We start from the raw sequence: 72089 nt of genomic DNA on the forward strand, positions 1-72089 counted from the left end.
TCTTGATGTCAACTTGTTGAATTTAATTGGATGACCTATACATGTTGGAATTGGCTGAAATTTTGCATGATGACTTGTTGACATGTTAGGATGCTTGATGAATTTTTGTAGAATTTTTCACTGCCTTTTCAATTTAATCTTGATTTTTCATTTCTGGTTGTTGAAATTGCAAGCTCATGTGATACATGTTGGTAGATTGATTGGGAAATCCTCATATTGTATTGTATGGCCATGAAATTTGATATGCATGAACTAGACACATGTTAGGACCTCCCTGTTTTGGTCTCATCCATTTCTTTTTAGTTTCCAATGAGATATGAATTTTTGAAGTGGCTGTATGCATTGATGGTGTGAATTGAAGCATGAAATTGTATCTGTTTTTGATGATTTTCATTGACATGGTTCCATTTGCCCAATTAAGCTCAAATTTGACATGGTAGACCTTGATTGACCCCTGTTTAGGTGTATTTAATTTGAGATTTTTTTGATGTATTTTGATAGGGCTTTGAATGCAATACTTCTGTTTGTATATTTGGTGCTTCATTTGAACCAATATGGATTGTTTTGTGCATGAATTGAACATGATGGATGATATAAACATGAGACCAATGATGTTTGCTCTTGTTTGATGATAATTTGATGTTGGATGGTGGATACCTTGCTGTTTTAACTTTTTCTTGCTTTGGGACCCTAGGCTTGGCCTAGTGGTCTAGTTGCTAATGTTTGCTTGGTTTTTCAGGATCAAAAGCATAATGTACATGGAGAATGATACAAGTTGATTTTAATTGATGTTGTGGATGTTTGTACACTAACATAACATTGTTTTGTAGGTGTTGGAGCTTGGGCTTAATCCTTGGGCTTGTTTTGTGTTGTATTGTTTAAGCTGTTTAACTGTTTGCTTTACAGTTTGTCTGTCTGAATACTAACTGTGTTTGACTGTTTCCAGGTACTTTTAGTTGCTCAGTTCCTTGTGAACTTTTGCTTTGCTTTGCTTAAGCAACTTGCATTGAGGTAGGTCCTCTTGACTTCATGTAGTCTGGAGACCCGGCTGTTACCGGGCCGGGCAAATAAATGTCTGAAGTCCTCCTTAAGAGGCAATGATTGTGTATGTTTACATTTTAAGCCCAAGCAGGAAAAGTCCTTCAAGTAAGGCAATTGGTGGAAGGTAGGGACAAGCAACCTGTCCCCCACTATTCAGTGAGTCTTCTCCTTGCTCCCATTACATGGTTGTAGCATTGAGATCAAAAGCCCAAGATCCTGTGCAGTGCACATTGTGTTTGAGTCATCGAGTATAGAAGGGTTCCCCTATTCTGGACCCATGCTCATTTGTCAGCTCTCCCTGGTTAGGGATAAGAGCTGTGAGGTCTGATCCTCGCTTCACCTTTTCATCTGCTTCACCTTAGCCTCGTAATGGCAAGGTTAAGAGCAAACACAGCCTGTACAGACGATTGCTTAGGCAGTCAAACCTGATTGATTGAGCCCCCTTGTTTGGCTATAGTGCGTGTTATGTGGATATCTGATTGACATGCTTGTTTGAGATACCTGTTCTCATTTGATGATATATGATTGTATGCTTGTGTGCTAGCTTCTTTCCTGGTTAGGTTAGTTTGCTTATGCAAGTAGGATAGAAAACCGAACTTAGGGTAAGCGATGCATGACAACATTAGGCTCGAGTCTCAGCTCCCTAGTGTCGTGTTTTCCCCTCGGTTTCTGGTTAGCAATTTAGTCCCTTTCAGGGGAACTACATCGCCCTGATCCTCGTGCCAGACGAGGTATGTAGGCAGGTGGTCGTGCGAGACCACTCCGGGCAACATTTTTCTTTTTTGCGTGCGTTTGCTTGTTATCTGACTGTGTGTTTTGGTTCGGATGCCGACGTAATTCCATCCAGTGGTTGTCGGGCTCCATGTTTGCCACCCTTGCTTGTTTGTGTTGTTTTGTGTTGTTTGGCGTGCGTAAGCCGAACTACAGTGGCTCTGATTCTTGTTCCAGACAAGATATGTAGGCATAAGGTGCGATACCTTATCGAGCCCGTTCCTCTTAATCCCACCTGTGTTCCCCGTGTGTGTGTGTGATGTTTAGCAACCTTTTCTTTATCCTAGGACGTGGATCCCTAGGAGTACCTAGGACGTGAGGGGTGCTAATACCTTCCCCTCGCGTAACCGACTCCCGAACCTTTTCTCTCTGGTCGCGAGACCATGTCTTTCCAGGTTTCTCTGAGCGTTTCCTTTCCCTATCTTGGGATAAATAACGCGCAGTGGCGGCTCTGTGTGTGTTTTTCTTCGAGTCTCGCCGGTTGATTTTTCGCAGGATGCGACAGCTGGCGACTCTGCTGGGGACTCCTAACATGTTGACCTATGCTGGTCCATGGTCCCTAAGCGAGTCTCTCCTAGCGCTTTAGGATGGGTTTGGTTGCTTGTGTTGTTTATTTATTGCATTTATTATACTAACCCTTGTTTATATTTGCATTAAATATGTGCATGCATCATTACTGTCATGTTGCCATTTTCCTCTGCAGGTGGTTCTGTTGTTTGGGGTGGGTGTTCTGAGTGGGGCTAAAACCCAGGCCCGAGTATACACCTAGGACTAGTGTGGTCTCACGTTGCCTCTTTCATGTTAAGTCAACATGTGCCTGGCGGCGTGATGTGCCACAAGCCGGACGAGGCTCACTTGATAGTGCTCATCTCTGTGGATATTCCGCTTTGTTTGAGTCACTCCATTTGAGTTGTTGACTCTGGTGACCGATCATTCCCGGATCTTTGGTTTAGACGATTTTAAGGGAGCTACAATGGCACACCCGAAAGGGCAAACCCATTGAGTATCTCCGCCCGATTGTCGAGACCATTATCCGCCTTAGGATGACTTGATTAGAACTTACCTGTGAGGGGAGGGTTGTTCTGTCAGATGTTTGTTCAGATAGCCTTCAGATGGTGACTTTTGATCTGTGATTCAGAGACATAATTATAAGTCGGATTTATGGTCATTTATTGCCGTGACGCCGGAGTGCTGTCCGTGACTTATCAGTGGGGATCCGTTTATTTCGGATTCCCCGGGCCGAGATATTTTATCAGTGGGGATCCGTTTATTTCAGGATTCCCCGGGCCGATTCAGATGATTATAGGTGTCTGCTCAGAGATTGTGGTTTGGTGATGATGATGATGTATCAGTTCCGTTTATTTCGGAACCCGTGGGTCAGAATTGTGGTTGTTTATTCCTCAGATGTTTATGATCAGTTCAGAATCCAGATTCAGTGCAAATGATCAGAGGACTTGGAGGATGGCCCAGTGCACTCATACATCTGCATCATCACATCTTGCATTCATCTGCATCAAACCCGAGTCTAGCCATATGGGGAATATTATGGATTGAGAATCTGGTTGAGAGACATTCGGATGTCAGAATGTTATTGATGAAATATTATTTGTCTCGATGAAACCAAAATCAAAAGACAGAAGCTTCCTCGTATGGATAGACGTTGCATTCATGCATATTAACCTGTTTGCTGTTTTGCAGGAATCATTGCTCGTGCTCGCAGAACTGTACCTTTGCACTCGACCCGACCTCACAGATATTACACCAGGCGCAATACTCCTAAACTCATGGATCTTCCCAACACAGATATGCTCGAACTGAAAGATAAAATGAACGAGCTGATCAACATCATGCAAGGCTTTGCAGTTGGTCAGAAGGCTCTGGCAGATAAAGTTGAAAAGCTCGAGCGGGCTTCAGCGGCGAACAGTGTTGTTAATCTGGATGGTGTCTCCAATCAGGGGCTGGGTGGATCCAAAGATGGTGGTAAAAGAGCGACTCTGGGTTTGGTGAATGACAATGCTGCTGGTTTTGGTGCTGGTGGTCAACCTGGGCCCGGTCTGGGGCAGAATTTGAAGGACAATTTTGTGCCTCCTTTCTATGGGTTTGATGATGATAGGGAGGAAGACAGAGAGGCTGATCAATTCTCCATGCACGATGAGCCATTTGGTCAATATGGTGTCCAGCCACAGAGCAAAGAAATTCAGTTGCTGGCAGAGAAGGTGAAGGCTCTGGAAAGCCATGCTACTCCGGGGTTTGTCAACATGTCCAACATGGGGCTGGTCGAGGGGATTGTGATCCCACAAAAATTCAAAGCGCCGGCCTTTGACAAATACAATGGGAGTTCCTGCCCGGAAACTCACCTCCAAGCTTTCGTACGTAAGATTTCTGCCTACACGACGGATCAGAAGCTGTGGATGTACTTCTTCCAGGACAGTCTGTCTGGAGGATCTCTGGAGTGGTACACCAAGCTGAAATCTGCTGACATCAAGGGTTGGCAAGATCTGGGAGATGCTTTCTTTAAACAGTATCAGTTCAATGCTGATATGGCCCCGAGTCGTACCCAGCTGCAGGGTATGTCTCAGAAGAATACTGAAGGGTTTAAAGAGTATGCTCAAAGATGGAGGGAGTTGGCTGCCAGAGTGCAACCTCCTTTGGTGGATCGGGAGATGTCTGATCTCTTTATGGGTACTTTGCAAGGGGTCTTTGCCGAGAGAATGGTGGGTTGTCCCGTCACCAACTTTGCTGATATTGTGGTGGCGGGTGAGCGAATTGAAAGTTGGCTGAAAATGGGGAAGATACAAGGTAATGCTTCGTCATCAGGGTCGAAGAAGCCCTTCGGAAATGGCCAAAGGAAGAATGACGGAGAATCCAGTGCTGTGTATGCCCAGGGAGGACACGGTAGGGATCGTTACTACCAGCACACCGCTGCTGTAACCATCCCTGCTGGTAATCAGTCAGCACGACAGCAACGTCAGCCACCTCAACAGAGAGCCGGGTACCAGATGAAAGGGAAAGGAGTTGATCGTCACTTCGACAAGCCGCCCGTGTCATATGCCGTGCTGTTCAAAAAGTTGAGGGATTTGGGGTTGGTCCAGCCGAGGGCGATGGTTCCGATGAGAACAGATCAGTGGCCTCCTGATTACGATGAGAATGCCAAGTGTGAATTTCATTCTGGTACGCAGGGGCATAACATTGAGGGCTGTAGAGCATTCAAGAATGTCGTCCAGGACCTGGTAGACTCCAAAGCTATCAATTTTGCGCCATCACCGAACGTTAATGCTAATCCCATGCCGGTACATGGTCAAGCGACGGTGAGTGCAATTGCTGAAGATGCAGATTACACCTGTGCAGTGGGTGGAGAGACCAACAGTGACTGCAAGCTGGATGGTTGGGTAAAACCGTGTGCACCAGGGCAGCAAATCCTGAACTGGAGGGTTTGAAAGATCAACATTGTTACTCATCTGGAAGAGTATTATTTCTTGTTTTCAGTTTATATGCATGAAAGCCATACGTGTTGCCCGACACGTAATGGTTCATTGTAAGGGCCACCTCATGTTTAAATTTGCATTTCTGCATCATTAATAAATGGATGTTTTTTCAGTCAAAAAACGGTGTTCCCTGTTTTTCAATTATTTTTGCAGTTTAAAAACAAAATAAAAATGGCAATGTTTATTTTCTGTTTTTTCCTTTTGTTTTGTCTCGTCCCGACTTCAAAAAAAATTCTTCTCCGGATCTCATTGATAACAATTTGGTTACGCCCTCATATGACTTCGACAATTCGATCTATCTTGCTGAAGAAGAAGACGAAGAAGATTGGGATCTGCTGGAATTAGCCAGGTTGTTGAAACAAGAGGAGAAGGTGATTCAGCCGCATGAAGAGCGGATGGAGATTGTTATTCCAAGCACCGCCGAGGTCAGGAAGTGAAAATCCGGGCCGTTTCAGAGGCAAGTTGAAAGCAGGATGGTAGGCTTGTTGGAAGAGCATGTGGATGTCTTCACCTGGTCATGTCAGGATACGCCAGGGTCAAACACCGATGTCGTTGCTCACAAGCTACCATAGAGAGAAGACTGTCCTCTAGAGAAGCGGAACGCCAGTGCCTGTATCAGAAAGCCACGGTGACTTTGTTTCATGATATGATTCATCATGAAATCGAATGCTATGACATGATAGCAAAGTCCCAAACAGGAGTGGGGCATCTGGTGGAGACAATTCAAACCGAGGTTGAATTCAGATAAGTGCACGTTCAGAGTGCAGTCCGGTAAGATGTTGGGGGTTCATCGTAAGGGAGGAATCGAGGTTCATCCTGAAAAAAAAAAAAAAAAAAAAAAAAAGGGAACGCCTGAACCGAGGAAAAACAGAAAAAGAGGTTCGTGGTTTCTTAGAAAGATTGAACTACCTGTCATGGTTCACATCTCATCTAACAGCCACGTGCGAACCTATATTCAGGATGTTGAAAAAAAAAAGGAGATCAAACGGTCAGGTGAAATAATGATTGCCAAGGGGCATTGAAAGAAATAAAGGAATAAGTTGCAGGAACCTCTGAGTCTGATATCTCCTGTGGGAGGGGCAATTGTCAGTTCTGTACTTGACGGCCTTCGAGGGATCCACAAGGTGTATTGGGTCAGCATGACAAGTCTTGTCGAAAAGAGCATGCAATTTACCTTAGCAAAAAGTTTACCGACTGTGAAACAATACATTCACTGTTCGAGAAAACTTGCTGTACTTTGGCATAGGCTGCTCGCCGACTGAGACAGTATATGCTGGTTCATACCACTTTGTGGATTTCCGAGATGGATCCGATCGAGTATGGGTTTGAGAATCCAGCATTGACCGGACGGGTTGAGAGAGTGCAAAAGAATGCTGACTGATTTGTGATGCTCTCAGAAAGCAATCAAGGGGTGTATTGTCTGATTACATCTCTCAGCAACCCGTTGAGGTTGTCAACCGATGAAGTTTGAGTTCCCTGATGAGGACATCTCGAGGTACTCTGATCGAAAGATTGAGAGTGACCGATCCCGGAGGAGGGGCTTGACCCTGAATCCGAACGGATTCCGATGTCTGATGGGGAGGTTAAGGTGAATGAGCTTTTGTTGCCCGGATAACGTTTGAATGCACCGACGGTGCGATTGTGCAGAAAATGGTGGTAACCTACAGAGACTGGCATGAGATGTTGCCGTTTGCATTACATGGGTATCGAACCTTGATGCGTGCATTTACTGGGGCAACGCTTTTCTCATTGGTATATGGAATGGAGGCTGTATTATCGGTTGAGGTTCAGATTCCCTCTTTGAGAAGTCCTGATGGACGTGAAATTGCAAGAGACGGAATGGGTAAGAACCCGGTATGAAGAGTTGAGCCTGATAGAAGAGAAGAGGCTAGCAGCCATCTGTCCTGGGCAATTGTATCAGCAAAGAATGAAGCGTGCTTTTGACAAGAAGGTGCGACCTCGGGTATATCACGTGGGTGATATGGTGCTGAAAAGGATCCTTCCTCCTCAGAACGATCGAAGGGGCAAATGAACACCGAATTATGAAGGTCCATTCGTGGTCAAGAAGGTTTTCTCTGGCGGAGCCTTGTTGCTAACGACCATGGATGGCGAGGATTTTCCATCCCCTGTGAATGCGGACGCAGTTAAAAAATACTTCGTATAATTGACCCGCTGGACGAAAAGAACAAAATAGTCCAGGCAAAAATGGGCATCCCGGCGAACCAAAAACAGGAAGAAAGGTTCGGGCAAAAATTAGGGATAAAATGAAAAGATGTACACCCGGCAAGTCGAAAACCTGAAAAGGCGACTTGGGCAAAAAGGGGTATCCCGGTGGACTGAAAACCCGAAAGGGCGGTCCAGGCAAAAGAGGGATTGAAACGAACAACTGCGTCTAGCATGATCGTGTGCGCTTTGGTTAAAGCATCATGGATAATACCCGGTAGGGATCAATCGGAATCGTCTTGTTCAGAAGGCAGAAAGCAAGGAGAGTCTGAGGACATATGGGGTGTAACCGAGTTGGAACTCGATGAGATCACGGGTTTCACACTGCCATTAGGATAGATTTTTCCTTTTGAGCGCAATTACCTCTTTTCAGGAATTGCTTCCTTTTGTATTGCTCATTTGAGCCACACTTTTCCAATCAATAAAATGCATATTCAGTCAAATAATTTTGTTTTTGTGTTTCATTACCGCTTTGATTGCAAAGACATCCAGATATTTTGATAAAGAATCTTGCATTTTTAAGACATACAGGTTTCCTTCCAATGCATGTTTATAAGATTGAAAGCTTGAAATCTTATTTGGAAGGCGGAGTGACCCAAGCGTTGAAATCTTGACACGCCTGGGGCACGGTTTTATCTGACGGTCTGTTTTGCAGGAACTGTTAGATATTCTTCACTCACTTGCAGGTGGTGATGTGGAAGCTTTGTAGAAATTCCCCGCAGAGTTTGACCAGAAACGAATGGATGGGTAGAGAAGCAGTGAGCGACGTTGAGACGTCCGACGACCCTTGAAATTAATCAAGAAGACTCTTCAAAGTCGGAAATTGAAATTTTGTATAGTTCCCAGGAGTACGTTTCTCGTCGAGCGCGGGGCGGTTTGGAATACAAGATGATGGAGCAGAAAAGGTCCAGACGAGTCTGGGAATTCTCAAAAGTGGAAAACTGATACGAGATTGGAAGGTGGATACCGTGGTTCGACGAGTCGACGGGTGTTCTGTACCAACTTTTCTCATTTCCCAGCTAAGTCCCCAAGCAGAGTCATAGGACTAGCTCCCCAGCAGATCCAAGGTCTGTAACTTCTCCAGCCGAGTCAAGATGGTTGTCCCCGGCAGGTTTAAAATGGTGTTTCCTCAGCATCCAGGCCCGAAGGTTGCAGTTCCCCGAGTGGAGCGGGTCTTTTCCAAAGAAATATATCTCCAGCAATCCCCGAGTGGAGCGGGTCTTTTTCAAAGAAATATATCTCCAGCAGTTCCCCGAGTGGAGCGGGTTCAATGAAATATATCTCCAGCAGTTCCCCGAGTGGAGCGGGTTCAATGACATATCTCTCCAACAGTGTTCATTCTACCAGTGGATTGAACGAGTTTCCGTAGCAGACGAATATCTGCATCCCCAGCCGAGGGTATCCTACATGTGGATTGATTGGGTCCTCCCCAGCGGAGTAGTTGTCGTTCCCCTAGCAGGGTCTGGATGGTATTCCCCCAGCAGGTTGAAGATTGCTCATTTCCCCAGCGGGAGTATCTGTGAGGGTTCCCAAAGCAGAGTTGGGATCTATATCCCCAGCAAGTCAAAGACTGTGGTATTCCCACAGAGTGCAGTGAAGGATCTGTATCCCCAGCATGTCCTCGAGAGGGTGGGGTGCAAAGGAGGTATTCCCCGGCATGTCCTCGAGAGGGTTGGGTGCAAAGGATCTGTATCCCCAGCAAGGGTTGTCTATTTCCTAGCAGCAGTGCTATCCCCGGCAGGGTGGAAATCGGAGCAGTGGCGAGTTCCTCAGCAGAGAGTCTCGTTTTCCCCAGAAAATTCCCTTGAGGGGGATATTTTTATGCATTCATCATGTAGAATAAGCATTGCATATTGCATAGAAAAATAAATAATCGCGTAGCATTTCCATAATTATGGAGCATTACGCAGAAGAAATCAAGCATGCATCATTGCAAACGTCAGCTAGTCTCAAGCCGTGGTTACTGTTTGAGAGGTATTTTGCCAGAAAATGAAAGTGTTGCTCCGAGTAGTATAGCCTCATGATTGGATCACAGGTATTGTCCCAGTGGTACGACACTGGAGAAGACTCCTTCCGTCGGACGGAGATGGAAAAGGGATGTATTCAACGCAACCCAAACTGTGGTTACCGCTTGAAGATTTGGGGTTCACCAAAGGTGAAGATGTTACTCTGAGGAGATTAGCATCACAACGTCAGATCAGCAATGTTCCCCAGTAGTGCGATATTGGAGGAAATGTTCCCGTCGGACAGAGATGGGGATACAGTCAGAAGACGTTACGCGATCAGCGCGATTCAAGCCGTGATTACCGCTTGAGGTTTGGTTTTGTCTGACAGCGAAGACGATGCTCCGAGGAGTTCAGCATTGTGAGTTTGGAACCACCGTTTCTTCCCAGACATCAGTAAGTGTTTGGTCGATCATTGTTTGATGTCTGTCCGCATCATTGTTTGATGTCTGTCCGCATCATTGTTTGATGTCTGTCCGCATCATTGTTTGATGTCTGTCCGCATCATTGTTTGATGTCTGTCCGCATCGTTGTTTGATGTCTGTCCGCATCATTGTTTGATGTCTGTCCGCATCATTGTTTGATGTCTGTCCGCATCATTATTTGATGTCTGTCCGCATCATTGTTTGATGTTTGTCCGCATCATTGTTTGATGTCTGTCCGCATCATTGTTTGATGTCTGTCCGCATCATTGTTTGATGTCATGTCAACATCATTGTTCGGTGCCTGTAAACATCGAGTTTCCTCCCGGTCATTGGTTAATGTCTGGTCGAGCCTTTTTTGGTGTCAGTAAACATCATCGTCCGATGTTCAGTAAACGTCGAATTTCTTCCCAGTCATCAGTCAGTGTCTGGTTGAAGGTGTACCCTCTGACGTGTTGCCCTCAGAGTGGTGATTGGTATTATTTCCGACATTGCCAGCAGAATTATCAGATATTTTCCGGGGTTCAAATGCAGAGATCTGAGGATCGTTTGCGCAGAGAAAATTTTCGGGGTTCAAGAAAAGCTTAAAGAGAAGAGAATAATAATCCCGAGTGGATGTGTGGTGTTCAGGCCATGGTTATCCCTGCGTTACCATTTATTTTGGTATCCAGGTCGACGTTTTTCGAGTTTGTTTCTTCGCCGATCTTGACAGGCGTTGTTAATTATTATCCCATCAGAGTGCAAATTGTTCGTCTGTTCTTGGTATTCAATCACTCTTCATCCTGATCATCCGAAAGCCGAGGCTATTTCGTATCGACAGGTTCACAGTGGATTGAATAGGGGCAGCTGTAACACCTCAAAATTTGCCCTCCTCTCTTGGGACTAGCATTAACATATTTGCATATCATCTTAGGACTTTAGGCATTTCATATTGCATATCATGTGGTTACCGTGTGCAAGCTATCTTCCCAAGTCTTGATCAGAAGATGAGGAAGTCAGGAAATGCAAGCCTAGGGTTTTATTGACTGATCATGGCCATCTGAGGATTGGACTGTGGATTAGGGTTTCATGATTCTCAAGGGATATTGGTCTTCATCTTGTTTGAATTGATACATCATCATCATCAGGGTTGGATGTCATCAAGTGGTTGAAGAAGATTCCTTGAGATTAGGGTTTTGACCACTGGTCAACCCTAATCAGTTGTATTGGGCCAATCAGGGCTGGATCAGGAGATGGTGTTTGAGATGGTTATGGGGTTCATTCTTTGGTTATATTGAGTTTATTGAGGCTAGGGTGTCACCCTTGAGCCATTTCAGTTGGAAATTGGGGTTTAAATTGATCTATGCATTGCCAGATTCATCTGTCAGATGAAAAGTCAACTGTGGTCAACTGTACATGATCTGATGGATTTGGAGGTGGAAATGAGTTAGATACACTTCATTCATGTTGGAACAAGTGTTGAATGACATCTCAATGCTTAAAAATGAAGAAAATCAAGTCAGGACAAAAACTGCCAAAAATAGCAGGTGACTTGTAACTGAAGTTTCCAAAAGTGGAAAGTTTTTGACCTCAAAAACAGAAGTCCAAGGAAGCTTCAAATGAAAAATTGTTCAACATGACAGATGTAGATCTTGTTCTCACCTTTCCAAAAAGTCCAAGAACTTGAAAATCTAATGTACGGTTTGCAAGATATGGCTCAGTGAATTTCAGAAAAGACCCGTAATCAGGAGGCCATAACTACCACATACTTTGTCCAAATTGCAAGTTCTTTATATGCACAAACTCCATTTGACATGTACTTTGAGGGTGCATCATTGGATTTTCCCAAAAATGGCCAAGGCAAAAAGTCACTTTTCAACTGGACAACTGAATTGGACCAGGGGCAAAATTGTCCAAATGTCAAAATAATTGGAATTTTTGAATGGGACTTTTTCCAACACCTCAGGAATGGCATTTTAAGTGTGTTTGAATATTCATTTTATGGTTAATGCACATGGTTTGAGTTTTGGGTTGAAAAATGAAATGCACAAAATGGATCAATTACCACACACATATGATTTTGAGAAATACTCAACCAATTGGAATGGGAATAGTTTCTACACATCACATATGGCATTTGGGGGTTGCTTGAGCTGTCAAAACAGGTGGCATGAGCTGTCATGTGGAATTTCCATTTTTGCCCCACTTTGAAAATTACACTTTCATTAACAATTCCATTTTTGCTAATTAACATGATTAGTGGATGATTAAGCTCATGTATATAAACCAAAACACTCTCTAATCATAACTGATTTTCACATTTCCCCAAATTGGATCTCAAAACCTCTCACATTCATCAATTTCATCAAGAACTCAAGAACCTTCAAATTCCTCAATCTTCCTCAATTTTGGATGAAACCTTGAAATTCCTTTTGCATTCATCTTGTATCATCACATGCTCGAGCTGTTTTTGCTTTTTATCATCAATCAAGCACTGGATCGTGACTGTTCATAACCACCTCAACAATGGAAAATCAAGAATTCGCACACTAGAAGCAACATTAACGGAACCTGAGCTTGGAATTCAACTTCCTGAAGCTTGCTGCGCTGCTGTTTTGGACTCATAGGCTTGGAAACATCACGAACAATACCGCCATTTCCAGGTTTGAGGTTTTTTCGAATCTCATAATTTGCTTCAAGTTCATGTGCGTTTGGTAGTGCATGCTGTGTAGGTTACGATGATATGTTTGGTTTGTGAAATGGTAGACCGTAGGCTGCGCAATCTTGATTTGAAATTTTGTGCCAAAACCCTAAGTGAGTCGATTCGCATGATAGAAGAATTGTTAGGTTAAAATAAGTTCATATTTGTGATCTACGCGTTAGTGCGGTTCCAACGGATATCTATTCGTTCATTTTGGTGAGGGTTTTGAAATTTCGTGTTCTTCGTGTGCTGGAGGTAGAAGAAGACGAGTTCTGCGCGAAACAGCATTTGATCCAAAGTCCCGTTCAAATTTTTGAAAACTCTGTTTCCCTCCACCGCGCCAAATATTACAGAAATGCCATTGTGTAATTTTAATTTAATTCAAATAATTATTAGAAAATCATTAGGACATTAAAAAATTCATAAAAAATAGCAAAAAAATCCTAAAAATATGGAGTTTTTTTCTATGACTTTGTTGACTTGTGTAGGATTTTTTTGACCTATTGGTCAAAGTTGTGCTTGGCAAATATTTTATTTGGCATAGGCTTTTCTAATGTATGTCACATTTTGATACATTTTGGCAATTTGATCATGAAATACTCATATCATAAAATAAATGGCTGAAAATTTTTGTGGTGGTTCTTGACTCATTGAGGATTATTTATATGTAAATTTCATGAATTTTTGATACCTGGTTAGAGAGCAGCAAATTCTGGAACTTAGGTGTGACAATTTGTGTCACACCTCTTGATGTCAACTTGTTGAATTTAATTGGATGACCTATACATGTTGGAATTGGCTGAAATTTTGCATGATGACTTGTTGACATGTTAGGATGCTTGATGAATTTTTGTAGAATTTTTCACTGCCTTTTCAATTTAATCTTGATTTTTCATTTCTGGTTGTTGAAATTGCAAGCTCATGTGATACATGTTGGTAGATTGATTGGGAAATCCTCATATTGTATTGTATGGCCATGAAATTTGATATGCATGAACTAGACACATGTTAGGACCTCCCTGTTTTGGTCTCATCCATTTCTTTTTAGTTTCCAATGAGATATGAATTTTTGAAGTGGCTGTATGCATTGATGGTGTGAATTGAAGCATGAAATTGTATCTGTTTTTGATGATTTTCATTGACATGGTTCCATTTGCCCAATTAAGCTCAAATTTGACATGGTAGACCTTGATTGACCCCTGTTTAGGTGTATTTAATTTGAGATTTTTTTGATGTATTTTGATAGGGCTTTGAATGCAATACTTCTGTTTGTATATTTGGTGCTTCATTTGAACCAATATGGATTGTTTTGTGCATGAATTGAACATGATGGATGATATAAACATGAGACCAATGATGTTTGCTCTTGTTTGATGATAATTTGATGTTGGATGGTGGATACCTTGCTGTTTTAACTTTTTCTTGCTTTGGGACCCTAGGCTTGGCCTAGTGGTCTAGTTGCTAATGTTTGCTTGGTTTTTCAGGATCAAAAGCATAATGTACATGGAGAATGATACAAGTTGATTTTAATTGATGTTGTGGATGTTTGTACACTAACATAACATTGTTTTGTAGGTGTTGGAGCTTGGGCTTAAGCCTTGGGCTTGTTTTGTGTTGTATTGTTTAAGCTGTTTAACTGTTTGCTTTACAGTTTGTCTGTCTGAATACTAACTGTGTTTGACTGTTTCCAGGTACTTTTAGTTGCTCAGTTCCTTGTGAACTTTTGCTTTGCTTTGCTTAAGCAACTTGCATTGAGGTAGGTCCTCTTGACTTCATGTAGTCTGGAGACCCGGCTGTTACCGGGCCGGGCAAATAAATGTCTGAAGTCCTCCTTAAGAGGCAATGATTGTGTATGTTTACATTTTAAGCCCAAGCAGGAAAAGTCCTTCAAGTAAGGCAATTGGTGGAAGGTAGGGACAAGCAACCTGTCCCCCACTATTCAGTGAGTCTTCTCCTTGCTCCCATTACATGGTTGTAGCATTGAGATCAAAAGCCCAAGATCCTGTGCAGTGCACATTGTGTTTGAGTCATCGAGTATAGAAGGGTTCCCCTATTCTGGACCCATGCTCATTTGTCAGCTCTCCCTGGTTAGGGATAAGAGCTGTGAGGTCTGATCCTCGCTTCACCTTTTCATCTGCTTCACCTTAGCCTCGTAATGGCAAGGTTAAGAGCAAACACAGCCTGTACAGACGATTGCTTAGGCAGTCAAACCTGATTGATTGAGCCCCCTTGTTTGGCTATAGTGCGTGTTATGTGGATATCTGATTGACATGCTTGTTTGAGATACCTGTTCTCATTTGATGATATATGATTGTATGCTTGTGTGCTAGCTTCTTTCCTGGTTAGGTTAGTTTGCTTATGCAAGTAGGATAGAAAACCGAACTTAGGGTAAGCGATGCATGACAACATTAGGCTCGAGTCTCAGCTCCCTAGTGTCGTGTTTTCCCCTCGGTTTCTGGTTAGCAATTTAGTCCCTTTCAGGGGAACTACATCGCCCTGATCCTCGTGCCAGACGAGGTATGTAGGCAGGTGGTCGTGCGAGACCACTCCGGGCAACATTTTTCTTTTTTGCGTGCGTTTGCTTGTTATCTGACTGTGTGTTTTGGTTCGGATGCCGACGTAATTCCATCCAGTGGTTGTCGGGCTCCATGTTTGCCACCCTTGCTTGTTTGTGTTGTTTTGTGTTGTTTGGCGTGCGTAAGCCGAACTACAGTGGCTCTGATTCTTGTTCCAGACAAGATATGTAGGCATAAGGTGCGATACCTTATCGAGCCCGTTCCTCTTAATCCCACCTGTGTTCCCCGTGTGTGTGTGTGTGATGTTTAGCAACCTTTTCTTTATCCTAGGACGTGGATCCCTAGGAGTACCTAGGACGTGAGGGGTGCTAATACCTTCCCCTCGCGTAACCGACTCCCGAACCTTTTCTCTCTGGTCGCGAGACCATGTCTTTCCAGGTTTCTCTGAGCGTTTCCTTTCCCTATCTTGGGATAAATAACGCGCAGTGGCGGCTCTGTGTGTGTTTTTCTTCGAGTCTCGCCGGTTGATTTTTCGCAGGATGCGACATGTATGAACAATAGGGGTTCACATGAGGGATAGCTTGGGAAGAAACATTCTAAAACTTGGGGTTTCCTAATATTCATAGGAAGAGGACCCATGAAAGCGCAATATCTACCTAAAATAGAATAGGGGATCAATACATTAGAATACTAGATTTCCCTCTTCTTCCATTCCATAGGATGTTATGGGATGTAGGTGTGATTTACTTCAAGGATAGGCCCGAGGATGTCAGCAGTAGAAGGAATTCTTAAAGCATGTCTGATAATACGACTAGAAGCCATTGTTGACCTTTAAGAGCTTGTAGAAAAAGAAGTTTTGAAAGTTGAAAGTAGGAGTTACAAGAAGATTTTTCTAGGGTTCAGGAAGGGAAAATGGTGGAAAAGAAAAGAGAATGTTGGAGGAACGTATAAATAGCCACGAAGAGGAAAAACTTTTCAGTTTCCCTCTATAATTTTTTTTTACAAGTGGCGATCGTAAGATAGACATGTGGGATTTATTTTATGAGAAAAAAGAAATTAAAGGGTTTCTTTTAATTGTCATTTAATTTCATGATCCATGACTCTCCTAGAAAATCGGAGTTAATGATGAAAATCTGCACACACGTCTTGACGTGATAATTTGGTGGAAAGTACTCATTATGACTAAAAAATGTCTAATTAGTGTGACGTGTACAAGTTATTCTAAACAATGTCAAACAGTTACAAAAATGACACATTTCTTTCATCTGATTGCATATGACCGAAAATGGCATTTTTAGGGGGCATCTGTTAGCCTGAAAATCCTAGCTGGTGAAAAATCAACAAAGAATGGTAATAGCTACGTTGAAAATGCTAAGTGTCAAAAGCTCCAACCAAAGCTTTGACTCATTAACTATGTCGACTAAGATGGTTCGACTAACCTATATGTTGAGTCGAGGCAAATGCTGGTTTGAAGGAGTCTCAGGAATATATCCATAAAGTTATGATCACTCTCTCTTCCAAACATGTTCAGAATCTTGAAAAGGGCTTCACGAATCATCCATTTGACTCGTCTCGAAATCAACACGATTACAAGGTGTTAGGAACTTTGGATAGTTTCTAGTCCAAAGACTATGTGTTATAAAGATGTCTTAGCATTATGGAGATTGGTCAAGGGGTCTCGATAGAGGCATTTAAGGTGTTCAAAAGCAATTATTAGTACTAAACTGGGGAACATCTAGATGCAGCGGGATCACCCCTTGATCTTGGAGATTATCCAGATAAGTATGCGTTACAAAAAAAGGTAGAAAAAGAGGTGGCAAGAAGGCTTTCAAAGTCGGTAGTGAACCAAAAACTAAAACACCTTTATTAAAGACCATGCACTTTGATGGAGTTATGGGGGTGCAATCTTTAAGAACCTTATCACCTCCTCTTCTAATCCAATAAGGGGTAACCTTAAGTTTATTCTAGTGAGTAGACACTCGTAGAAGGGGGATAAAGTAGTCCCCAAAGATGATATGTATCCTCTTATCTTGTTCCACGGGAAGAACTAACCAATTAGAAGAATTACCTTTTTATATGTTAACCTCTCTCACATTCTCAAATTTATCCAAAGAGGATGGAGTTACCAATATCTCAGAATCTACCCCGCTAAATTTGCTCGATTTAGGCAACTCCACAAGACCGATACATCTCCGGGCACATCGTCAGCCATACTAACAGTTGAGGACTCAAGCCAGTTGGTACTATCAGATTAAGTCCCAAGTCTAAGATGATCCTTAATCTCTGCATCGCTCGTGTCTTAACAAAGGAGGACCTATAAGTTCTGATGAAGGAACGAGCTTCATCCATGTTCAAGGCAATAACCTCCACCTCCGATGGGACCAAAATAGCAAAGGAATGGTTCAATACGGCCACAGAAAGAGCAAACATGGGATTGAGTACACAATCGCCTATGACACCCATGTCAGAGAGGAGCACATTAAAAGAAAACTTGTTAGGAGAAGTTTCTCTGTCAAGGGAATCGTTGGAAACCTGTTCCTATCCATAACTACCATAAATATTTATTATAGCAAGAGTAGTAAAACTCATAATCAGAAGGATGAGGTATGAAATAATAGGGGTTTTGGTCCTAATGAAGAGGGAGGGGAACCAATACTATCAGAATCACTAGTCATACTTACTTGATGACCATCTATATAACATCCCGAAATTTGATTAATCGATTTAATCAAAATGTTCGTGTTTTTATTTAATTATTTAGTATATGGCGCGCTTTTAATGTTGATGGTTGTATGACTTTGGTTCGATCTCACAATGTTAGTTGTTGTTTCACACTGATTTTTGGATATCTTGGAAAATTCATAAACATTGTGCATACTGAGTTATTTTTGTCTTAACTTCTTCTGTGGTTGTTATTGTTGTTGTATGCAATGAACTATTTACTACCGATGTCGTTGGTGTTCATGAGACTTGGTTTATGCATGGAATTAAATTTGTGGTATGTGTTTGAGAAATACATCGGTTGAGGATGATTCCAGGAACTTGGGTTTATTTGAAGTACAATTGCTTTGGGAAGAGCAATAATTCAAGAAGAATCTGAACTTGGTGAACTTGGAGGAAACATTCAGCTACTTACTCTTGATCCTTGGGGCCATAATAAGTGCAAGTGCAAATTCCCATTCCTTGGATAGGAATTTTGGGAAAAGTTTCCTGTTGGTTTTGGTACAGGTGTGAATATTGTTCTTGTTCCAATATATATATCCGAAGCTATTCCAACAAAATATAGGTGCATAGTCTTTATGTCATATTGGCACTTGTTTTGATTTTATTGCATCACTATCCTTTGGAATTCCTTATGAGAATGATCTACATTGGTAATACTTAAGGGTTTGTTGAATTGCTTCATTCTTAGACCAACTTGCCACCAATGAGATTATGAGATGCTCTCATTGTCACTCGGCAACAACAACAAGACACGGTAGCTGCAACATCACAATAATGTGTCGTAACCATTGTTTTAATTGTGTTTTACGTACTGTTATTGTTTACTGTGATGTATGTTGGATTATTTCGGTTAACGGTATGGTTATAGTAAATATGTAAAGAATTTAATTGATATACACTGACAGTGTAAAGATTTTTTACATTGTCAGTTAATCACAACCATTGATTTATTTAAAATATTTGACTTTTATTTTAACCACCTAAAAAGTAATACAAACGGATGATTGTGATGCATTGATAGTGTAAAACTTTTTACACTGACAGTGCATAACAATTAATCTCATATGTAAATATAATACTACCTGGTTAACCGTTTAATTATTTGTATGTCATCCGCCGAATTTTCGATACATTAACATAATATTTTCACCGCGTTATAATATTGCGTATGACATTAATCATGTTGTCATTTGGTACAAACCGGTTTTGAGCACATCTTTGTCAATTCATACCAATTAAATCGATATTGTGACTTATTTTTTATGATTTGATTTAATTAATTAATTAATTAATTTTTATTTTATTAGTTAATTTTATTAATTAATTTTAATTAATTTGATTATTTGATTCAATTAAATAATTTTGATAATTAATCTTAATTAACTTAATTAATCAATTTAATCGAACTTTAATCAATTAATTTTGATAATTAATCGATTTAACGAAATTCTAATAAATTAATTTTGATAATTTAATGTTGATCGATCTCTTCCACTATCATTTCATAATACAAACTTGATTTCATTCAATTTCATCATCAATTCAAAACTATGATAAACCTTTAAAAATCAAATAATCCTCGATTCAATGTCGAGTCCATTTTCGAACATCTTTGTAAGTCGATTGCTTTTAGCATCGTCGTCAACCTCACATAGCTTACTCTTGGGCTTTCTTACAATGAGACCTATTCGATTATTAATTAATCGATTAGATGATTGATTCACTAAATATAATCCAATTTATCGCAAACACACATTCAAACCTCGATCCAATATCGAGTATTGTTATTCAAATTAATTAAAAATACCTAATTACGATTAAATACCATTTCATTTAGAAATGAAAAGGGGGATGATTTTGAGCCTTCAACTCCTCTCCTCGATTGTTTGAATATAAGTTCCCTTACTCGGTTAGTCAAACGATTGTCATTTTTCTTAAAACATTCTAATCTAATTAAATCAAATCATTTTCATGATAAACTAAACGGAAAAAGAGATAGTTTAGAGCCTTCGATTCCTCTCCTCAAATGCTTGGATATGAGTTCCCTTACTCAGTCGTTCAAGTATTTGTCGTTTATCTAAGAATATCAACCATACACAAACCTATTTTCATAATCACTTAGATGAAAAAGAAAGTGGTTTAGAGCCTTCTATTCCCTTTCCCGAATACTTGGATACGAGTTTCCTTACTCGGCCATTCGAGTATTTGTCATCCATTTAAAATATCTTAACTATTATCAAACTGTTTTACAATTGAGGACTAAAAGGGAGATGGTCTAGAGCCTTCGATTCCTCTCCTCGACTATTTGGATACGAATTGTCTTACTCAACTATCCGAGTAATCGTCATCTAACAAAACATCTCAACACATCAAATCTATCTTTTTCTCACCTCCATGTGATCGAAACCAATCAAACAAAACATTCAACATATTAAATCCAACTTATCACCCTCGTATGATCAAAGCTCTTTTCAGAAAGAACATTGTTCAATCCCTTCTAACGTGCATAACAAACTAATGTTTAAGCCTCTACTGAGAGTAGACAAGTCAATGTTCAGCCTTTAGAATGTGATCTAAATAGTTGTTCACTAAAAGACATCAACAAACCGTAGTTCCCCGAACTACAAATGCTCTGATTTCCTTATTACACCATATGGATACGTAGGCACGAGATTGTGAGATCTTGGCGAGCACAGTAATGAAAAAACCTCCTTGTTCCCCCTCTTATGAGGTTTCCATTCATTTCTCTTTTCAATATTTTATTCACTCGAAGAAACAAATAACATTAGCTAACATTCAAATTGCAAATTAGACTAAAAGGTTCCCGTTGAGTACAACGTACGTGAGGGGTGCTAATACCTTCCCCTTGCGTAATCGACTTCCGAATCCGAATATGGTTGCGACGACCATTATTCTATTTTAAAGGTTTTATCGATATTTTCCTATTCCTTCGTTGAAATGAATAAAGTTCGGTGGTGACTCTATTCGAACTATTTTTCCGCGACCATCGTGAGGAATCATATTTTTCGAGATGCGACAGTAGTATTTGAAGTGCATTATCAATAACATTTCTTTGTCTAAGAAAGTCACTAACAAAAGCACTTTCAAAATATTTCAAATTAAAAATCCTTACCAATGGTACTATAAAACTGTCAGTACTGAAGGTTTCTATACGTGTTTTCTGTGAGACTATTAACAAATAGATTTTGTGAGACTACAAACATCAAAAAAGGCCCTGACACACACATTATTACCAGGCAAATTGTGTTTTCTACTATGTTGCAAAAATCAATGTGTTGCTTCAGGTAATTTCCGCAACAGGAAAATTCAACACATTTGATGAAAAAAAGCTAAAGTTTTAACAACTATCAAATAAGATTCAGATCAGATGTAATTAACATGACATGCATTATAGTGTTTTCTGTATTGGTAGCAACATTTGCTAATAGTGAAGGTTGTAGCAAGTTGTGTTACTCTAAATTGAATGCAAGATGTAATCAAGTAGGGATGATAGAAGGTATTAGGTATACAAGTTGTAGCAGGTTGTTCTTAAACATAATCTTACGTGTTTTCTGTGTTGGAAAAGATATGATTTATTTTTCATGTGAAGAGCATGTCCCACATCGCTTTTTCTCTAAACAATATTGGTGTTTATATAAGTCACAACTACCTCACATGTTGAATTATTATGGATTGGAAATAAGAAATTTCTTATGGCACCCTAGATGTTTCTACTGCACCATGTAAATTTCAACAAATTCTCCCTGTTTCTGGAGATATATCTCCGGATGCACCAAAATGTAAGACAACGTTAAAATGTTCTGAAGATGCATCTCCGAAACATTTTGGAGCATAAGAGTCGCGCCAAACTCTTCTCCTTTCTCGTTTCACATTTCTTCAACCACAACTTCAAACTCTCTCAATACACTACTATACACCAAATTAAATTTCATCAAACAAGGTTCAAGAGAACTCAAGGGAACATCAAACTTCATTTTTAACATCATTTAACTTCATTAAAACCATCAATTTCAAGTAAGTTTTTTGAGTTTTCGATAAATGTTTGAGTTTTAGTATAAATTAGTAGAAATCAATGATTATGGTTAGAAATGTGTAAAAATCACATGTAACATAGTTTAAACATAGTGTATAAATTGTTTGTTGGCTGAAAATGGTGATTATAACATATTTTTTTCAACTTGCATGTGGTACATTCGCCATTGACGCAACTTCTGAGTTGCAGAATATTTCGGAGATGCATCTCCAGAATTGTTCAACATTTCATATACTGCAGAAAATTCTGTAGATGCATCTCCGAAATATTTAAATGTATTAGCTCCCTGATGGTTCCGAAGATGCATCTCCAGAATGTTTCAACGTTTTAGTTATTCGGTGCTTCCGGTATTGCATATTCGAAATTTCCTATAGTATATATATTTTTTATTTTCTTGCTTGTATATGTTGTTTGTGTGCACTAATGGTATACCTTACTTTAACTTACAGATATAATAGCTGACAAACATGACAGACTGAGGCATGGCAGGGTTGCTCATCATACATCCGTTCGACAGGAGCAGAGCCAACAGGTTCCAGATGCTCCATGTACCTCTGGTCAGGCAGAGCCGTCTACTTCTGGGGCTCGTGCTTCTCCTCAGGCCACTCCACCTTCTTTTTCCCATAGGAGATAGGATTCACCATCTGACGTGTCACTTTCCCTATCCTCCCGCAGGCGTCAGGATTCATCAGTGCCACATCATACAGATGCTGCTGTTGTTCCAGTCCCACCTCCCACTGATGATGATGCTGATCCAGTGCCACCTTCGGAGGGTGAGGCTGTTACAGATGCCGAGCCAGAGGCTTTTGGAGGAGGTCCAGTTGATTTGTCCTTACTTCCTCTATATCTAGACCATACTGCCAAACATATATGAGAGAGAGATGTAACATTAGTTGGATTCTTTATTTTTTAACCTAAATTTTAATTGCTGACATTGATAACTTCTAACATTGATTATTCCCGACATTGACTATTTCTGACAAATTTCAGGAGTGTGATCCCCATAAGTTTGTTAACCACAGGAGGAAGATTGTGGCATTGCCTTAGCCGAATAAGGATTGGTTTCAGTCAGTTATGACCTTATCTGGCCTGAAGGACCTATGCATGACCGGTTACACTCTGGTTAACCACTAGATGCTTAATTCCATTCGTGGAGAGATATGACACTCTAAGACCTCGTTGTTTCATCTCCCGTATGGAGAGATGTCTACCACACTAGACGATGTCTCGTGTTTGTTACATCTTCTGATCAGGGGGAGATTCCTTGATCATTGGAGGATTACCAAAGACAAGGCAGTCGAGATGATGGTAGAGTATCTAAGGCTTGATCCAGAGAAGGCGGTGGAGGAGGTGAGTAGGACCAGGGGTGCTCATGCTAGATTTGAGTTCCTGAGGAACATCTATGCAACTAAGATCCAGAGAGCAGAGCAGGCTGATGGTGATGCTGAGCAGGTGGCGGTCCACATATCACATGCATTGAGAGCATACCTGCTGTTTTTGGTTGACATTTTGATTTTTATGGACAAGAATGCCACTTATAATGACATCGTCTACCTATAGTACTTCGTAGATCTCCACCTGATCCATGAGTACAACTAGGGGATTACTTGCTTAATTTACCTGCATTCAATGTTGAGAGAGGAATGTTCGTAGAAGATGAAGTAGGTCACATGCAGCGTGACACTACTGGTGGTAACAATTCTTGATCTTTGAATGTTTTTTTTGTCATTTTCATTTCATATTTGCAAAACCATTGTCGATGATTCGTGTGTTTCAAACTTTTTATTTCAGGCTTGGATCCTCCAGCATTTCCTGTGCATTGTTGGCTGGGTGAGTGTACATGAGTACACTTAGGTTATGTCGCGTGCTATTGCTTTTATCCCGCTCAGAGGGAACCAAGCGGTCGAGCCTTTCAGAGTCTATCTTGACCGCTTGGTTCCTGAGGACATGCACTTCAACAACTACGTTGATCACCGTCAGACACAACCATTTGACAAGATAATGCTATACTCTGGATGGTTGTCCTGCGGATCGCGTCTCACTGCTCCTCATCTGCCCGAGCGCGTCATGTGGCAGTTCGGCTACACTCAGACGATTCTTAGATACCTTATTGTCTCTACTCATCCTACCTTGACATATAAACAAATAAATGAGATGTTTGATGATTATGAAAGTCATCTGGTATCGGAGGAGGCACGGGCTACCATAGCTGAGAGCGACTAGAGCTATGTTGAATGGTACATAAGATGGTTCTTTAGGGTGTCACATTCATACATGATGCATGCTGCTTCAGGAGATCCGCCGAGACTAACTTATTAGGAGATACTAGAGAAAGAGCAGGCTCAGCTAGATCATAGTGATGATGCCTTGCCTAAGTGTCGTCGCATAATGGAGATTGCATAGGTAGACATTGACGAAGGTATCTTCCCTGATAGGTCTGGTGTCAATCGAGTCCTAGATGCCATCATCGCGGAGGCACATGAGGCATTATTGTTCCAAAGATATCGCCGAAGGATAGGGGGATTGATGACCAATGAGATAGAGCAGACAAAGGAGGTAAATGAGAGGTTATCAGACACACACAATAGTAGTCTCTTATTATTTTGTTGTAGTATTATAGCCTGTACTTTATTTTGACGGTCTTACTACAATTTGGATCTCGAATGTACGATATTTTAGACATGTATTGCTATTTTATTTTCGACACACATAATAATAGTCTCTTATTATTATGTATGTCAATTTATTTATTTTTGATCCTACATTATACTTCATCTGAACATAGATAAACAACCTATAACATTAAATACCTGTTTTGATACATTTCGGAGATGTATCTCCGGAATATCCACAAATATGCATCTCTAGTACAATTCAAATATAAATGGCTTCTAAGTTAGTTGTATTGAATGTTTAAAATTGTTCCGGAAATGCATCTATGGAATATTTCAACGTTTATTCAAAAATAGGTGCGTTCGTAGATGCATCTTCGAAAACTAAAGACATTTAAATAATTTCGTATAATGGCTAAGAAATATTTAGGGTGTATTAAGAAATTCTTTAAAAATATGCCTAAGTGACTTGGGCCCAAGGTCCATAAATTTTAGTTTAAAATTATTATTAATTAATTTATGGGTTTAATGGGTATGTACTGACAATGTAATTTTTTTTTTACACTGTCATCCAATAGGAATATATCATTTTGTCATGTCATACAAGTATTTTAAAATTTTCAGTCTGACATGACGGGATGCATGGTCGTCATTGGTTGACAGTGTAAAATAAATTTACACTGTCAGTGCATCATCCTTTTTCTCTTAATTTATTATGTAAAAATACTAACTAATTAAAATTATTTATATAAAAAAGTATTAAATAATAATAATTATTTTATGTCATTAAAATTAATTTTTAATTTTTTTATTCTAATCATCAAGATCAAATCAAAGAGAGTACAGAAATCTCAAAAGAAATAAAATTAAAAAATTAAAAGATTAATTTTTAAAATGGAAAAATTTTAAATTAAAAATTTTAAATTAAAGAATTAAAAGAGCATTAAGTCTATTTTTTTTTTTATTTTTTTTATGTTTTCCCTTTTTTTAGAAAATTTTCTTTGATAAAACTATAATGTTATTAAAACCAGATATATGAAGAAATATTTATCCCTGCAATTGCAGCTTATCCTAAAACCCATAAACCCTATCAACCGCAACGATGCACCGAAACCATAATAATTGAATTAACCACAACTCTTTCATTTCTATTTCCATGGCAATTCCCACCTTAAACTTAGTATGCAAATCCAATCTTCATCTTCGTCCTCTCCCATTCCAATGTCTCCGCAAGGTACCACTTTATATCTCAACATTTAAACTAATTGCTCAAATCCATTTTTTCTTTCTTTTGATTTTGTATGTAATTCTTTCTTTCCCGTTTCTAGGTTGTGCCAAGATCCGTACCTTCTGTTGAACCAGAGGAATCTAATAGAGACTCAAATCGAAAACAAGGTAAGTGAAATTAATTACTGATAAATTCAATTGAAGAACAATAGTGCTCAATTTGAGTTTTATTGGGGTTTTTTATTTTTTTTTATTTTGAATTTTGATGAAGTAAATAAGAAGGCACCAGCATGGAAGAAGTTTAATTCCAAAGAGCTTGGATTTCGAAATTCTATGATTACTAGTCCAATTAAAAAGGTTCTCAATGCGTTGAAGAAAAAGGGTATGTGCTGCTCTTACTCCTCATCATGTATCTGGGTTTTGTGATAAGATTAGAAATGACAATATTAGAGAGAGTGTTGGGTAGCACCTATAGTAGAAAAGATGGTGGAAAATAAACTTAGGTGATTTGGGCATGTAGAGAGAAGACTTGTAAATTCGGTGGTAAAGAGAGTAGATCAGATAGAGAGAAGTCAAACAACTAGGGATAGAGGAAGACTTAGAAAAATTATAAGAGAAGTTATTAAGAAAGATTTCGAGATTAACGATTTGAATAAAAACATGGTCTTGGATAGATCATTACGGTGGAAGTTGATTCATTTAGCCGACCCCATTTATTGGGATAAGGCTTGATTGTTGTTGTTGTTGTGTATCCTAGAAGATATTAGACATAGTTCATTATCACTGAAGTGTGAACGATCCTGCCTTTGACTTATATTTAGAGTAAAATTGATATTAATTTTTCACTTGTGAATTACATTATCAAACAATTCAAATTGATCAAAATTTTCTGTCTATAATCATTCTTCCTGAACATCTTTGTATGTATCTGGAAATATTAATCTTTATGCCGTGGTATATGTTTTGGTGCGTCTGCGCATTACTTAAGTGTGAAATTTCAAGGTTTCTAGGTTTGTGTCTTTGAGTTAAGGGAGGGAAGTGCATAGGTGGTAATCCTTTTTCTTGTTGTTGTAGGGTATAATGTTTACCTTGTAGGAGGCTGTGTACGGGACCTGATACTAATGCAAACACCAAAAGATTTTGATATTATAACTTCAGCAGATCTTAAAGAGGTTATCTTAATTTCCCTTCAATGATGTTGAATCATTTGAGCGATTGCTGCACTATTTTGTTTTGTTGTTTTCTAAATAGCACCACTAATGCTTTGTGCTGCAAAGACTTAAAGGGGAAAAACTCTGGCTGAGCGATGAAAGGAAGGACCATTAGTTTAATCTGATAGTTGTTTTTGTTTGTTTGTTCTCATTTCTCACAAAAACTAAATGTTCTCACTTGAGTCATTTTATATATGTTTATATTTGATCTCTGGTTTTCAAAAGACACTTTGTGTTTTGACTAATCAGATTAGAACTGAGTAGACCCAGTTAAATGAGTAACAAAACTCTCCCAGCCTTGTATTTTCCACTCACAGAATTTGAATTTGAGACCTTATGGGAAATTGAGTTCCTTATCACTCAAACTAGTAGGCACTGGTAGTAACATGCGGACTTTGCATACAATCTAACTTCTAAATTGAAATATATGTTCTGAGCTTGTCCTTTTCTAACCTTAACTTTGCTTGGTAAATCTTGACTCAATTTTTAGGTGATGAGAACGTTTTCATGGTGTGAAATAGTTGGTAAAAGGTTCCCAATATGTCATGTTCATATAGATGGTATCATCGTTGAGGTTGGTATATTTCTATGTTTCTCAAACTGTTTTTACCTTTGGTTAGTTATTCTTACTGTGGGTGATTGCTTGAATTATTTCCTACTCTTCTTTTCATGATAGTTTTATTCTCCCTTCCAATTAGGTTTCAAGTTTTTACACTGCCACCAGAGGCAAGCCTGGTAGACACTTCGCTCATGATATCGAGGCACCTAAGGGATGTGACAAGGAGGACTATCTTCGTTGGAGGAATTGTTTGAATAGAGATTTTACAATCAACGGGTAATGCACCAATTCTTTCAATTTCAAAAACAGAAACTCTATTCCCTTTATTGTTTTGCTGCAAATGTTTGTTTATGACATTTCCACTATATTTACAATACAGCCCTTTCTGCTGTTAACCAAATTTTCACTCTTTCAGGTTTATGTTTGATCCATTTGCAAAAATTGTATATGATTACGTGGGAGGAATGGAAGATATTATAAAAGCGAAAGTGTGCATGTATCTCTTTGATGCCGCGGTTTCTTATATTTCTTTTTTTAATCAGAAATTTAAACTTTCCATCATAATTTTATGTAAACAGGTCCGAACCATAGCTCCTGCAGCTACTTCTTTTCAGGAGGACTGTGGTGAGTTTTGGGTGACAATTCACAATAGAAAAACCTATTTTCTCACTATTACTCATATTTTGGGCTGTGTAAACTTCATTGAACATACCTTCTCTTCTGAATAGTGAATACATAGGTCTTTCTGCCTCCATTTGTTTCTGCAGCTCGCATTCTTCGTGCAATTAGAATTACTGCTCGCTTGGGGTTTAGTATTTCAAGTGAAACCGCTCGTTCTATTAAAAATCTTTCATATTCAGTATTGCGTCTTGATAAGGTATTTAAAATGTTACTTCTTCTCTCTGCTTTATCCTATACATAGACGAGAATATTATGCGGCTTAGATATCCCTCCTTAACTGTTTTTGTCTTTTAGGGTAGGCTTCTGATGGAAATGAATTATATGCTAGCATATGGATCTGGTGAAGCTTCTTTGAGGTTATTATGGAAACTCGGCCTTCTAGATATTCTTCTTCCCTTTCAGGTAGTTGATGATTCTGCATTCTAATTTCTAAAGCTTAATCATGGAATGCTAGCTCACTTCTCTTTTGACATTACAGGCTCTTTATTTTGTTCGTCATGGATTTCGGAGACGGGACAAAAGAACGAATATGCTTTTGGTAACTCCATTTCTCCTTATAACTTGTAGGATTCAAGTTATGTATGTATTTATTGGTCTATTGGTCTATCGGTAATACCATACAAACGACAAGTTTCTTAGACTACTTAACTTTTTGGTTATAAACACATACTTGCTCTGTTATCCTCAATCTTTGGTCCTTTAAGGTTTGGGCACACATATTAAGAAACAATAAATTTAGTTCTTGTAAGAGTACACAAGGAAAAACATGCTAAATTGTATCTTGGTTTCCTAAAACAATCAAAGTTTTGGAACAAAAATAAAAAGCTTAGAAGACCATACATTAGGGACAGAAGGAGTATATGTCTATGAACTAATGGAATTCTTTCTTCCCTACTTTTACATACTCCTTGCAAAGTATTAAACCAGAATATTCACAATATTGAGTTCCTTGGTTTCAGTACCTGAGGATATTTGAATGTTTATTTTTATCAAACATCTAGAGTAACTAGAGTACTTATCAGCATAGTTAGGTGCTCGGTGTTATTTGAGTAACTTTGGTATCTGACTTTGAACAATAAAGAGATACTCCTTTTAAAAGAGACAGAAGACTTTCAAGTTCCGAACAGAAAATGGAAGGGGCCAGGTGGGGGTTTATTTTTCTTAATTTGCATATGGCTTGGTAGATTATCTCAGAATTTTTCTGTTTTACTTGAATAGCAATTTTAAAATGCACGACATTTTTTGCACCACTGGCACATTTTTTATTGGATTTTTGGAATTTGATGTGCAGTCTTTCTTCTTCAATTTGGATAAACTTTTGGCACCTAACCGTCCGTGTCATAGCTGCTTATGGTAAGATCCATGCAACGACAATGCCTATTTCTTGTTTTTACAGAGAATTTTAGGCTCCATTTACTGTGAAAATGTTACATATTTTTATTTTTTAAAATCTGTGTTAATTTTACTTGCTAACAAGGAAATACCAACTCCTGAAGTGAACAATTGTGTGCATTTTTTTAAAACAAGGAAAATGCCAAAAAATATTACATCAATTATTTTTATTAATGTGTCATTGCTACCTTGCATTTCGCCTTCTCTCCATCACAATGTTTCACTTTAAGAGTCTCGCATCTTATGAGTAAGTTAAAATGAACACATTTTAAAATGAAAAATAGGAAATGTTTTCATAAAGTAACGAGACCTTATTTTCCCTGTTCATATTTATCGTCAAGCCCTTAACCAATAACTTTATTGTGTTATGAAGCAGTTCAAGTTTTAAAATTATCCTGTTGCTATTACTTTGTTAAATTTCCAGTGCCTATGCTTGCCATGGAATGTTCTGTAATATCTGTACATTGATCTTAGACCAATACTTTTTCACGTGCAATAACACAATCTAACTTGGAGATGGTTTGAGATCTTACATGAGATGAAACCCAGGGTTTTTTACTCTCCTATGCATAAAGAGATGATCTCTAACCATAGGGTAAAGTTCTTTCTGTGATCATCTATACCATCTTTTGCCTTAGGGGGGAACTAGTTTTTGACCACGAGGCCAAAGCTGTTTCTCAGTGCCATTGGATTTGTTGGGTGCCAGGATGAAGAACGTTGCACCTGCTTCAAAGAATTAATGTTTTCTATATCATTGCTGTTTTCTATTTTTTTAAATCAACGCCAGGTTTCAGTTCTTCAGAAATTTATTTTCAAATTGATGCTTTGGGAGCCTTTATTGAAGTCAGTTATATATCTAAATTGTTGGGTGACTTTTACATTTTAATTTTCTTTATATTGAGTTTTCTTTTCATATTTCTCTTCAATGTTAAGAATAGGTTCTAAAACGTAGAACTGTTTAGTTTCATGTGATATAAATATCCGACATACATGACTGGAAAGATTTACGGGCTGATTGAATACATTTGGGTCATCACGGTAATACTCATAAGGAATCTATGCTTTCAGGGTTGGTATCCTTGCATTGCATAAATCTTTGAGTGATGAACCAAGGAATCCCTTGGTGATTGCTGCATTTAGCCTTGCAGTTCATAATGGTGGAAATTTGTCGGAAGCGGTAGACATAGCTAGGAGGATTAACAAACCACACGATATCAGATTTCCTGAATTATCAGATCCCTACGATCTAAAAGCAAAGGCTTTGGAAAACGAGGTTTTGGATCTTGCAGAGTCTGTTAAAGTTTCACTGTTGCAGATGACATCTAGGCGCTCGGTAGCTCGAGCCATGACTGACTATCCTCAAGCTCCTCATTCAGATATCGTAAGCATATCTTTTATGTTGATTTTACACGTACTTTGTTGATGTGTTGGTTTAAAACGATACTGATTAACATCATTAGTCTGTAGTTTGTATTATTAATCTTTTACAATTTGACAGGTGTTCATCCCATTAGGAATGTACCTAAAAGCTCTAAGCATTTTTGACTGTCTGAAGGAAAGTGGTGGTAAGAAATTCTCATCCAAGAAAGGCAGAAAAATTGATTATAAATCCTTAGCTCGTGGTGACCTACTAGAAACACGGCACTTGTTTGCAAGGATTGTATTTGACACTGTATATCCACAAAGCCTTGGCCAGTCCTAAATGACCATTGGATTTTCAGGACATTAGTTTGAAGTTTTATTAGACATTGGGAGAAAATTGATGCCAGAGGAAACATTCAATCATAGGGGAACGGTTAGTCGGATCAAAATTGGAACAAAAGTGCTTGATCAGATTCCAGCATCTGACATTTGAGTGGTACTTGCTGAAATCATCACTAACTGTCATGGGTAGTGACAACTTCTGGATGAGACTTATCTTGCTACGCAAGGTACCTAACTTGAAGAATAAATAATCGGTGGAAAAAATCATAAAAGAGGAAAACGTGTCCATCTCCCAAAGTTAACCTATTTATTTTTTATTCCAATTTATTTATTTTAGTCATAGAATAATTCCTTTATCAAGTATGAAACTTCCATATTGTTCTTATAGTGTTATGCAAGCAAGTGTTATACTACTAAAGTTTAACATTGATGTTGTACGTACAACAAATTCAGATGGCAAAGTCTTGAAATTAAAGTTCAACATTTTAAAATCCAATCTCTTTTGCCAGCTGTTTTACTCTTTTAGCTCAACAATGCAAAAGTAAATAAAAATAACTCAAATGGTTTTTGATACGGTATTATCGATGAACTTTTAGGTATAGTGGATATAAGATGAGAAATTTTACTCTAACAGTAGATGCAGTACATTTGCTTTTTTACACCATAACACTGGTTATTATATATTTTACAGGACACATGCCAAAAAAATGTCATATCCTCAACATAACTAAGAAGAACATAGATATGATTAAATTTGAAAATTTTCAAACTATTGTTACACTGACAACCAGTGAGCATGATAAAAAGTACCAATTGAAGAAAAGTTAAATGAAGGATAATCTCAACAATCATATTAATTATATAATAATGTGCTGGTTCTTTGGTAAAGCAGGCTTTAACTGAGAAGCATTAGAAATCTAACATTATTTGTCTGTCAAAACAATCTCTGTTCTGCATAACCTAGCATGAGTAGTTTGAATGGTTTCTAATTCGTAGGTGTAGGTACTGGAGCGGGAGCAGCTCCACCCGTAGTTGGCCTGAAAGATCAAACAGAAAAAACATCATGGAGCAACTATACATATATGGTGGAAGCTTTGAAACAGACATAGACATGAACAACGAACACAAGATAAGACTATGACACATAGACATTAACAATAATTTAAGAAAGGTACTTACAATCCTACAAATACTTTAAAAGAATCATAGAGACCCCACTGAGCTCCGGTTAGTGTTCCAATCATAACTATACGAAGAGGAAGGCCGCGAGTGAAAAGACCAACTACTCCAATCTTCTTCACTGCCTGCAAATTCATTAGTGAAAAGACTCAAAGTAAGCAAACATTACACACAGGAACATAATATGGTGGATGCTGTTTTTGTTCATATATATGAAAGCATGCATGCATGAACTCACATCACCAACAGTGGCTCCCTTGGCATTGTTGAGAAAAGAAACAAGATTATCAGCAGGGTGTGAGACAATTGCACACAGTACACCTGCAACATATCCTGCTGCAAAACTCACTCCAAGCTGCTTACTTTTGCTGCATTGCGCTTTCGGAGTTGGAATGGCATATTTGTAGATCATCTCCACAATAGTCTCAAAGGAAGCAAATTTCATCATAGTGTCTGATAGAACCCAAAATGCGTGTTAGGACGAAGAGCAAAGAAAATTTTAAAATTGCATACTATCGCAAGCATGGAATTTTGCATCTAACAGAATGTGTAATGTAAAATTTTACACAATACAGACATAAAAGTATGAGTTATTAGTTGTTTTACGACTGTTTCAGCTTGAGTTCAAACTCGGACTCTCCCGGTTGATTCGACTTTAACTGAAACTCGTTAACCACTTGAACGGCTTGGTTAAACATGGAAAGAGTTTGTTCCATCAAATATAAAACTATTTGACATGATTTCGAAGACTTACATGGTATCTGACGGCCCCAGAGAGGAACAAGTCCTCTATACAACCTGCACATCATATCAAATTCTGATCAAATTTAGAGCTTACAAAATCAAAAACTACTGATGTACTATGAAGCGCATACACAAAAATGAACACCAGACACAGACGTGAGTGCTGCATAGTAACATAGCTCATGCATGGATGATAAGAAACAACATAATACTAGAGGCAAAAGTACCCGGAAACACCATCTGCCTTGATAAACTTGGGCAACCCGTCGGACAAACCACGAGCATATCCAGGCTGAGTTTGTACCCGAACCTTGACAGCCTCCATAGGACAAAGGGCAATATCAGCAATAACTTCTGCCGAAGCCGAACCAGCTAGATATATGAAAGTTTTGTACTTGACTGCATTCTCTACTCCTGCAAGATCTGAGTAATACTTTTTGAAGAATTCATAAAATCCAAACTTGCATGCTCCTTGAGCACTATAACCAAACAAAGTTGGCACCCAGCCTTTGAAGAAACCTCTAGCACCTTGCTCCTTCAGCAAAACTCCAAATCCTGATGTAATGCTCTTATACTTTGCAGGGTCAATCTGATAAAAAAAAATAACAACAAAGATAAAAAAAATTCTATTTTATTTATCTTTCGACGTGAAAACCAGAATAATATATTTTACGTGTATACCTGCATGTTGCACTTGACGAGATCAAGAGGAGTCACAGCCATGTGGGTGAGGCCACAGCTGAAGACGCCACCGGCGCTGCATGCAGCGTAGAAAGCAGGAGAAAACATGGGGATACTACTCTCGACGGGTGAAGGGATCATCATAGGAGTATTATTCCTACGTGGTCGTGGTGATGATGATGGTGCATGGTTGATTGAAGAAGTATCCAAATGGGAGAGTGCATTTGATGTGTAAAGAAATCCAGGAACAAGAGGGTGGCGAGATGATTTGTCAAAGAAAGCCATTGTTGTGAATGTGAGTGTGTGTGTGTGTTTGTGTTTATGTTTCTAACTAACTAAGAAAATGTGGAAAATGAGAAAGAGATGTTTGAGTGGAAGAGGTAGATTTATGAGCGAGCGATAAAAGAGGAGGGTTTGTGGTTAGAAAATGGGAGTGGCACGTTGTTTTTAGTATGAAAATGAAGGGAGAGAAAGAAAAGAAAAAAAGAGAGCAAGAGAAGAGAGGTAATATATGGGATGTGTCCATGATTTTCGTTTACCCTTTGAATTTGTACACCCTTCCAAAATTACAGGTTAGTTAATGCACCACCTTCACTCTTCACTATATTACATATGTTAGTTTTATTTAATCTAACATTTACACCATTACTTGATATTGGTATTATAAAAATGAAAAATTATAATATTCATAAATATTTTGTAACATATCATATTTGAAATGTATTTGAAGTGTAAGGGTTCGAGTCTCAGTATCAACAATTTTCCATATTTTTGATATAAAATAGGTTTATCTTTGTATATCATTACAGTTCATATTATCAACTGTAATATAAGATGTTATCATTTTATCACAGTTCTTATTATCAACTGTGGTGAATAAAATGATATTTTCTGAAATATTCTATTCTTTATGACTATGTTTAGACACGGGAGATCCGAGGTACGACCAAGAATATCGACGTGTATAACTTAAGATGAGTGAACTTTTTGCCGACTTTGACTTGTAGGTAAGAAAGGTGAATGGAAAAATTAACGAGGATGGAGATAAAGTGAGTGTTGCAAACTTGTGTGAAAGATTCAGAATGACATCCTTTCAAATTTAACACAAGTTTGCCGTTCTTACTTTAACTTCATCCTCATTTCATTGTGGATGTCATTCTGGGACATATACGTTTTTGAAATATTTTATGAGTTGATATATTGTTGTTAGTAATAAAAGTTGTATGTTGTATGTAGTTTATGATATCTTGTTGATGATTTTGTTGTTGCTAATAAGAGTTGTTTGTTTTTATCTTGTATGTTATTTAAGGTTTATTGTTGATGAATGTTGTTGTTAAGGTTTGTTTACTAGATGAGTTTATTATATCTTATGTGGTTTTAGTGTTTTTCCAACCCCTTACCGAATATATAACTTTTCGGATTGCATTAGAAAATTATAATATGATACACCATTCAATGTTAGACAAGAATTCTTTAATCCATTGTCTGCATTTCACTCTTTAACGTTTAGGACTTGACTTAATGCTTCTAGTTCTTCAACCGCTCCTTCCTCCATCTTTAATTTTGTCTGCCAAGTAAATAATATTTTGCAAAATGAACTAGAGGTGAAGGAATGAGAGGTTGAAGAACTAAGAGCATTGAAACAAAATCTAACCGTTAAAGAGCAAAATGCGGATAATGAGATAAAATATTCTTGTCTAGCATTGAGAGGTGTAAATTGTTCTTCTACTATAACTTAATTTGTCATATTATAATATTTTAGATCAAATTAAAGATTATATGTTTAGTGAGTATTGACACTACGCCAAAAACTGGAATAGACAGCGCCCCTTAGAGGGCGCTTTATTACAAAAGCGCACTCTAAAGTGAAGAGAAAAAATAAGGAGCATACTATTGGAATAGACAGCGCACTTTAGAGGGCGCTTTTGTAACAAAGCGCACTCTAAAGTGAAGCGAAAAAATAATGAGGAAATGTAGGGACACCAATAGAGGACGCTTTATTGAAAGCGCCCTCTAAGGGTAACCTTAGAGGGCGCTTTTAAAAAAGCGCTCTCTATGTCCATGTACATTTCCAGTTTATAAGACGCTTTTGGAAAGCCTTAGAGAGTGCTTTTAGAAGCGCCCTCTTAGGCCCCCTTTAGAGGGCGCTTTTGTAACAAAGCGCCCTCTAAAGTGAAGCCAAAAAAAAATAATGAGGAAATGGAGGGACAACAATAGAGGGCGCTTTAGTGAAAGCGCCCTCTAAGGTTACCCTTAGAGGGCGCTTTTAAAAAAGCGCTCTCTAAGTCCATGTACATTTCCAGTTTAGAAGGCGCTTTTGGAAAGCCTTAGAGAGCGCTTTCAGAAGCGCCCTCTTAGGCCCCCTTTAGAGGGCGCTTTTTTTACAAAAGCGCCCTCTAAGGTCCCCTTTAGTAAACATTAAAATAATAACATATACTGCATGTCTCTTTATTTTCCCTCTCTATAAGCTATTTCGTTTACGTAACTGGGTTTTCTCTCTACTGCGATTACTCTCTACTGCGATTACTCTCGTCCTCCGTTCGTTCTCCCTCCCTCACCGTCATCGTCGCCGTCGCCTTTTTCTGCTGCTGCGTTCACGTTCACGTCCACCGTCACTGTTCACTTTCTTCTCCATCGTTACTGTCACCTTGAAGGTATTTCTCTTCTCCATCGTTACCGTTCACTTTCTTCATGTGTTTGATTAGGGCATTTTCTAAACTTAGTTTTACATTTTGTGCATTATGTTGATTAATGTTGTTTAGGGCAAACTGAGTTTTTTATTTCTGATTGAAAACTGATATCATTTGAAGTGTGTTTGAGCTTATGCTTGGAAGTTTGATGATTATGGATGCAAGTTTGTTCATGTTCCAAACACCATAAGTTTGCATTGGTCTTTTGCATGCAGTAGGTGTGTGTGAGTTTGTATTCAATAATGATAAAAAAAAAGAGTTTAGATTGTTGTAACATGAGAGAAATGGAAGGTATATGAATGTGTTCACGTATTGAATCATTGTCTTACTTGGGTCTTATTGAATCATTTCTATATTACAGATAAAATGGCTAACCAAGACGATACCCATGACACGAATGGATCACGTAACAATGTTGAAAAAGAAATCAAACGAGGATTGACTGTTATGAAGTCAATCATTCGTGCAAGAGACAAGGGTGTAAAATTTGAAGTACATTGGAGTGCTGAAGACCAACTAATTGAGCCTAACGGTTCAATGTTGGCAAGTTACATTGGTTTCCTTGTTCGACAACATATTCCGATTACATGTGATAATTGGAGAAGTCCGGACTTGAAGGTTGGCAAAGAAAAAATATGGTCGGAGATACAGGTACTTACCATATATTGTTATATGTTTTTTTTGTTGACTATTTGTTGACCATATATTGTTATAATATTACTTTATAATAACACACTCCATGTGTATGTTTTTTAGAGATCCTTTCACATCGATGAAAGCCGGCAAAAATATTGTATTCAATTGGCCGGAAAAAGACTCCGAGGATTTCGATCCTTTTTGTCCAACAAATTTCTCAAGGATGAGGAAGGAAAATTTGTTGAAGCAGAACGGCCAATGAAGTATGCCGAGATTATTTCAGCCGATGAATGGAATAACTTTGTCGCCAAACGAAGAAACGAAAAATTCCATGTAATGTCTATTAATTATGGTATTATACAATTGTTAAGTTACTTGGTTCTAATATGCCTTAAACTTTTTTATCCAGGAAGTAAGCGACATAAATCGGAAAAGGGCATCAAAACCCGCGTATCCGTACAAAAAAGGGCGTACGGGATATGCACGGTTACAACAAAGAATTGTGAGTATATTCAAATGCTATGAGCTTATACATTGTCACAATATGTTATAATTGATGATCTTATAATCTAATTCAATGTGTAGCTAGCCGAGGAGAAAAGTGACGCAACATCTCTTCCGGAGCACGTATTATGGAAGGCTGCTCGGGTTGGGAAGGATGGGGCTGTCGTTGAAGCGGTCCAAACTGTTTATGACGAATGTGTAAGTATATGTAACATTATTTCTTTAATTATATCGAAAATTTTGTTAGACATATAATTCATTTTTAATCTCCTCTAATAATATTTCAGGAGACTTTATCCCAAACCTTACCTTCAACCGAGGTCCAGGATTGCAGGAGCGTACTTAGTCGAGTACTAAATGTTCCTGAGTATTCCGGTCGTGTGAGGGGTAAGGGTTTTGGTGTGACTCCGTCGTCATTTTATAAAAAACCAAAAACAAAAAATCCTACCAACAAAGAGGTGATGGAGACCTTGGCGGAGTTAAGGGCACAAGTACTCCAACTGCAAAACGAGAATGCAAGGTATAGAGAGGAAAGGTGCGCCTCCGAGGCAAAAGATACTAGTGACCGAGCTAGTATCAATTGTCAACCGAAATTTCCCGAGGTAATTATATATGTTATTATGAAATTAAAATAGCACTTTTTTACTTGACACATATACACGTTAACAATAACATTTATTATTGGTTTAAGGCATTTCACCTTGTCAGCTGTATCTATCGTCACCAACTTATCGCATGGTTGGCAAGGGAAAAGTGCACAACACTTCGGGTGAATTACTTCACCATAATCCCCTCCCGGTGGGATATATGAAAGTTTCGGTTGACCTTGTATTAGATACCGACGCGCTTCTACCATTACCTGACGTTGTTTCAGAGACAACGTTGATGCGAGAAGCAGTCGGATCCTTTGTTGGATGGCCGTCAGATCTAATTTTCCCAGATGCCGAGGTATATATGTTCTAAATGATTATGAATCTTTAGTATTCACATTTCAATTCAGCTACAATTATGATATTTAATCAATCCTTATTACATGGTAATGTTAGACTCCTACAAGACCCACGCATAAAGCTGGTAAAGGGATTTCAAGACGCATCGAGTCGGTTGCATCTCTAAAAGAGGTACAAATATTATTGAATTATATACGCAACGATTCTGTTGCATCACAAAAAGTCATGATTTAATTTATATGAATTTTTAGGTTCCCGGTCGAAAGTTGAAAAAAGCTGGTAACGATATTTCTCCAACGACGTCCGGGAAAAAATCTCAAATTATGATGCGTCTTGAGAAAATGGTGAATGAGTCGGATATTATGCACGGGGCCATTCGTAGTATAGATTTTGATGAAGGTGTTTTCGGAGCTGCTCATTTCGAAATAATTGCAAAGGAGGACATGCAACAACTTTTTGAACACGACGAATTGGGCATCGCTGTCATTCATACATACATATGGTACTCCGATCAATCTATAATTTACTTAGTTGAACAATTTATTTACACATTTCAATGAGTAGTCTAATGTTTATTATGTTTCTATTTAAGGTATATGTATGTAACATTGCTGCGGGGAACTGAATTGTGTAACCGTTTCAAATTTATTGCTGCTTCCCGTATCAACGCAACGTTAATAACGAAAAATCCAACATCCGTAAAGAATGATCTAGTCGATAGATTCATGGCGGCCGACGATAATACTACACCCAGTTTGTATTTTTTACCGTTTAATTCTGGCAACGGGTTAGATTTTCTTTCTAATAATTTCATTCTAATCTATGTATATCTTTTACGTAGAAAATTTTCATTCATCTAAATTTTTGTTTTATTTTACAGTGGTCACTGGGTGTTGGTTGCTATGGATCTTTCGAGACTAATAGTGTATTATCTCGATTCGTTATCGGGTGATTGGAGTAAATATCCGAGTATGAAGAAGACGGTTGACGCGTAAGTGAAATTCCCCTAAATATTCGTGTGTATTTGTATATTTAATTATGTCTGTCAGATTGATCTCAATATACGTTTTTATTTTGTTAGGGCAATAATAAAATTTAGATCGAAAAAGAATTATCGCAATAGGAAGGACATTACCTGGATCAGAGTTCAGGTATATATTAAGTATCTTATTTTTGCTTATAATAGTGTTGTTTTTTTTGCTTATAATAGTGTTTGTAAGAAATTAACTATATATATATTGTTTGTTTTTCTGTGTAGTGTCCTCAGCAAAATAATTCGGTCGATTGCGGATTTTTTGTATTGAGATTTATGAGAGATATCATTGCGTTGAATCGTATAGACATCCCAAAAATGGTATGGAATAATAACTTAGGGTTTATTTTAATATTATCGGATATTTCATCTAATTTGTTACTAAATCATGAATATGTTTTATTCTCTTAATTGTAGTACTTTGAGGAATACAAATCTTACTCAAGAGCTCATTTGGATGAAATGAAGGATGAATTGTGTCAATTCATTGTTGATCAAAGAATCATATAGCTAGGTTGTATATTGTTGTACATATATGTATGGAATGTTGTTGTTGTATGCTGTTGTTGTATATATGTTGTATATTGTTGTTGTACTTTTACTAAATCATGAATATGTTGTTGTATATTGTTGATCAAAGAATCATATATTATGTTGTATATATGGAGGATTAATGTTGTATATAAATGGATTCATGTTGTATATATCAATGGATCAATGGTGTATAACATTGGATTAAAGGATGAAATCAATATGAATTTTACACTTTTGCAGTATGCGAACAGGTTACCAATTAAATATCCACTGTTTTTCAAACAAATTTTTTTAAAATAACTAACACTTTAGATGGCGCTTTCTGTAGGAAGCGCCCTCTAAACATTTTACATTGACAACTTTAGAGGGCGCTTTGTCCAGAAAGCGCCCTCTAAACACTTTACATTGACAACTTTAGAGGGCGCTTAACACTTTAGAGGGCGCTTTCTGTAGGAAGCGCCCTCTAAACATTTTACATTGACAACTTTAGAGGGCACTTTGTCCAGAAAGCGCCCTCTAAACACTTTACATTGACAACTTTAGAGGGCGCTTTTTCCAGAAAGCGCCCTCTAAACACTTTACATTGACAACTTTAAAGGGCGCTTTTTCCAGAAAGCGCCCTCTAAGGTGTCCCTTTATGGACCACTCCAGAGGGAGCTTTTTTCTGAAAGCGCACTATAATGTGGCCCTTAAAGGGCCACTTTAGACAACGCTTTCTCCAGGAAAACAAAGCGCTGTCTTTACCTATGCCAGCGCCACTTTAGAGGGTGCTTAAAAGCGCTGTTATAGGCCAAAATAAGCGCCCTCTTTTCCCTTATTTGGCGTAGTGTGACAAAATAAGTATTCAACATAACTTATAATAAACTCAGTATATTTATCACAACAGTTGTTTAACACTACCGTTGTTAAATGTTATGCATAATATCATAACGGTTGTTTCAAGTAACTATTATGATATAGTTTATAATAATGGTAGCGCGACCGTGTTGAAAAACATAATACTTACAACCATCCTACCTCACAACAATTCATTAACCGTAGTAGTATTCATTTTTCAACTATTGTGAAATGAATTTTACGTAGTAGTGATTATTATAGATCATGTTGGAATAAAATTGGTTTATCCCATATCATTTAGGCTTTGATGATAACAAAGTATTTAAAGAACAATTGAGTATAGTGTCATACCCCAATTTTGTATGGGTATTTTAAATTCATCTGATACATTTTCATTTGTCAAATTTTTCATTTTTAATCATATGTATTTTTTATCATCAAATAAAGTCAACATATTATGCATATGTGCATTATAGTAAAAAAGTCAATATAAAGTCAACATTTTACATGTTAAAGAAATTGACTAAAATTGCATTTTTTTTCATTATACATTTTGGAAAATAAATTCATGATCATTGAATTTATCATCAAAATATCCATTTGAATTTTATTAATCCTTTTCATGCATCATAAAACAAAAATCAATGTTTCTAGAAGGTCCAAAATATCTCATTTATTACATCATTATTCAATGCATAAATTTCATAATTATTTCATGCATATATTACATTGTTATTCATTATTTAATTAAATAAGTTTCTAGAAGACATTCACACTTTTTGCATAATTCATAAACTACCATTTTTAGAGTTTGTAAATAAAATCATTCCCATTCACAAATCCCACCAAGAAGCAACACGAGAACAAGCCAAAACTTTTGCACAAAATTCTCTCTAATTTTCAAGTCACATTTTATTCTTCTTTATTTAGGTAAGCTTTTAATTTTTGTGTATTTAATTTTTTTTTGTATTATTATTCATACTACAGTTAATTAATACCTTAATCATCATCATTTTGCATGTAAACTCTATTGATTCAAAATCAAGAGTTTAAAGTATTCTTCAACCTCCATGAGCAAAAGTGATTAAATGTGATTTAATTTTTGTTTATTTAATTTTATTTGTATTATTATTGTTGTTTCACTTAATTAATACCTTAATTATCACCATTTTGAATGTAAACTCTATTGATTCAAAATCAAGAGTTTAAAGTGTTCTTGAACTTCCATGAGCAAAAATGATAAAATGTGATTTCATTTTTTTTTTTGCATTATTATTCTTGTTGCACTTAGTTAGTATATTAATTACCACTATTTTGTATGGAAATTCCATTGATTCAAAATCAAGAGTTTAAAGTGTTATTGAATTTCCTTGAACAAAAAGGGTAAAATGCAAATTGATGATTATTTTACATAAATAATGTATCCAATAACTTCCCAACATCACTCTGAACATGAATCCATGTTTCATTTGTTATGAGAGTGAATAAAATGACCGAATCAAGCAAATATATGCTGCTGCATTTTTGTTAACTTTCGAATTTTGTTGTTTATTTATTGATTCTGAATATATAATTGTGTTCATGAGATCGAGTAGATAAATTTTCATTATTTATTTGCTTGATTATATGAAAAATTGAGAAATTTATAGTGTTTTTACGTTTTTGTTTAAACATTTTTCTTTCATTTTTGTTGCTACGGGAATAATAACCAATTACGGGATTGAGGAAGATGAAGTATCTCTCACACTCCCTGATTGCTCAGCACACCCCTGCAGACTCTCTCTCCTTTGGGCCTAGAGCATTTTCCTAGCTACACCCCCGATATTCAACCTGTTTTTGTCTTTTGTATATTTTTTATTTGTTATTTTCTTATTATTGCTTTATTTATTTATTTTTGTTCTTTCTTTTATTTCCTTTAATTTTTTAATTATTTTACCTCTTATATTGATAGTGTTCCCCCTCCCTTTTATTATTTATTTTATACTTTTTTGTTTCTTTATTTTTTTAGTTTATTTTATTGTTTTTTTAGTTCATGAATAATTGTTAATCCAAAAAGATAAAACGACCCTTAAAGTTAATCTTTCAAAAATACTAAAACCAAAGATACTTGATCAACATCAAATATATTTTTCAAAATTATACAAAAATCTTTTTAAACCAAAATCAATCGCTTATCATCCATTAATCTTCACAAATAAAATCAATAATTTGAAATAACAACTTGGTCAACACCAAACCCTTTTCTTTAATAAGCACCTCAAATCATTTCAAAACCATTTTTATAACTCAACTCAATCCGCGAAGACAAAAAAACGCTTGATCCAACATCAAGTTCTTTTCTCAAACAAAAACTAAAATGATTAATTCATACTTCGACACTTTTCAATAAAGAAAGAAAAAGATTACTTGAGTGAATGGTTCAGTCATAGTCCTGAGTATTAGGCCCAAGTAGTAATCACTTTTAAGTAATGAATGATCATATTTCAATACTCAAACACATCAAACTCTCTTCTCGCCGCTGCGCAATGATCTCCAAACCCTTTTCACAAACGAAAGGTATTTTGTCTCGAGACGATGCAAGACAATGCTTCGTCCAGTTAAGTGAGTAAGCTAGCGATGTTTCCCACGAATGTTGATTTATAAATCCATTCTTCCGTGATGCAAACATTCTCTTCTCCACTTGTTTTGGGTAGCAGGAAATATTGTTCCGTTAATTGAGACAAAATAGTTTTTGCTAAAATCAACCAACAAACAAACATTTTCCACCAAAAACTACGTAGCCTTGAGTTCTCCATCACACCCGGAGATTCGTAGGAGCAAGAACCGCAATCTTGTAAGACACATTAATAATTTTTTTGCGACCCCTTTATTTTTCTCTTTAAACTTTTAACCACTCGAAGAAAACAAATGACATAAGCTACCATTCAATTTCAAGTTTAACTAAAATGTTCTCATTGAGTACAACAAACGTAAGAGGTGTTAATACCTTCCCCTTGTGTAATTGACTCCCGAAGCCAAATATGGTTGCAACGACCATGTTCTTTTCAAAGATTTTATAGATATTTTCCTATTCCTTCATTGGAATAAATAAAGTTCGATGGTGACTCTGTTCAAATACGCTTTCCGCGAGCGCGCAATGTGCTTCGTGAATGATCGTATTTTTCGAGGTACGGTTAAGAACAAGAAAGTGCTAGAGTAAGGGCAGTACTCGATGGCATCAAAGGAAATACGAGCCAAATGATGGAGATGCTCCAAGCTTTGACTTCCAAGCTTGAAGTTCCTCAAGTAACAGTTAATTCGGAGATATCAGATCCTTCATTTGAACCCTAATCTACAATAACCATACCTTATACATGGACACCGTTCGGGCTACCTCATGACTATGTAACTCAAGTAGAGGGAACTACGACTATTGTACAATCAACTCAGCAGGTGGTACCTTTACCATTCTTCACTAAAGCACACCCATTCGTCCATATAGTTGCGCCACCGACTGTCCATCTAAGGGTCATACCATAGTTTGAGGACCATCATCAGATATACCATACTACGAAAATCGTCAATTGGTGATGATGATATGAGAGATGAAGAAATCAGAGGCGTGAAAGAGAGGTACCAGATCCTCGGGAAGAGACTACGAGCCATGGAAGAGGAAAATGTCTTTGGAGCTGCTACCAAATAAATGTGCTTGGTGTCCGGACTATCGATCCCTGCTAAGTTCAAAACACCGGAATTTGACAAGTACAAAGGGAACTCTTTTCCCAAGAGCCATCTAATAATGTATTATCACAAGATGGCTACGCATGTAGAGAATGATAAATTAATGATACACTACTTTCAAGATAACCCGAGTAGCGCTTCCTCGAAGTGGTACTTGAGTTTGGATTAAAGTCATATTCAATGTTTCCAAGACCTATCTGATGCCTTTATCAAGCATTACAAATATAATATGGAAATGGCTCCAGACAGAAGGCATATGCATAATATATTTCAGAAGGACAACAAATATTTTAAGGAATACGCTCAACGGTGAAGGGAAGTAGCGTCTCAAGTGGAACCACCTTTGGATGAAAAGGAGCTACCTGAGCTATTCATGGACACGACCCAACTTTCTTTGTATGAGAAAATGGTGGGAAGTGTGTCACCGGTTTTCTTTGACCTGATCACAGTAGGCATGAGAATTGAACATGGCTTGAAGAATGGCAAGATTACCAATGCTACCGAAGTCTCCAGCAATGCAAAGAAATTACCTGGAGGATTCCAAAAGAAAAAGGAAGGAGAGATTAATGTTGTGTTTGGTAGTAAAAGAGGAAACTGGTTAAGAAGGAAACTACAATAACAATATTCCTATCAACATCAAGTCTACCCCGCATAGTATGCTCAGCAACCGCACGTGGCTGCGGTTACGCCAACTTACCAGTAATCAGCTCATCTTGTTTACCCAATCTATCCGCAACCTTTTTCAACAGGGTATCAACCAAATCAAGTAGAAACTTCATGCCAATAAGAGCCTGTAACAATAACTTATCAGCAATCGAGGGTCCAGGCTCGACACCTATAAAATGCTCCAAATCAGAATAGGGGACAAAGGGGTAGAGTCACCTTCAATCCAATTCCCATAACATACACTGAGCTCTATCCTTCCCTGTTGCAAAATAGACTAGTGGTTCCGAGGCCTCTAGGACCTCCGCCTGATTATTTACCTCCATGGTATAACCCAAATGCTCATTATCCTTTACATGAGTCATGGACATGACTTAGAGGGTTATTATGCTTTGAATCATAAAATGCGGGAGTTGATTGACAATAAGATTTTGTCTTTCAAGTATATGGGCCCGAATGTTGGAAACAACCTTTTTCTAGGACATGGAGAGTGGAACATGAATCAAGCTCAAGAAGTTAATTCCCTAAAGCCTGCGAATCAGATAAGTAAGTTTCAATTCCCTAAAGCTAGCAATCATTTGGCCGTTTCAGCATTTCATTTGTAATTTCTTTGCATGTTGGATGTTTTTTTTTACTTTTAAGCAATGTTGTTTTCTATTAAATGGTAATATTAATGAAGTGATTATGCATTTTATGAATTAATCATGTCGTATTCACTCATTTTTTATTTATGTTAAAAACAAAAAATATTTCTTCCATTTCACTTGCCTTTATCAAAACTGTTGTTTTAGCAAAGATTGGAGGGAGAATGATGAAAACGAAATACCCATAATTATTGATGGTATGCTTTCAATGAAAACCTTGCCAATGATGTAAGGCATTGTTTCAAACCCTAAAGACCAAAGAGATAAGGAGTTAATCCCTAGTCAACCACTTTGAGCCTATAAGTTGATGTTTCTTTCAGAATTAAAAACCCTTAACCTTAACCAAGGGCAGGGTAATTTCGTTCAATTAATTTAACTTTGCATATTTTCAACCTTGTGGGCCCCTCCCTCTCTTTTGGGCCTAAAGCGTTTTCCTAGTTACACCCCCAATTTTCAGCCTGTTTTTGTCTTTTGTATATTTTTATTTATTTATTTATTGTTTTCTTATTATTGCTTTATTTATTTATTTTTGTTATTTTTTCCTTTAGTTTTTAAATTATTTTACCTCTTGTATTGATATTGTGCCCTCTCCCTTTTATTATTATTTTTTAATCTTTTTTTATTACTTTATTTTTTAGTTTATTTTATTGTATTTTTTGTTGATGCATAATTGTTAATCCAAGAAGATAAAACGATCCTTAAAAGTAATCTTTCAAAAATACTAAAATCAAAGGTGCTTGATCAACATCAAGTACATTTTTCAAAATCACACCAAAACTTTTCCAAATCAAAATCAATCGGTTAACATCCATTAAATTTCACAAATAAAATCAATCATTTGAAAAAAATAATCTTGGTCAACACCAAACTCTTTTCTTTAATAAGCACCTCATATCATTTCAAAACCATTTTCATAACTCAATTCAATTCGGGAACGCAAGAAAACGCTTGATCCAACATCAAGCTTTTTTCTCAAACAAAAAGCAAAATAATTAATGCATATTTTGACACTTTTCAATAAAGAAAGAAAAAGACTACTTGGGTGAAAGGTTCAGTCATTGTCCCGATTATTAGGCCCAAGTGGTAATCACTTATAAGTCATGAATGCTCGTCTTTGAAAACATACTCAAACACATCAAACTCTCTTCTCGTCGCCGAGTGATCATCTTCAAACCCTTTTCACCAACGAATGATATTTTGTCTCGAGACAAAACAACACTTCATTCACTTATATTCGTGAGTGAGTGTCATACCATTTGCATCATTTTCACACAAACCAGGTCATATCTTGGTCCTTCCCCTTATCCATCTTTGGGTTTGTTTCTTGCAGGGATCACCAAACACCTCTTTGTTGATTTATTTTTACCTATATGTTTACATGATTAATTGCTTATCTAACCACTAATTAAAATACTAAAAATATTTATTGTTTACCTTAAATTTATTATGCAAGGTAAGGGCTTTTCAATCAAAAGCATCTCAAAGTTTTGTGGCTTACTCCTCAAGGAAAGTCAAAGGTTCATGTGTTAATTTCCATGCCTTCTTCAACAGGAAACTTCAAGCTTTGATAAATTTAATCAAGAGGCAATTAAGGATAACTTATTTTGAGTTAATATGATCACCCATGTGCTTTGAAATGCAAGAAAAGTCCAAGTACACAAGCTCGTTCCAAGAGGTTTGACCAAAAAGTCAACCATTTGAAGTCAAAGTTCCAAGGATCACAACTCTTTCAATTCTCAACATTTTTGAATTCTTCCTTTTGCATATGACTCTTCTCAACATCCTCTACAACTTATTTTTACATGATAAGAGCCAACTATGCTTTGAGGATCATCAAAAGTTTGGAGACATTATAGGTCATTTCTAGACTTAGTAAAATTTGACCTATTTTCAAGTGACTTTTTCCCAACTTTCAAAGATCATAACATCGTCAATTTTCAACACTTGAGGCTGATTAATTTTTCAAAATATAATTTGTGATGCCCTCTACAAGTTTGCTTCAAGGACCAAGGTCAAAATATGTTTGGAAGGCCATGGAATTCATTGAGACATTACAGGTAATTTTCAGCCATGAAGCACTCAAAATTTTCTAAGTTATATGATCAATTTTTCATGCCAACTTCAACATGATATAACCTTATGCTCAAACATCCAATTGAAACCTTTATTGACACATTGTAATCTTTGTCATGATGTTAACACATTGCAGAAAGAATGATATCAAAAAGCCTCCTAAGTAGGGTGCCCCATTGGGTTGAACATGGTGACTTGTAACTGAAGAAATTGCCATTGCCCGAGTTTTGAACTTCGCTAAGATTAATTCCAAGCCAAATTAGCATGTGTTTTAGACCTAAACAGGTTTAAATAAGTCTCCAGAAGTTAATTGACCCTGAAAACGCATCATTTGGCTGAGTTTTGAGGAGTTTCAAGTCACACTTTCTCACACTCTGATCAAATTCATTTCGCACGAATTCAGCATCATTCCACACATATTTGGATCCAATCACATTCCCTATAAATATAGGAAGCTATTGCATTCATTTCCAAGCTTTGGAGTGCCAAGAAGTCCCTGCTGCAACTTAACATTTTTCCATGAAATTCAACTATCGTGTTTTGAGTTTCAGCTTGTTTCAATCCAATTTCTTGATTCCATTAGCACCTTCGGTATCCTCTGAAACTTTTGCAATAATTCCCAAGCTCTGAGACCTTCTGAAGTGCTCTAATCAGATCGAGTTTCACCAACTTCTGATCACCATTTGGACAAGGTAGATCTGAGCATCATTTCAACTTAAACAAGTTACTACAATGTAGTCCTTCACTCTCTGATGCTTTCCCCTAACTTATCTGGTGTTGATTGGTCGTGTTCATTATTTAATTTTTTGTGTGGCTTGCTTGTTTCTGAAATTTCTCTGAAATTTCCTTTGCTCAGTTTATATAAATGAATTTGGAGCACAAGGTTGAATTCATGATGAGAAGAGGGCCACAATGGTGGTGGTCTCGTGTTTTGAATTTACCAAACAATGAAACTCCAGTGAGAGCTCACTAGAGAAGATGATCAGAGTTCTCTCAGGTTGTCTGAGTTTGGTCAGACACGTTGGAGGAACGAAATGTTCTGATTGGTTAGATTTAAACTAGATCCCGTGTTTTGCTTGCAGCGCGTTCCATCGTATTCTCTAACATATGGAGTGTTAGATCTGCCATGTCAATTAATGAGGCGTGATCCAACGCTCCGTGTTTTTTCTGATTTAATTTTTTTTAATTTCTTTTTATTTTAAAAATCATAGTAATTTCATTTTTTTATCAAAAATATCCCAAAATAATATATAAAATTCTCTTTTATTTTTCTTCATATGATTTTTATTTTTCACATTTTATTTCACCGACTTTCTATTTTTTTTTATGAATTTTCTCTTTTCTCCCTTGTTTTAATTGGTTTAAAAATACTTTTATGTATTTTAAAATTCTGGAAAAAGTATTATGTGCTTCTTATTTTATTTTCAACCTTCCATAACTTTCTTGCCCATTTATTTGGTGTTTTAAAGGACTTTATGGATTTTTCACTTTATTTCTATTTTAAAATTCATTTAAAAATATTTTTGGTGTATTTTTATTTTATTTAATTGCATTTTATATTTGTGAGACCCTCGTGAACTTCTGTTGGCCTTGGATCATGATGGTCTGGACTTCAAGTCTCATCAAACTCAATGAATCTTAGATGTTGATGGGGTGAAAATCCTAATCCACCAAAATGGATGATTGATTTTGATGATGACTCGAACAAACTTTTGGTCCAATTTGGATGTGACTTCTCTTGTTTCTTTCTTCTTCATCTCTTTCTTTTCCCTTTAATCAATTAGATGGTTTATGTCCATCTTGTTCATGATGTATGGATTGGTACTTGATGAACTTTCATCATTTCAAATCTACCTCCTAATTGATCATGGATCATTTAAGGTACTTTGGATTGATGCATAAGTTTGTCCTAAGTATCATGAAGTGTGAATTGAAGTAATGAACCATCCTCCCAGCCTTTGTGCTTGATCATCCCTTTTTTTTGTGGCATGACTTTAGGAGAATGATCTACATATCATTTCTCTAGCATGTATTAACACAAACATTATTATTGACCAACCTTAGATAATTGTGACTTCTACATAAGTCAAATTACGATCGTTTAACATAGGCTAAATTTGTCCAAAAAGCAAAGGCATTTTTATAAGTGAGATTGTAACTCTCATATTCCTCATGGTATTGTGTGAAAATGTTGCTCCTTTTCCCTTTGTGCGAGCTAGTGACATACTTGTTGATTTTATCCAAGTTGGAGCCCTTCTCATAAATGATGTATAGGTTCATATTTTCATGCTTGTGAGTGGATAGTTGAGTGTTCTCCAAAAAATGACCAAAACATCTTCCATATTTGATTACTAACATCCTTTACTAACATTTTATTGTACTAATTTTTACCTCAAATGTCATTTACTTTATCCTTTTATTTTATGTCATTTACTTTATGCTTTTTGTTAGTATCCCATATCATATTATTTTTTATTTTGTAATTTTTTCTTTGTCCATTTGGACTTTACTTTAATAACATTGTAAAGAAGACATTAATAAAGAAAAAAACCTAAAAAATAAACTTGGTTATCCTGATTCTCAGACTTGTGATTACTATCCTTGGCATCATTGTGGAGTTATGGACTTAGAATTAGGATCTTGACCTTTGCTTTGAGACTTGTGGTTTGAGACCCTAGAATTCATCTTGTACCTTTGACTTTGGACTTTCTTTTGGAGACTTGGTTGAGTTACTCTAGTTTCATCTGATACATGGATTATTATTTGCTTATTTTGGCTTGCTTGAGGCTTAATCCAAAGAAGGGAACACTTGCTTGACTTATGTCATAAAGCTTGCTAGTTATTGGTTAGATCTTTCCTCCTTAGTTTTTACTTTATGCTCTAGGATAGTCTTTTCTTCTCCTCCCCTTCTTTAATTTTCAAAATCTTCTCTCTCTTTTTCAAAACCTTCTTGTTTTTAACTTGAACCACTTTCTCAATAAACCTTGACTTATGTTAAGTGATTTTCAATTTTTTTTCCTAATAAATGCTAATTCATCTTAAGCATATTGAGACCAATTTCAAAAGCCTTAAAAAATGCATAACTCACTCAAATCATTTTTGTGCCCTTTGTGCACTTTTCCTTTTAAATGATAAGAAAGGATGCTTCAACTGCAAGAAGCCTGGTCACTTCATTGTTGACTGTCTAGAGGTGTAAAAGGATAAGTCAAAGAAAGGAAGCTATCAGAAGGAAAACTTCATAAACAAGTTCAAAAAGAGTCTCATTGAAACATGGGATGAAACAAGTTCATGGCTGGGTATGCTTTTCAGCATGCACTTTCGCAAGTAGAATATTTCTACCTGATTGGTCCTATCTCTCGATACCAGATCATGTTAAATTGCAGTTTAGTATGCTTTAACACATTCCAGATCCCCTGGAAAACCTAGGAGAATGGCATCTATGCAAAGTTAACGACCAATGGAACTTTAACATATGGCAAAGCTTCGCTAGATCCGAGTGTCGCAAATGGAAGCACCACCAAGACCATGTCTTAACTGACATTGTGATGCCAACTGAAGAAAAACCAAGTCGTAATTATATGACTTGGTACAAATCAGTTGGATTTGAGTTCATCGCCGAGGATATGTACCTATACGGCCCACGCCAGGCAACTTACACACCAGAAGGCTTAACATCTAACCCTCAACAACATTACCAGACCGGTTACTCACAATCCCAATCCATCAAAATTTCCGATCCACAAACACACAATCCTACAACCCTAACATGCCAAACACCCAACCACAATACCAAGAGCATACCCCGTACCACCACCAACAACTAGATCATCATCAAGACATCCAACATCGTTTTGCACCCAACACATCACCCTATCATAGCCGCCTTAGCCAAAACACTCAACAATTATTTAACACCAACTGTCCCTCCTCCTACCATAGCCAAGAAGCCCAAACATCTCAAAACCAAAACCTTCAACAACCATATGTCTACCAAACACCACAACAATCATTTCAACCTTTCCTCGACGCATCATTCACACCAATGTCTCCCTTCAATCGTTCCGACCGCCTTCCAACAACTCAAACACAACCCAACTACTCTGGCATGGGTCATGAACTCAGCTATGGTGGTACCCCTTCGATGCATACACAAGACTAAGCTGATTTGTCTGACTATATGAGGCAATCTCCTGCAGTTGATGGTGATGTTCCTGGCCCTCAGATACTCAAACACCTGAGGTGAATCATCAACGTGGATTAGGGCCACGAGTTCAGGTAGTTAGGGGATGTGGGACCGGAGGTCGGTTAGGTGATCCCGATCATCGACATTAGTCTTTTTTGTGTAAACGTGTATTAATATTAATATGAATTGGTCTGATTTTGACTTTTATCTATCATGTATAATATTTTTCAAAAAAAATTATGAAACACACATAGATGTCAGACCAATCGGCACCTCCATTAAAATTTAACACATAGGCCAATTGGATTGACAACACAAGGTGGACTAACCAATCCAATTGGCGTCTCCTCTCTAAAGTTAAGAGCAGACGTCAATTCATCTGGTGCATCCTCTTCAAAGTGGGATAGTTTGAAACTTTTTTTAAAAACCGAGTTATTTTGGAATTAAAAAAGAAAACTGAGTTATTTGGTTAAAAATTTCGCTAATTGCTAATGATTTGCCAAATCATTAACAATCAATACTGATGATAATACAAATTTTAATAGTAAATTTTCAATATATATTCTAATAAATACATTTTTATAAAATTGCTCTATTTATTCATAAGTTAATTTTCTTGATATACTTCCTCTGTCCCATATTATAAGCAAATTTCACCTTTTTAGATTCATTAAATAATTAAAGAGTAAATATATTTTACACTGTCAGTTAATCACAACCATTGATTTTTTAGAGAAGTTTGACTTTTTATATAATCACATGTAAAGTAATCCAAATGGATGATTGTAATGTATTGACCGTATAAATTTTTTTACACTGACAATGCATAACAATTAATCTCTTATTTAAAAACAAATGAAGAAAACTTGGAAGGTAATTGTGCATACTGTGCATTGGAAAATTGTTGGCATTGAAATGTGCACTAGCATCATGATTATGATGGTAATATATTTCATCGGTTTCAAAATCACTTTCGTTTAAGATTTTTAAATAAAGATTAAAGAATATAATAATATTATTATAAAATATTATATTTTTACTAAATTAACCTTATTAATATATTAAAAATAGTCTATAAAATAACAATTAAAAAACACAATTGGAAATATACCAATCATTATTACATTAAAAAGTAAAAAATACAGTAATTTTAAAACAAATTTTATTGAATTAGATAGTTACATTCCAAGAGCAATATTCACCACTCATTCATACAATGATGATCCACATAATCCAATTTTGTTCCTACATGACATTGTCATGCCTTTACTTTCCAACTAAGCATCAACTAGATAACACCGTTTCATTCATCAACCCAATCCACATCTCTTACTCTCCATCACTCTCTAGCTATCTTCAACACAATGGCCTCTTTTTCAGCCACTTCTCTTGCCTTTCAACCCTCTTTCCATTTGTCTACAAGGACCAACCAGGTTCATATTTTTTCATCTTTCTTCTCTCTTAATGCATAAACTTCCTTACTATTTATCTGTCTATATACTTCAAATTTCAGAAGGTTCATGTGTTTGCTGAAATGTTATCCTTTTGTTAAAACATGCATGCAGGTTTCTTACAGAACTTCAAGTTTTGGAACAGTTTCTGTAGGATGGACAAGGACAAACTTTCGTTCTTTGAGATCCTCCGGTTTTCGCATTTCTGCAGTAAGTTTGATTCCTTTTGAAAATACATTTTTCCTGTCAAAAATACATGCATGTAACAATAACAATAGAAACTTTGAATTTTGTTAGGTTCAGGCACAACCTGAGACAGTGCAGAAAGTGAGCAAAATTGTGAGGAAACAACTTGCTTTGACTCCTGAAACTGAGCTTACTCCAGAAACCAAGTTTTCAGCTCTTGGTGCTGATTCGCTTGACACAGTAAGAATTCAATTGTTGGTTACTTGCAACAATGTTTCTTAGATGTTTGTGGTGCTCATGTTAGAGCTATGGTTTTGTTGATATTGTTTGCAGGTTGAAATAGTGATGGGTTTAGAGGAAGAGTTTGGGCTTAATATTGAGGAGGATAACTCTGAAAGCATCACAACCATTCAAGAAGCAGCAGATTTGATAGAGAAACTGATTCAAAAGAAAGATGAAGCTTAGCTCTATGGAAAATACATTGAGAGAGTTGAAGTGCAACTGAGTTAGGATAATCATGTTTTGGCCTGGTTTTTTGCTTATGAGTATTCTTTAGGAAGGGATTTGATTTATTTTCGTTGTAACTTTGTTTAACTTGCTGTTTGTTGCAAGTGGTGATGACAGAAATGTTTTATAATTTTATAATATGAACTCTCACTTCTAAGTCATATACTCTAAGTAAACTTAAATTAAATATAACACTAGAATTTATTCAATGTATTTTATATGCTAAATTTTAAATTTCATATTTAACCATGTTATATAGGTTAGAAAAATGACTCTAAATTAAATGTATCAAGGTCGGAATTGTGAATGAAATCATTTTACTAATAATATTTTATGCACTCTCTAAATTGTCTTAGAATCTACACGCAGGAATATTCAGGATAATTAAACATATTTCGAATTTGCACAAGAACAATAAAAATTTGAATGTAGGAAAAAAGGAAATCTGAAATTAAGCGATGAAGAATAGAGTTTTTGTTATATGATTTTATTAATTTAGAATGATCAACTTATATGTCAAATAATGTTGTTTCATAAGGTTGCGACCATTGACGAAATACACCCTTTCATCAATGTTTTTTTACTAAGTGTTACAATTTTTTCCTACTACAACACTTTATAAGTGTTGCCTAATTTCTTACTGCAACACTTCATGAAGTGTTGTCTATTTTCGATTTTTTATTGCAACACTTCACAAAGCGTTGCCTATTTTCGAATTGCAATAATCTTTCACTTGTTCTAATAATGATAAGACCAATTCTAAAAAAAAAGAAATAAAGAATGATAATACACTACTACAAAATACACTTAATGTAAAATATTACTACCTCGACTGTTAAGTCAACCGAAGTAAGAGCTCTTATTTAGACGCCTGTATTTTTTTTCTTTTATTAAAAGACATTTCACTACAGTCCATATTAATAACTGTAGTGATTGGTAAAGGCATACAGGTTTGGAATCTTAACACGGGAATTTTTCCTTTTTTTGGTTACAAAATGTGCGTGTCACTCATAATACAAAATGTGCGTGTTTCGAATATTGAGCTGTGATATTTTTTATGTTTATTTTTTATATTTTAATGTTTTCTTGCGTGATGTTGTTGATGATAAAAGTTGTATGTTGTTGATGATTTTGTTTTTGTAGAGTTATGTTGCATGTTGTTTAAGGTATGTTGTTGATGATAAGAGTTGTATGTTGTTGAGTTATGTTGTATGTTGTTTAAGATATGTTGTTGTTGATAAAAGTTCTATATTTTTAAGTTATATTGTTGATGATAAAAGTTCAATCTTGTTTAAGTTATGTTGTTGTTGATAAAAGTTCTATGTTGATGATTTGGTTTTTGTTGAGCTACGTTGTATGTTGTTTAAAGTATTTTGTTGTTGATAAAAGTTATATGTTGTTGATAATTTTGTTTTTGTTGAGCTAAGTTGTATATTGTTTAAAGTATGTTATTATTGATAAAAGTGTTATGTTGTTGATGATTTTGTTTTTGTTGAGCTATGTTGTATGTTGTTTAAAGTATGTTCTTGTTGATAAAAGTTTTATGTTGTTGATGATTTTATTTTTGTTGAGCTATGTTGTATGTTGTTTAAAGTATGTTGTTGTTGATAAAAGTTCTATGTTGTTGATGATTTTGTCTTTGTTGATAAAAGTTCTATATTGTTTAAGGTATGTTCTTGTCAATAAAAGTTCTATGTTGTTCTACATTGCAGCTTTCATTACGTTCAATCAACATGTCATAGAAGATTGGTTTATTATATCGTGTGTGGTTTGAGTGTTTTTCCAACCCTTTAATGAATGTATATAGCCTTCGAATGTAATTAAAAAAATATAATATGAGTTATTAAGTTATATTAGAAAATAACTTATACTATGAGCTTTTTGCAGCTTATTATTCGTATCTTACTCTTTAATGATTAGAACTTGATTCATTGCTTCTAGTTCTTAAGCTATCACTTCCTTCACCTCTAATTTTGTCTACAAAGTAAATAATATTTTGTAAAATGAACTAGATGTGAATGAATTGATCGCAGAATAATTAGAAGCATTGAAATATGTTCTAATCGTTAAAGAGCAAAATGCGGATAATGGATTGTAAAAAACTCGTACAACATTGATTAGTGTAACTTGCTCTTCTAATATACAACTTAATTTGTCATATTATTGATTTCTAACTAAGATCGAAAGATTATATTTTTAGTAAGTAATTGATGAAACAAACATTCCACATAAGTTACATTAAACTCAAATAAGCATATCACCACAGTTGGAATCTAGGACTGTAGTAAAATATTGTGCGATAAGTATTTCACCATGGTTGGTATATAGAACCATGGTGAAATATATTGAAATTTGCAAAAATCCTGGGGATGGGTATCGAACCCCTGACCTTAACATTTTACTATGGTTATTTAATGCAACTGAAGTGGTATGTTACATGCTACTGTGTTTTTATCATGGCTAGTAGCCCATGGTGGTAAAGAGGACACATACAACGACACCTTATTTTACCACGAACCACCATCCATAGTAGAATCTTTCTACCAACCATGGTTAGATATGTATTTCATAGTAGTGATAGAGTTAAGTATCTTTCAATTTGAACTTAACCTTGGTAAAGAAAATACAAAGTCTGACCGGAATTTTAGGTAGCAATGCTTTGAACCAGTTATCCCGTGTGATTAGATCGACGTTACTTTAGACATACTCTTTAATAATTTTTCTCCTACATCTCTCGCCTATCACTATTTATAGACATGTGTTTTTCCTGTTTTGTGAATTTATCACAAGAGAAACTACAGTTCTCGCTTTAAGACGACACCATCTCGAAGTTCACATAGGTGAAGTTCATATTGTATCTACTTTACTTAAGATACATATTCTTGACATTGAACTTCATTAAGATTTTGAAAAATTCAACCCTCCATATATAATAGTTAACATTATTACATAATATTGCACAAACACCCAAATCAACAGTTTGTTATTATCCATTGAATATTAGGTTAATTATTCTTAACTTTAGATTGAGTTGTTACCATTGTTAGAACTCTTACTCAAGAATTTTCAATTCCATATCTCTCTAGGTAGTCTTTACTAAATCTTTGGATAGTGGTTTAGTATATATGGGAGTGTAATTATTCCATCATTAATCAATTTTCTCATGAAGGAATGTCTAAGACCTATGTGTCTAGACTTTCCATTATAGACTTTTCTATATGCTCTAGCTAAAGTGGCTTGACTATCACAATGTATCAACATCTTTGAAGCATTGTATTTAGTTAATAGAACTTTCAACATAATATCCCTCAAGTATTCAGCTTCTTAATCAACGAAAGAAAGAGCCATGAACTCTGATTCTATGGTTGAAAGAGTGATACACATTTGTTTTTTACTCTTCTAAGAAATTACACTCCCAATTTGTGTAAATATCCACTTAGATGTAGATTTATGATCATCAACACTCGATATCCAACTCGCATCAGTATATCCTTCTAATATGGCAGGAAACCTACCATAATGGAGGCCCATATTTTTATGTTTTCAAAGGATAACCAAATTTTTTTATGGCCTTTTAATGCTCACCATTTGGATTACTAGTAAATATACTTATTTTACTAATCACAAATGTTATGTCGGGTATAATACATTGTATCAAATACATTAGACAAATAATTGCACTTGCAAATTCTAATTGAGCTACAACTCTTTCATCATTCTTTTGAAGCTCGATGACACACCACGAGTGTGCAACATTATCTAAGTTGTAAAAATATTGTTGAACTATAGAGACCAAGTATCTGAGTACTAAACTGTACTCAATCATTGTGTAGGTAAAATGGTTGAAATTTTGTTTGAGTTTGAACAGATAAACTTTTAACAAATAAAAACTAAAATTTAAAAGCGGGACCTAGGGTACATGATTCATGTTTGAACATACTCAGATGAACCTCTTGTTTTATTACATACTTCGCCTCAAGTTTTGACATCATAAAAAAAGGGGAGTATGTGAGTGCAACTTCCCGTTAGATGTATCTCATATGATGTCAAAACTAGGATACTTTAGCGTTTATGTATATTGAATGGTATCATCTGAGTCTTAATGAGCATCTTAGCATTAGGAAGCATGATTTTTTTTGGAAATGGTTTCATGCGCTAAAAACATATTTTTATGTGAAAAACAGGTCTATGTGTCGACACATACATGCTATGAGTCGAAATATGTGGATCATTTTTAAAGGTTGTAGCTTCTGTTTGATGTGTCGACACATAGAGCATTTCTGGTCGACACATAGAAGAAAAATTCTTCTATGAGTCGACACATACGTGTATGGGTGGAAAAACGGGCCTGGCTCGTTGGGCATGTCCGTTTTGCCCACACTTTAGTGTGGGGTGGGTCAAGGATTTAAGCCCCCGTCCTCCAATGTGTCAGACTCGCCCCACCCTGTTTTCTTTACGGGCACGAGCGTTTACATGAATTTTTGTATTTTTAGACTTAAAAAATGCAGTGCCCGCAGGATTTCCCCGCCCCGCCATCATTTTTTTGCGGGGTTGGCCTATGTTTTAGGCCCGCATCCTCAATTATGATCGCCCAACTCCGCCCCATTTTTTTGCGGGGTGAGCCTAAATGGGGAGGGAATGCTCGTTTGCCACCCCTATATATGTGTTATAATTCGACACATGTATGCCATTTTTAAAGCTTGTAGCTTCTGTTTGATGTGCCACCTATATGAGTCGACACATGCATCGAGTGTGTTAACACATGACTTACATAGGTCGGCACATGCACTAAAAATTTTGAAAACTTTGAATTTTTTCTAAACCTCTTACATTCCTTTTTGCCTCCAACTTGCACATACATATATACTTTATACATACATCATTTCAAAGTAGTGGTTTTGAGAAAACCATATACGAAACCAGGAATATACAAAGAGTTCTCTTCATCTTCAACCTACGTTCTATGCATACGCACAAACAAACTACACATAATAATTTTTTGTTTAGGTGCCATCTAGAATCAGTGTTGATAACGTCCAATTTATGTTGTTGAATTATAAATTGGGTTAAGGATCTTTGGGAGTTTAAAATGGGAAAATCAAGTCGGGGTTTTCCTTCAAGATCAATTAGGGATTTGAAGGTTTTCGACAAGATTATGGAAGTTGGATCAATCGAGTGAAAGCTTTGAAGAATGGGGGTTTCTTGCAAAGGAGTAGCGTGAGACGATGGACCATCTTGATAAATCTTGGGTGAAAACAATTCGCAATTTGGTCAATAGAGTGAAATCTTTGAAGAACGGGGATTTCCTGCAAAGGAGTAGTGTGAGACAGTGGACCAAATTGGTATTGTTAGGTGGCTTGATCTAGTTCAGATCAAGGGAAGATGAAGTGTTAAAATAAATCAAACATAAGGTTTATGAGCTTGTATTGCTACATTTCTCTTATAAAATACTTTTGTAAAGTAAGGTTAATTTTCATTATCTCAATTCGAGTTCGAGTTGAAGGAAGACGTACCCATAGCGAGGTTAATTGGGGAACTGCCTAAATAAATTCTTATGTACTCTCTCTCTCTCTCTCTCTCTCTCTCTCTCTCTCTCTCTCTATCTATCTATCTATCTATCTATATATACATATATATATCTTTTACTTTTCATTTTCAAATTGTTGAATTCATCGATTGTGCGACCAATATGTTTGGTTAAACCTTTTGAAAAATATTTTATTGAGTTGATCACAATCAATTAGATTGTGTTTGGATTTGCAAATCAACAAAACCATACGCAATTCTAAATGAAATTGATTGCACATAAAGTGTTCGATAATTTGTCTCAATTGTGCTTTTGTGTATTTTGTCATTAGAAATCGACTTTAATATTAGTGTAGCATTCAAATAATTTTGGTTAAAAGTATTTTGATTAATTTGTTCTCATTATGATAACTTGGTTCTATATACGCATATCCGAATTTTTTGATAGCGGTTCGGTTTAGACGATTTGATCCGGGTCACTTCCGCTAGCCGTTAAGTTTTTCAAAACAATTTTTATAAAGTTTTTTAACTTGAGATCTATTCAAACCCCTCTAGATAATTCGCATTCGTTTAACAAGTGGTATTACGAGCTCTAGTTAATTGTGTACTTCAATATTCACTTATTCGAAAATGGCTACCGAACCTAAAGGGGCGTACAATACAACGCCCATCTTTACTGGTGAAAACTATGGCTATTAGAAACCTTGTATGCATATACATATCAACTCGGTTTATAAGGGTGTTTGGGACGTCATCACCAATGGTCCTAATCAAATTACAATGACCAATGGTGAAGGTGTCGTCGTATCAAAATCAGAAGCACAATGGAATGATAATCATAGGAATTTGTGGTCACATGATTGGAAGGCACAAAATTGTGGTCTCATTGTGAAACTGCCAAAGCTTTGTGGGATGCATTAGAGGTTGCCCACGAGGGAACTAATGAAGTCAAACAAGCTAGGATCAATACCTTAAATCAAGAGTTTTAACTATTTCGCATGAAACATGGTGAAACCATTCCCCACATGCAAAATAGGTTCACACATCTTATAAATCGTTTGAATGCTCTACGAAATTATTTATTAATAATAAGATAAATCCATTTTTAGATTTGGTTGGGCGGTCATAGATTTTTGGAATTGGGTATTATAGAATTACAAAATTGTGTAAAAATAAATATTTTGTGATTAGTAGGTATTCAAAATAGAAAATCAAAGTAAAATAAGGAAATGGTTGAATCAAAATAATTCCCTTTCAAGTTATATTTTTTTATTTTAGAGGACAAGGCAATATGAATGTTCTATTATGTTACATCAACACATTAAACAGATTCTATGATATATCGGTTGTGGAAGTAGGTCAACATTTCTATTGGAAAATAGGGGATTTTCAAGTGCACGCTCAAGTACTTATTACCTCTTGGGTTGTAATTGCTATCTTATTAATTTCAACCATTCTAGTTGTTAGAAATCTGCAAACTATTCCCACGTCTAGTCAGAATTTCTTTGAATATGTCCTTGAATTCATTCAAGACATGAGTAAAACTCAGATTGGAGAAGAATGTGGTCCATGGGTTCCGTTTATTGGAACTCTGTTTCTATTTATTTTTGTTTCGAATTGGTCAGGGGCCCTTTTGCCTTGGAAAATTATAAAGTTACCTCATGGAGAGTTAGATGCACCCACAAATGATATAAATACTACTATTGCATTAGCTTTACTTACGTCAGTAGCCTATTTCTATGCGGGTATTTCAAAAAAAGGATTGGCCTATTTTGGTAAATACATCCAACCAACGCCAATCCTTTTACCGATTAACATCGTAGAAGATTTCACAAAACCCTTATCACTTAGTTTTCGACTTTTCGGAAATATATTAGCGGATGAATTAGTAGTTGTTGTTCTTGTTTCGTTAGTACCTTTAGTAGTTCCTATCCCAGTTATGTTCCTTGGATTATTTACAAGCGACATTCAAGCTCTTATTTTCGCTACTTTAGCTGCGGCATATATAGGTGAATACATGGAAGGGCATCATTGACTAGTTATGAAAATAGGATTTTAGACCGCGACAAAGTATGTATGGCTCGCGATAATCTACTTAAGGAACAGAAAGATAAAAATCCAAAGAAATTTGGAAAAGTTTTCATAACAATCAAAACGTATAAATAAAATTAAAACAATTACCAGGGAATTAAACAAAAAATAGATATTCAATTCAAAAAAGGGTGAGGGGGTCGAACTAGGCGTATATGTAATCTAACCGTTATAAGACAACTGGGGGATTTCCAAGAATGATTCTCGAATACGATTGAATCGAAGATACAACGAATTGGTTTACGGTATGGAACAAACACATGTATATGTCATAGTAGATATTCATTAGTTATAGATGACTATCTATCTAAATATTTCCTGCTACTACTCTAAATTTAGGTAAGGATTCAAAAAAAAAAGACCACTTCCATCTCTTGTAATTGTGAATTAAATATAAAATGAAATCAAAGAAAAAGGAAGGTTTAAAATAAATGTAAGATAAGACCAAAAATTGTCTATATTCACAAAAAACTACAAGGGTAGAAACGAAAAAAGTAAATATCAAAATAATTGAGAAATTCAATCAAAATTATTCCGTTTGAAATTTTGAATTACACTTCGACTAGAGAAAGATAACTAGGAAGAATGAAATAATTAAGTCATATATTTTTTGTTGATTATATCATTAACTATTTCTTAATTTTATTTGGAATAGGAGAAAATTATCATGAATCCACTGATTGCTGCTGCTTCTGTTATCGCTGTTGGGTTGGCCGTCGGGCTTGCTTCTATTGGACCTGGAGTTGGTCAAGGCACAACTGCAGGGAAAGCTGTACAGAGGATTGCGATACAAGCGGAAGCAGAGGACAAAATACGGGGTACTTTATTACTTAGTTTGGCTTTTATGGAAGCTTTAACTATTTATGGGCTGGTTGTAGCATTAGCGCTTTTATTTGCCAATCCTTTTGTTTAATATTTATAAAAAAAATACATGTTGTTTTTTTTCATGGATTTTCGTTGCTGCTCTTGCTAATTCGATTTCGATTTGACTCCTACAATTTTTTTTTTCATTCGGATTAACATATGGATTTGCCTTCTTCTGTCCCTTTCTTTAGTCCAATGACCCCCTTTTTTACTTAGAAAGTGTTGAAAACAACTAAGTATTTACTTCTAAGAAGTATAATTCTTATAGGGAATCTTTCAATTGACTAACCAATTCAAAATATAGAATAGTCTTCTTAGTATATTTTTATTGTTACTACTATTCATTATTAGTAAGAATAAAAATAGAATAAGTCGATATATTCATATTCAATAATTCGATTATAGAATAAACTATCATATACAAAAACGAATAAAAAAACTTGGAATCGTAGAAAGAAAATTAGTCTATCCATAAGAGGAGATGCGATCATATGCAAAATATAACCAACGGAAGTTTTGGGTTTGATACCGATATTTTAGCAACAAATCTAATAAATCTAAGTGCAGTGCTAGGTGTATTGATTTTTTTTTGGAAAGGGACTCTGTGTGAGTTGTTTATTTCAAAGAATAGATTGGATCCACCCAACTGCACTTTTTTTGTTATAACTAGAAAAATGTGCATGATCCGGCGAATGACTTCTTACTAAATAATGAAAAAAGTAGTTAAGAACCATAGCATTTCGCGATTCATTGGTAAATCTACTTTGATTCTCTATCAACCAAGAATTTTGGAACATTACTATGGTTAAAGCTAATGAGTTTGAAGTTTCGACGCAGTCTAGTATTCATTCTACCACTATGTTAATAGGGAAATTAGAATTTTTTCGATATAGAACACTCATGTCGATAAAATGACTTGAATTCTCTTTATGATGAAAAATAGGAAAAAAGGTGTTTTGTTTAACGCCTCCGTTTCTACTTTTCTACAATGCGGAATTGATGACCTACGTATAAATTAATAAGAATTCTTTGGATTTCATGAAAAATAACAACTTTGCTGACAATTATTTGTTTGGTCAGAAGAGTCCTCCCAATATTTGGGTCTTGTATTTATAATCATTTTCAATATTTTTAGAAATAGAGAAAAGAGGATAGGCTCATTCCATAATAAATATGGGGAAATTTCCTATAAGGAATTGAGTGTGAGAGCCAAATGAATTGAAAGATTCATGTTTGGTTCGGGAAGAGATCATAGACATTTTGAAATGAATGGAAAGAGAATCTACTTTTATTAAGTGATTTATTAGATAATCGAAAATAGAGAATCTTGAGAACTATTCGAAATTCAGAAGAACTTTGGGAAACAACCATTGAACAGCTGGAAAAAGCCCGGGCCCGTTTAAGGAAAGTAGAAAGGGAAGCAGATCAGTTTCGAGTGAATGGTTATGCCGAGATAGAATGAGAAAAATTAAATTAAATTAATTCAATTAGGTAAGCCTATTTCCAATGATATTGTTGCTAATAAAGTTTTGAGATGTCTTAATAGGGAATGGCAACCTAAGGTCACCGCAATCAAAGAAGCGAATGATCTTAGAACACTCGATCTCACAAATTTATTTGGCAAGCTAGAAGAACATGAGAAAGAACTCACTTGCTTGGAAAAACATGAGAAAAAGCTTGAGAAGAAAATAAAGAAGGAGAAAGGTAATGACAATGAGGTATAAAAGAAGTCTATTTCTCCAAAGGCTTCAAGTTCAAGGTCCTCGGCTAATGAGCAAAGTGACTATGAAACAAATGATGACGAGACTTCCGATGATGAAGAGATGGGTTTGTCCGTAAAAAGGTAACATAGGTACATAAATAAAAATGGATTCAAGCACTCCTACAAGAACCTAATCAACTTTAGAAGGCTATCGAACTCCTCAAAAGAAGATGAGAATACGAAGGGTAAACATAGAGGTTCATGATACAATTGTGGAAAAGTCGATCATTATAAGCCGAATTGTCCATTGATCAAGAAAGACAAAGAGGAATACCATCACAAGAAATATAGCAAGTTTAGAAGAGCCAATATTCCTTGGGAGAGTGAAAGTGAATCCTCAAGTGATGAAAGCTCAAATTCAAGTGATAAATCGGCCTAGCTTTTCTTCATAACCAACAAAAAGAAGAAGAAGAATGTAAGTCATTCTAAACTTGAATCTATTAATGAATTGCCTTATTCTCTATTACAAAAGGCTTTTGGAAATCTACGTAGAGAAGCCGCAGATGCTTTTAAAAGTTTAGCTTCAAACAAAAGAATCTTTTCACATTTAGAAGCTAAAGTTTTAGAAACCGAAAATAATATGGAAGCTCTTAAGCGGTTTATGGTAGATATTTAAAAATACAAGAATGAGGATGAATAATCTTCATGGTTCGGTTAGGAGATTTGTCACATTTGGCAAAAATAGGTAAATACTATTAAAGCTAAATTGGATAAGGCATTACAACCAAATGTTACATTTTCTATTGATTTATCAAAGTTTAAACGGTCTTTGAACCATTCATATAAAAAGTATAAATATGTTCAAAAGGATTCAAATAGCAAAAATACATCTCATCACAACTTATCATGTCACTTTTGTTGCAAGAAAGATCACATTATTGAAAAATGCAAGTTTAGGAGACTTTTTGTTCCTAAAGGTGTTTTTAAATGGTTTCCCAAATGCAACCTTGATTTTACTCACCCTCAAGGACCCAATGAATATTGGGTACTGTAAGACCCTAATTTTTAACCTAAGATCCCTCATGTTATCTCATCATATGCATTAGCACTAGGATCACACCTTGGCATTCTCCTTACCCCTCTTTCATTGGGTTTGCATTGGGAGAGATCACCAAGCACTTTTGATTGTATCATACTTTTTTTTTCATTATTTATTAACCAAAATACCAAAAATATGTCATTGTATAGTTTAACTCTTTTGTAGGTAGTGTGTATGCTCACATATGTTATATCAAGCTCATATCTAGGGTTTAAGACCCTCAATGCAAGGAGCTCAATCAAGAATTGGTTTACATTGGCTCTAAGTATCATATATGGATCCCCGTAATCTTCACATGTTATTTTGATCAAGAAATCATCAAGAGTTTGGAGTTTGTTTGCCTTGGAAACCCTAATTCATCTGGGTATCTTATGTGACTTCTTCAATAAGTTTCTTCAACAAATTGATCAAATATTTCAAGGTCTATTCCAAATTTAATCATATTATGCATATATGATCCTCCATGAGTCCCAAAAGTCAAGAGAATGTCAAGCTAGCAAGATGGTTCATGGTGGTTGATCAAAGGAAGTTAACTGGTCAAAGTTGGGGTTCCCTAGACCCTGTCTCCTACAATTTTTATCATATAAAAATTATTCCAAGAGAAAAGTTACTCTAAATTACATTCCAAACAACTTTCATGTTTAGTTCAAGAGCTAGTTTTTCTTGGAAAGATATTTTTATGGTGAAAGATTATAGGTCATTTTGTCTAAACCCTAGCTTGGAGGTCAACTTCCTAAGGCCATAACTTGCTCAATTTTTATGATATGAAATCCATTAAAATTCCATGATCAATTTCAAGATGTCTACTTAAACTTTTATGTTTAGATGAAGTGAAAATTAAACTTGAAAATGCATATTCCAAGAGGAAACATTAGGTCATTTTGGACCAATACCATTGAACAAGTGATTTTCCTCAACTTCTAAAATACATAACTCCTTCATGCCAAATCCAAATGAGGTCAAATTGGTGACCAAACTAAATTGGTTTGAAAGAGATACAACTTTTATGAAGGAACTTTTCTCATTTGAAGCCCATAGAAAAAGTTATTCAAGGTGGAAGAAGTGAACATTTGACTTGGGACTTAGAAAATTTTCAAATATGTTTGATTTCCCAAACTTCCACCTCAAAATTCATCATGATCCAAGCTTAAAAATAAAAAGTGTTCAACATGAAAGTTGTTCCCCTTGATCTTACTTTTCCAAAACATCTAAGATCATCTCATTTGGACCAAAATTGAAGGACTTGCACATGGCTTTATTATGGGAAGTGTTTTGGCAAGTTTGAGTTTGAAATGATCATTTGCTTTTGCATGCTTGCACATTATGAGTTCAATAGACTTTGTGCATGATTTGGAGTTGGATTACATCACTCTCAAGGCCCAAATGATTGCCCATGCACCCATGAAAGTGAATTACTATTTTTGTCAAATTTTCAAGTGGTGCAAATATCAAACACAATGCCTATTTAAACAAGCTTAAGGCTTCAGATTCATGATCAATGCCTTACCCAAGCTTTGCTAGACCTCTACAAACCCTCACTACCATAGAATTTTCTGAGATTTCTTTGAAATAGAGCTTGAACTTCACAATCTGTTTGGAAGTTAAAACTCCAGAAATTCACTTCCATTTTCAGTTCATTTGGTTCCTGCAAGCAAGAGGAGGAGAAAGCAATCAAATCCAGATCAAGATCAAGTCAAATTGGATCAACTCAAAGGTGAATTTTCAAAATTTTCAACTCTTCGATTCTCTCTTATTTCTCTACTATTCTTGTTGATTTTTGGTTGTCTTAAGTCCTACCAATGTAGGAAACAAGATTGAGTTGCTTTGAGGTCAAATCGAAGCAACTCAGATCATGATCCTCAAAATTCAACTCCCTGTATCTTTTCATATACTTGGAGTTAGACAAAATTGAGGCCAGATTCGAGCTCCTGAGTATTTTTTCTTTAAATCCATGTCTTGCTTTTTCATTTTGGTGATGGTTGAAGGTGAACCAGTCCGGTGAGGTCCACCAGAGAAGAAGACCGGAGCTCTGGCTCCGGCGATGTGTTGGAAAGCTTCCCAACCACATGATCCATTCAATTTGTTTTAATCTTGAGCTTTGGTTGTGATTACCAAGCGTGTTACGCAGTTGACTGATGACCACATGGAACACGCACTTTGGACCATTTGATCTGCCACCTCAATTAATGAGGGAGATCAAATGGTCCACGTATTTTGTAATTTCTGAATTTTCATTTTATTTGCCTTATTTTCATTAATTCATATTAATTTTAATATTGATCCAAAAAATATGGGACTTTCACAAAAAAAATTCAAATATTTTTCTCTTTCATTTTTTGAATTAAAATTATTTTTTGGATCAATATTTAATATTTTTCATGATTTAATTGTTTTTGTGCATATTTTTAATTATTTAAAAATACTTCTGACTTTTCAAAAACAGTGAATTTTTTTCTCCAAGGTCCTTTGACGTCGTTTGACCTATGATATATCTCTTGGCCATTTATTTAGTGTTTTGAAGAGGTTTTAGGTTTTTGATAAAACATAATTTAATTTAATGCATTTTTAATTGATTTTTAATTTGGTTAATTAAAAATAAATTGTGTTGACCCATTTTTATTGACTTGTGGAGTTTGACTATTGTGTTTGGGCCTTGGTCAAGGTTGATTTGACTTTTGTTGGATTAAAATCATTGGATTTAGGGGATTGATGAAATGTACATTTCATCTCCCAAAATGACTGAATGATATTAATTTAATAAAATTCCTCCCATGACCAATTTGTGTTTGTCTCCTTTCCCCTCCCTCTTCATCTTCAATCCCGCTCTATCCCACCCCTCTCATTGGCCAATGACATCTCAATATCCTAAGGCTAATTGGTTCATGAACTAATATAAGTATGGATGAGATTAGGTCCACCCTTTGATCATTTTCTTTTTGTGTGTGGTATGTTTTAGGAGTACGCTCCATTATGTTGGTGCAAAGGTAGAATATATGATGAATGGAAATATTCTTATTCAGAGAATGATGGCTACAAAAAGGATTAAAAGTTACAATGATTGACACCCTATTTATAAGCCTCTAACAAACTTAAATATGAATCAAATCTAATATTTAAATCTAATATCTAACAAACTTAAATATGAATCAAATCTAATATTTAAATCTAATATCTAACAAACTTAAATATGAATTAAATCTAATAATTAAATCTAATACCATCCCTTAATTCATATTCCATCAAAACTTGTAACACCAATTCCATCCCTTAATCTGAGAAATTGATCAGTCTTGATAGCTTTCGTCAGAACATCTGCCAACTGCTTCTGAGTGCTGCAGTGTACAACTTCTAACACTCCCCTCTGAACTTGATGTCTCAGAAAATGATACTTGGTCTCAATGTGCTTGCTTCTCCCATGCAACACTGGGTTTCTGGCAAGATTGTTTGCAGACTTGTTGTCAATCATCAACTTCAGAGGTTTGTTTACTTTAATCTTCAGATCCTGCAATAGATTCAGAATCCACACAGCTTGGCATGCAGTAACAGCAATCTTACAATTCTTCAGATCAAATCTCTTCAGAAGTTCTAATTCATACTTGAGCTGATGCAAAATAATACCTTTCTCAGAGTATCTGAACTCCATCCCTAGAAAGTATGTCATTTTGCCTAGATCAGTCATTTCGAATTCATTCATCAGAACTTTCTTGAACTTGGCTATCTCTTGTTCAGAACTTCCAGTCTTGTTTCTCTCTATAGCATCAAGTTCTTCTTTCATGGCCTTCAGCCAGAGCTTCTGCTTAAGAGCCTCTTCTGTACTTATGGGTTCAGAGTCTACTAACATGGCACACTGAATAACTTCTCCTTCAGAGTCTACTTCAGTGTCTTTCAGCATGTCAAATTCTGCATATCTTCTGGGGATGTTTCTGATTCTTTGTGGTCTCTGAACTTGTTCAGAGTCTTGAGCTTCAGAGTTTCTAGCTTCAGATGGTTGACTTCCTCCAGAGCTTTGACCATCTTCAGGGTCTGGCATATTTCCAGAGTCTGAATTGCCACCAGAATCTGGATTACCATCAGAGTCTGGGTCATCAGAGTCTGGATCATCAGAGTCACCTTCATCTTCTGAGTCTTCTCCAGAGTCAGAATCACTATCAGAATCAGAATCAATATCAGAGTTTACTCCAGCCTCAGAAATTCTGAACTCTGACCTTTCTTCAGAGGTTCTAACATCAGAGTCAGATTGAGACTTATCCCAATTCCAAACTTCTGATTCCTTCACAATCACATCTCTGCTGAATTCAATTTTATTGGTTTCTGGACAATAGAGCTTGTATGCACCTGTACTGTGGTACCCTATCAGAATCATCACTTTGCTTCTATCATCCAGCTTCTGTCTTCTGGCTTCTGGAACATGTTTATAGCAAACAGAACCAAACACCTTCAGATGACTAACACTTTGCTTATCTCCAGTCCACTTCTGTATTGGAACTATTTCCTTCAACTTCTTCGTAGGACATCGGTTGAGTACATACGTTGCGGTGGCAACAGCTTCTCCCCAGAGCTTCTGAGGAAGCTTCTTCTCCTTTAGCATGCTTCTCACCATATCAAGCAAAGTTCGGTTTCTTCTTTCAGCAAGACCATTGTGTTGAGGGGTATAAGGAGCAGTAACCTCATGCTCAATTCCATTCTCCTCACAGAACTTCTGGAACTCTTTGGAGTTATACTCACCTCCACCGTCAGTTCTAAGAATCTTCAGCTTTTGACCACTCTGATTCTCAGCCTTCATTCTGAACTTCTTGAATTCATCAAACACCTCGTGTTTGAACTTAATAAGGGATACCCATGTCATTCTTGTGAATTCATCAACAAATAACACAAAGTATTTATTCCCTCCCATCGATGCTACTGGAAATGGACCACACACATCAGAATGTACAACTCCCAAGGCATGTTTTGCTCTTGGAGCAGTTTCTGACGCAAATGGCAATCGTGGTTGTTTTCCTTCCATGCAAACTTTGCATGACTTTTCAGGCTTCTTAATTGCAGGAATTCCATGTACCAACTTCTTTGAATTCAGATGTTTTAAGCTTCTGAAATTCAAATGACCAAATCTTCTGTGCCACAGCTCACTCTCCTTCTCAGCACTTGTTGCACTAAGACATTCTGAGTCTGCAGTTCTGACATTCACCTTGAATGTTCTATTCCTTCCCTGTTCTGACTCCATAATCAACTTCTGATTACAGTCGTACAGCTTCAGAAGATTGTCCTTCATGGTAACTGAGAAACCTTTCTCAATTAATTGTCCCACACTCATCAGATTGCTTCTGATGCCAGGTACATACCACACGTTCTGAATCAATGCTGTTTTCCCATTGTTCAGAGTCACTCTGACATTTCCCATACCTTCTGCATTAAGATATTTGTCATCAGCACATCTGATCTTTGTCCTCTTTTCAGAGTCAAAGTCAACCAACCATTTCTTGTTTCCAGTAAGATGATTTGAACAACCAGTGTCCATATACCACCAGTCTATCAGATCCATATCATCAGATTCAGAGACCATCAATAGCACAGATTCGTCATCAGAACTTCTGGCTATATTTGCTTCTTCTGATTTTCTCTCCTTGTTTGACCAACAGTCTCTAGCAAAGTGACCAAACTTCTTACAGCAGTAACATTGGATTTTCTTCTTGTCATACTTCTCTTTTCCCTTCTGAGCATTTTTTTGTCTATCAGAGGTTGAGCTTTCTGACTTCTGACCACCATCAGATCTTCTCCTGACTTCTGACTGCTTCTGATACCTCCTATCAGAAGTTGCTTTCAGAGCCTGCTGCTCTACTTCCCTTTCAGAAGTTCTCTCAGTCAAACGCAACTCTTGCGCTTCTAGACTGCTCTGCAGCTCTTCAATTCTCATGGTGCTCAGATCTTTGGAATGTTCTATTGCTACCACAATGTAATCAAATTGAGAGGTAAGGGATCTCAATACCTTCTCCATGATTGTTTCTTCAGAAAGAGTTTCTCCACACGCTTTCATCTCATTAGTGATCAGAATCACTCTGGAGATGTATTCAGAAACTTTCTCATTATTCTTCATGTTGAGATTCTCATATTGCTTTCTCAAGGACTGAAGCTTCACCTTCTTCACTGATGCGTCACCACCATAACATCTAACCAGTGTGTCCCACGCAGCCTTCGCTGTCGTTGAGTCTGCAATCTTCTCAAACACATTAACATCAACACATTGATGAATGAAGAACAATGCTTTCTGATCCTTCTTCCTTACTTCCTTC

The 72089-nt window shown here is 36.4% G+C and overlaps 4 protein-coding genes across 6 annotated transcripts; 3 read left to right on the forward strand and 1 right to left on the reverse strand.

Annotated features, from left to right (window-relative positions):
• Positions 1-25567: 25567 nt before the first annotated feature.
• LOC127106196 (uncharacterized) lies at positions 25568-31801 on the forward strand. 3 transcript variants are annotated; one of them, XM_051043489.1, is made up of 14 exons: positions 25568-25765; positions 25860-25926; positions 26030-26140; positions 26833-26930; positions 27460-27543; positions 27668-27804; positions 27944-28016; positions 28107-28152; positions 28296-28405; positions 28504-28611; positions 28688-28747; positions 29501-29562; positions 30670-30982; positions 31100-31801. In XM_051043489.1, exons 1-14 carry the CDS (start codon positions 25688-25690, stop codon positions 31301-31303), a joined length of 1551 nt encoding a protein of 516 aa, XP_050899446.1. In that variant the 5' UTR covers positions 25568-25687; the 3' UTR covers positions 31304-31801. The 3 variants fall into 3 exon arrangements, with proteins under 3 accessions (XP_050899446.1, XP_050899445.1, XP_050899447.1); XM_051043488.1 differs by having other exon boundaries at positions 27944-28152; XM_051043490.1 differs by lacking the exons at positions 25568-25765; positions 26833-26930 and having other exon boundaries at positions 27944-28152.
• Positions 31802-32118: 317 nt separating this feature from the next.
• On the reverse strand, positions 32119-34360 carry LOC127106197 (mitochondrial phosphate carrier protein 3, mitochondrial). Its single transcript, XM_051043491.1, has 6 exons — positions 33910-34360; positions 33456-33817; positions 33239-33282; positions 32723-32937; positions 32485-32609; positions 32119-32342 (listed from the first exon to the last, which is right to left on the reverse strand). The coding sequence occupies exons 1-6, from the start codon at positions 34192-34194 to the stop codon at positions 32291-32293; spliced, it is 1083 nt and encodes a 360-aa protein (XP_050899448.1). The 5' UTR covers positions 34195-34360; the 3' UTR covers positions 32119-32290.
• Positions 34361-53584: 19224 nt separating this feature from the next.
• Positions 53585-54681, forward strand: LOC127106198 (acyl carrier protein 4, chloroplastic). The gene is made up of 4 exons (XM_051043493.1): positions 53585-53809; positions 53942-54037; positions 54125-54253; positions 54347-54681. The coding sequence occupies exons 1-4, from the start codon at positions 53741-53743 to the stop codon at positions 54476-54478; spliced, it is 426 nt and encodes a 141-aa protein (XP_050899450.1). The 5' UTR covers positions 53585-53740; the 3' UTR covers positions 54479-54681.
• Positions 54682-61106: 6425 nt separating this feature from the next.
• On the forward strand, positions 61107-62246 carry LOC127106199 (ATP synthase subunit a, chloroplastic-like). Its single transcript, XM_051043494.1, has one exon. It carries the CDS (start codon positions 61338-61340, stop codon positions 62079-62081), a length of 744 nt encoding a protein of 247 aa, XP_050899451.1. The 5' UTR covers positions 61107-61337; the 3' UTR covers positions 62082-62246.
• The last annotated feature ends 9843 nt before the right edge of the window (positions 62247-72089 follow it).

The sequence above is a fragment of the Lathyrus oleraceus genome, chromosome 7 (genome assembly GCF_024323335.1).
Source record: "Lathyrus oleraceus cultivar Zhongwan6 chromosome 7, CAAS_Psat_ZW6_1.0, whole genome shotgun sequence".
In the NCBI taxonomy this organism is placed as follows: domain Eukaryota; kingdom Viridiplantae; phylum Streptophyta; class Magnoliopsida; order Fabales; family Fabaceae; genus Lathyrus; species Lathyrus oleraceus.

Bases quoted from the DNA above. Each gene is read 5' to 3' on its own strand.
- LOC127106196 (XM_051043488.1), top strand. From the start codon at position 25,688: ATGGCAATTCCCACCTTAAACTTAGTATGCAAATCCAATCTTCATCTT. The intron at 25,766-25,859 runs GTACCACTTTAT...TCCCGTTTCTAG, and splicing joins CATTCCAATGTCTCCGCAAG to GTTGTGCCAAGATCCGTACC. The intron at 28,748-29,500 runs GTAACTCCATTT...TTTGATGTGCAG, and splicing joins AAAGAACGAATATGCTTTTG to TCTTTCTTCTTCAATTTGGA.
- LOC127106197 (XM_051043491.1), bottom strand. From the start codon at position 34,194: ATGGCTTTCTTTGACAAATCATCTCGCCACCCTCTTGTTCCTGGATTT. The intron at 33,818-33,909 runs GTATACACGTAA...TTTTTTTATCAG, and splicing joins TCGTCAAGTGCAACATGCAG to ATTGACCCTGCAAAGTATAA. The intron at 32,610-32,722 runs GTGAGTTCATGC...ATGAATTTGCAG, and splicing joins AGGGAGCCACTGTTGGTGAT to GCAGTGAAGAAGATTGGAGT.
- LOC127106198 (XM_051043493.1), top strand. From the start codon at position 53,741: ATGGCCTCTTTTTCAGCCACTTCTCTTGCCTTTCAACCCTCTTTCCAT. The intron at 53,810-53,941 runs GTTCATATTTTT...ACATGCATGCAG, and splicing joins TGTCTACAAGGACCAACCAG to GTTTCTTACAGAACTTCAAG. The intron at 54,038-54,124 runs GTAAGTTTGATT...GAATTTTGTTAG, and splicing joins CCGGTTTTCGCATTTCTGCA to GTTCAGGCACAACCTGAGAC.
- LOC127106199 (XM_051043494.1), top strand. From the start codon at position 61,338: ATGAATGTTCTATTATGTTACATCAACACATTAAACAGATTCTATGAT.